The sequence below is a fragment of the Hyla sarda genome, chromosome 7 (assembly GCF_029499605.1).
Source record: "Hyla sarda isolate aHylSar1 chromosome 7, aHylSar1.hap1, whole genome shotgun sequence".
Taxonomy (NCBI): Eukaryota; Metazoa; Chordata; class Amphibia; order Anura; family Hylidae; genus Hyla; species Hyla sarda.
The window spans coordinates 215,215,875-215,287,963 of NC_079195.1; the positions used below are offsets into that span (position 1 = coordinate 215,215,875).

The 72,089-nt window shown below is 41.9% G+C and overlaps 1 protein-coding gene across 1 annotated transcript; it reads right to left on the reverse strand.

The window, feature by feature from the left end:
* Positions 1 to 1,948: 1,948 nt before the first annotated feature.
* On the reverse strand, positions 1,949 to 32,314 carry PTGFR (prostaglandin F receptor). Its single transcript, XM_056530247.1, has 3 exons — positions 32,076 to 32,314; positions 19,853 to 20,698; positions 1,949 to 5,899 (listed from the first exon to the last, which is right to left on the reverse strand). The coding sequence occupies exons 2-3, from the start codon at positions 20,645 to 20,647 to the stop codon at positions 5,564 to 5,566; spliced, it is 1,131 nt and encodes a 376-aa protein (XP_056386222.1). The 5' UTR covers positions 20,648 to 20,698; positions 32,076 to 32,314; the 3' UTR covers positions 1,949 to 5,563.
* Positions 32,315 to 72,089: the final 39,775 nt, after the last annotated feature.

Below are 72,089 nucleotides of genomic sequence, written 5' to 3' on the forward strand. Positions count from 1 at the left end.
TCACTTCATCAGTTCTGCACAAAAATGTATGGATCGTGCCACTTTTCTCCCCTTTATGCCATAGATAGCAAGTTCTTCTAGCCGTGTCTAGACTGAATTTCAATGACTTTTGCCAAACTTAATGACAACCAATATACCGAGAGTTAACAGCCGACGCATTTTAGATGCCGCAGGACACCCAAAATGCTTCAGCTCTTGGTGCACTGACCTGTCATGAAATATTTTTTGTGTATTTATATAAAATGAGAAAATAAATTAAGCAACATTGCTTGCCACCTAACTTTCCCAAGGTCAGATACACCCACGTAATGGCAGAAGAGAAGGACTTATATTTGCTTAAAGGGGTACTCTGGTGGAAACCTTTTATTTATTTATTTATTTATTTATTTAAATCAACTGGTGCCAGAAAGATAAACAGATTTGTAAATTACTTCTATTAAAAAAATCTTAATCCTTCCAGTACTTATTAGCTGCTGAAAACTACAGAGGAAATTCTTTTCTTTTTGGAACACAGAGCTCTCTGCTGACATCACAAGCGCAGTGCTCTCTGCTGACATCTCTGTCCATTTTAGGAACTGTACAGAGCAGCATATGTTTGCTATGGGGATTTTCTCCTGCTCTGGACAGTTCTTAAAATGGACAGAGATGTCAGCAGAGAGCACTGTGCTTGTGATGTCAGCAGAGAGCTCTGTATTCCAAAAAGAAAAGAATTTCCTCTGTAGCATTCAGCAGCTAATAAGTACTGGAAGGATTAAGATTTTTTTTTAATAGAAGTCATTTACAAATCTGTTTAACTTTCTGGCACCAGCTGATTTAAAAAAAAAAAAAAAGTTTTCCACCGGAGTACCCCTTTAAGATTTTTGTGTTTCAGGAAGAAACCATCTTACAGCAAAGATTTTTCTTCCAGTGAATGATGTGTAAGTGTTGATGTGCTGAAAGTGAATGGCAAAGTCTAAGGACAAGATTAAAAACAAGTTCTAAGGACAAATCTTTAAAATGTGTTGTCATCCCGCCGACTACAGCAATATTCATCATTACTTACTCCTCCTGTCTGTCACCCGCCCCCCCATTAAGATCTTCTATAGACCCAGACATTATACCTGACACGGACTTGACAATGACTTATATCTGTTGCAAAAAGATAAAAACCACAAGAAATCTTGTATTTGCAAAGTAAAACCATTTAATACTTGAACACAGAACATGACACAAAACAATCTGTACCCGATACTTCTAGACAAGCGACGTCTGACAACAAAGTAACAACATTAAACATCTAGGTACAATTCTTTTTGGCATTTCAATGGTATCCGGCTCCGGCAGGATAAGACGAGGTTCTAAGTCTTTAAGCAGAATGAAGAGATGAGCAGATTTCCATAGCTCGGGTAAGAAGTTTTTTTTCACAAAATCGGGTTATTAAATTAATACCTGAACCGGAAAGACCAAATTTTGGCAAAATGGTAAAACCTTAAAGGGGTACTCCGGCGCTTAGACATCTTATCCCCTATCCAAGATAAGATGCCTGATTGCGGGGGTCCCGCCGCTGGGGACCCCCGTGATCTTGCACGCAGCATCCCGTTATAGTCAGTCCCCGGAGCACGTTCGCTCCAGGTCTGATTACTGGCGATCACGGGGGCCGGAGCATTGTGACATCACGGGCCCACCCCCATGTGATGTCACGCTCCTCCTCCTCAATGCAAGCCTACGGGAGGGGGAGTGACAGCTGTCACACCCCCTCCCATAGGCTTGCATTGAGGGGGCAGAGCGTGACGTCACACGGGGGCGGGGCTGTGATGTCACAATGGTCCGGCCCCGTGATCGCAGTAATCAGACCTGGAGCGAACTTGCTCCGGGGACTGACTATAACGGGCTGCTGCGTGCAAGATCACGGGGGTCCCCAGCGGCGGGACCCCCGCGATCAGGCATCTTATCTTGGATAGGGGATAAGATGTCTTAGCGCCGGAGTACCCCTTTAATTCTAATTTGTTCATATCAATGAGTGCAAAACAGCAATTACATTTATCTAGTGAATACTCAAGAGCTGAAGTTTGAAAGACTTTGCAGAATTGTTTGTGCAGCAATAAGATTTGGAAACAGGGCTCGGCTTCTGGCGGACTGTCAATCAAGCAGGTACAGGAAAGGGAGGGGGAGCGAGGAGGTGTTTAAGCCATAAATACTTCTGGGTTTGGGGCACGCTTCTTATCAGGAATTTTGCTTGAGGATTCCATCTAAACGGCCACAGCCAAAATCCTTCAGAATGCGCGGACCTGTGCCATCACGATTGACGGCAATGCAGTCCGTGCGTAATTACACCGAAAGAATAAACATGAATGTTCCGCAGTGTGAATGGGTCAGCGGAAGACCCATTCACACCAATGTCTAAGTTCATGCAATCGAATTCCTAAGCACAATTTTGTGTGCAGAAGTTCCGTAGTGTGAACTTACCCTAATGCAGCCAGGAAAAATTTTTTAATTTTTTTTGTTTTCTTTCCAAAAAAAATTCAACCAATTTTACAAATAGTCGTCCATGCTAACAGACCATTCTGTTATTTGGCATTTCTAAATCTAGAAAATGTTATATTCCAGCACATAACGAAATTATCTTGGGGGATTTCACAAGAGGGACTTTATTCCTGAGATCACTACCCTTGTAGGTTATATCTTTTTAAATGGCTTTAATTAATCCAAAATTTGGCACCTATCAGATTCTATCGATAGATTAAAGTGATTTTACTGTACATGATTTGTTATGGATTATTTATTTTTATGATATTTTTATACAACATTCTGCATGCAGGAAGAAAGGTGGGATCTATGATCCGAAAAAATGCGGTGCTGAGAAGCGCTCCTTTTCAATGTAGAAATGTAGAATAATCATCCACACAGTCGAGTAGCTCATGAAGCGAAGAGATATTTATTCGTACAAGTATTTCCAAGGGATAACGCGTTTCGAGGGGCAGAGACTCCTTCTTCGTCAGATCCAATACTGATCAGGGATAGGCTCCCTTCTTATATATACAAAAAAGCCCACAAAATTACTTCAGTATATACTTAGTTACTTAGTTTGTATATATAAGAAGGGAGCCTATCCCTGATCAGTATTGATATAGAGGGGGTCTCCATGCAAATTTATCATTGGCCTCATTTCCCCCCACAGTTATATAGGTTTTTCCCTACATTTGTTATAAAAAACAAAATGTATTTGAAAATATTTTAAAAAAATGTATTTAAAATTTTTAATTCTACCTAGCTAAAAATTTCACACACAATTTAGCAAAAATTTTAAAATAATGATAATTTCAAAATTTTAACATTATCGTTCTCATAGAATATTTTTTTCACTCTAAATTTTTAGATTATTTATATTTCATGCACTTCATGAAATGTTTGTTACCAGGACAAATGTACAATAAAGACACCACGTACACACAAAAACTGATACAAAAGACACCACATACACACAAAACTGATATAACTTTTGACTCTTAACATAAATATCTTTTTATATACAGCACTATTTTAAAACAAAAAATGCTAAAAAAAAATTATAAAGCACATAAAACAAACATTTACATTCCTTTTTTTATTTAAAAAATATAGTTTTAGTTTACGTGTTAATAGTGTATTTGCAAGGCAATGCTGACTGTATATGGCAAGGTGTGCTGGAGAATATTATCAAAAATTTTATCCAAAAATACCTTAAAATAATGATAATGCTTTTTGTTAGCATACAAGAAAATGAGGTTTGGATACATTTCTTGGTTTTCAAGGTTAACGTTGAGTTTACATAACTGTATAAAAAATTAAAAAGAATTTCAAAAGGTTAAAAGTCAGCGACAAACATTTGTCTCAAATATTTATTATCAATTTCTTTGATAACATTTTTGCAAAACTCACAATTTAATTCTGTCAATTATCCCAACTATTATATGCCAATTTGTAATACAAAATTTTGTATAGATATTTAAATTAATTCTTCAGTTCCAGAACATTCTGGAGGGGAATTTAGAAAACTACACCATATGCCTTATACAGCGTTTTGCTAAATGTTTTATATGCTGTCATATACTTACCTAGCCCCAGGTCCTAGCAGCTCCCGTTGGCCCCTGTCTAGCTCACAATCTTCTATCTTCTTCCTGCTTCTGAGATGAGAGCATGGAAAGGACCTGCCGGCTCAGCCATTCACCTGTCGCAGCAGTATCGTATCTCGTTCAATGATTGGCTGAGCAAGCAGGTCCTGCAACGAGCCTCATTCATATACAGGAATAAGACAGAAGATTGGGAGAGTGAACAGAGATGAGCTGTGGCGGACTGGACTATATAAGTATAAATTTGTTTCTAGTTTTTCTTTCCGGCCCAGTAAATATCACATTTTTGGCAAAAAGTCAAATAACCCCCTTAAGCTAGAGCTCCTTAGTTACATTTGTTTGCCCGTGACTTCTGGTAATTTTGTTGCATTTCCACAATTAATGTGCAACTTCAATGTCGGCCTATTAGGGAAGAAGTTGATTTGTGATGACTGTAATAATTACAATCGATCTTAACTTTTTTACCCAATACCAATATTTATCATGGAGCCCCAGCACTTGCATGGCTAGGTTCTTAAAACCACTTCCGAACGCTGAGTGCACGCTGCAGGGGTCGTGACGTCACGGTCACACCCCTTCAATTTAAGTCCACCCCCCCTCCCATAGACTTGCATTGAGAGGGCATGGCGTGACGTCAAAGAGGGGTGTGGCCGAGAGGTCACAACCCCTGCAGCGCGCACCCAGTGTTTCGGAACAAAATGTTCAGAATGCTGAGGCAGTGGAGTACCCCTTTAAGTAAAGTTATGACTGCATATAGTTCCATTAAAATAATGGGAATTGGAAAGTAAAATTCTAGATACTTTGATATCTGCCTGAAACCCAAACTGTCTGGTTTGCCCATTACAACAAATCACAGCTCAGCTTTCTCTGGTAAAATGAAAGCTGAGCTGTGATTGGTTGGACATTTGGGGGTTTAACCAGATTAGGAAATCTTGGCCAACGTTACGATCTTCTTTTGCCCAACCAGCTTTGTCTACAAGAGCTGCATCAAAAACTCCATAAACAAATGTCATGTGTATAAGCCCTCAGAGACCAACTACAGCCAATGGGATAAAATAGGGGCCACAAAAAAAAATTTTGATCAAAATTTTTGAAAATATTCTCCAGTTTATTTGGTTTTCTATAACGTACCCTGATGGGTTACTGCTTATCATTAGTTGTATATGAGCTTCCTTCATTAATGGGAAATTCAGCCTACATCCAACCAGGTTGAGTAACCATAAAGTTCTCGGTGCCATACGTTACATAGTAAGAGACATTCTCAACATATACATTTTACCGACAATCCTTATACTGTTTGTATGGGTCTTCCTATCTGGTACGAGGTCTGAGCTCCCTGCCATGCTATGGAATATATCAGTCTTGATTTTTTTTCTGAAGGCGCATTCACCGATAAGTGATGTCAGGTTACCCCATGATTGCATCGGCACATACACTCTTATGGTACATTTGGAAACACTGTTGAAGAAAAAGGCTTATTTACTTTCCATGAGTTCACATTTTTGTTCCGTATCTGTTTTTTGGGAGATGCTGAAGGTGTTTGTTCGCGAGCAGGCTGGAGATTCTGAAATAGTAGCGACTTTCAAAGAGTTTTTGATAGAGCTGAATTCCCAAGTGTGTAAACCAATGATTTCCATCCCACAGCAACGCCGGGCGATTCTGAACAGTTTTTTGAGGACTGTTTTCCTCAGAAGAATGTAGACCCATGGGTCCAATATTTGATTCCAAGTGGCCATTCGAAGAGAGAAAAGGATTGTCTCATGGGGATCCTGGGATCCGTATCTGTTCAATCCAATGTTTGCCATGGTCACCTAAAATAAAATAAAAATAAAAAAACATCTGTTAAAATTAACTGTTAATTTAAATAAATAATGTAAAAACAAAATTGTTTACAGAAAAAAGTGCTGCAAATTGTAGGTGTCCCTTAAAGCGGTACTCCACCCCCCCCCCCCAGACATCTTATCCCCTATCCAAAGGCTGAGGGTCGCCGCAATCTCGGCTGCAGCACCCCAGACATCTGGTGCACGGAGTGAACTTCGCTCCATGCCAGATGACTGACAATACGGGGCGGAGGCTCGTGACGTCACAGTCACACCCCGCTCGTGATGTCACAGCCACGCCCCCTCAATGCAAGTCTATGGGAGGGGGCGTGACGGATGTCACGCCCCCTCCCATAGACTTGCATTGAGGGGGCGTGGTCGTGACATTACAAGCGGGCGTGACTGTGACATCACGAGCCTCCGCCCCGTATTGCTGTACCTGAGGCTCTAAACGAACGCCGGGTGCTGTGGGAGATCATGGGGGTCCCCAGTGGCAGAAACCCTGCGATCAGACATCTAATCCCCTATCCTTTGGACAGGGGATAAGATGTCTAGGAGTGGAGTACCCCTTTAAGTTATGTTCTTTCAAAAATTAGGCTTATTTGATCTCTGAGACAAAATGGAAGTCGCGGCAGACTGAAAAAGTCTATGAGGTCTGTTGGGTGGCGTATAAGATCCAGCAGTCCTGTTTATTTCATTGTTCTACTCCTATAATGGAGCAGAACAATGTAAAGTCAATGCTGGTGTGAACCCAGCTTTATTTGGTAGAGGGGCTTTTAGGCCCGATTAGGCAATAGGGCCTGGGTGCAATTGTTACCCCCTGCACCCCTATTGCAAGATAGTGATCCACCCTACTAACAGTTGTGTCCATCTTTTGCATTGGGGCCCAAGGGCTTCAGGATATCTCCATTCCACACAAGCACCTTCCCAAGATATAAGGACACTCTACACTATAAATCTACGATCCTCAGAATTAAGTTGGCAAATTCCCATAAAGTAAAAGCTGATCAATATGACAATTCAGTTAATAGGACATAAAACTTTGCAGACACCGCCAGAGGGACGCTGCCAGACACTCAGTGTGATAGAATATGTCTGCTTTCCTGGTTTCCATCTTGAAAGAACTATTAATAATCGGTTGAAGATGTTAATAGCCGTTTAATGTAACAAATGTGACAATCAATTAGCTGAATAATGGATTAATACATGTGTGAGAACGGCACACGCGATACATGTGAGGATCACACGCGGGATCGGATAGTACAGCCAAGTAAAAGCCTAAATTATCATAGATCTCACTGCTGCAGGGACCAATCAGAGATCAGCTTATCGCGGAAAAAAAGATGCACTATTATTGGCTGAATCAGGCATTAAAGGAGACATCTAGACTTCTTATCCCCTATCCAAAGGATCGCTGGGGACCCTTGCAATCTCCGTCCTGCACCCGGCATTTGTTTAGAGCGTCGGGTTCAGCGCAGGAGGCTCGTGACATCACAGCCGTGCCCCACTCGTGACATCACAGCCACACCCCCTAAATGCAAGTCTACGGGAGGGGGCATGACGGCTGTCATGCCCCCTCCCATAGACTTGCATTGAGGGGGCATGGCCGTGACATCACAAGCGGGGTGTGACCGGTACTTCACGAGCCTCCGCCCCGCATCACCAGTCATCCGGCATGGAGTTCGCTCAGTGTCTGGGGTGCCATAGACGAGATGACGGGGGTCCCCAGCAATCAGACATATTATAAGATGTCTAGGGGTGGAGTACCCCTTTAAAGGGGTACTCCACTGGAAAAAAAAAATTTAAATCAACTGGTGCCAAAAAGTCAGCTGCTGTTATGATTCACAGGAAGTTCTTTTCTTTTTGAATTTCCTTTCTGTCTGACCACAGTGCTCTCTGCTGACACCTCTGTCCATTTTAGGAACTGTCCAGAGCAGGAGAGGTTTTCTATGGGGATTTGCTCCAACTCTGGACAGTTCCTGACATGGACAGAGGTGTCAGCAGAGAGCACTGTGGTCAGACAGAAATAAATTAAAAAAGAAAAGAACTGCCTGTGGATCACAACAGCAGCTGGTAAGTACTGCAAGGATTAAGATTTTTTAATAGAAGCAATTTACAAATCTGTTTAACTTTCTGGCACCAGTTGAAGTTTTCCAGTGGAGAGTACCCCTTTAAGGCCAGGTATTGTACTAGATGGTTCTTGAGAGAGAGCAAGAGAAAGAAAGAGAGAGTAAAAGAGAGAGAATGCAAGAGTGTGTGTGTGTGTGAGAGATAGAGTAAACGAGAGTATGCAAAAGAGAGAGTGCAAGAGAGAGCGAGAGAGAGTAAAAGAGAGAGAGGGCGAGAGAGTGCAAGAGAGAGGGTGCGAGAGAGAAAAGGGAAAGAGAGAGTAAAAGAGAGAGAGAAGGAGAAAAAAGTGTGAGAGAGAGAGTAAGGCATGCTGGGAGTTGTAGTTTTGCAACAATTGGTAGAGGCACACTGGTAGAGAAACATTGGTCGTTCCTTAGGATAGTTCAATATCAGATCGATGACATCATCACTGTGTCATTCTGAGAACCGCTGCGGTCACAAGTTACAGCCGGAGAAGTTTACGACAGCACGCACAAATCCCTGGCGGGCTGCTGAATCTGACCTCTTCTCTGCATAGACTTATATATTCAAAAGGTCGGATTTGATTGACAGCTGAGAAATGCAGCGCACTGACATACACTTCCCCGGCTTATAAGTATATCACAACGGGTCTCGGAAGGAAAACTTTTAACATGTCTGGGCTGCATGTCAGATATGTTTTAATTGATAGCAACGCTATAAGTATTCTTCATTATTCAGTGCTGATAAATGTAACATTGTTTCCCGGTGTACAGTCCTGCAGATCTGTTGGCGTGTATGAATTACGGGATGCCCTATCTATATATATAAAACTCAACGTGTGTGTATGTATGTTCCACAAAAATTTCCAAACGGCTAAAGATACTAACATGAAACTTGGCCACATGTTACTTATATGTCAACAACAAACATAGGATAGGTGATTTAACCCTTACTCCCCCCCATTTGCCAGGGGCGGGGTTTATGTTTAAAATCCTATACAAATCTATGGGAAATATATGTTACTGCATAACTTCCAAACAGCAGGAGATATTTCGATAATACTTGGTCACATGTTACTTATATGTCCACTTAAAATATAGGATAGTTAATTTAACCCTTAACTACCCCATTTGTGAGGGTCAGGGTTTTTGTTTAAAGTCCCATGCAAATCAATGGGAGATGTATGTTCCCACATAACTTCTGTACGGCTGGAGAAATTTCAATACCTGGTACACATATTACAGCTCGGGATATGAGGACGGGATATGAGGTCGGGATAGGAGGTGGAGATAGGAGGCGGGATAGGAGGATGGGATGGTCGAGATAGCAGGTTGGGATAGGAGGTCGAGATAGGAGGTTGAGATAGGAGGTCGGGATATGAGGACGGGATATGAGGATGGGATAAGAGGTGGAGATAGGAGGTGGAGATAGGAGGACGGGATAGGAGGACGGGATAGAAGGTCAGGATAGGAGGTCAGGGTATGAGGACGGGATAGGGGGTCAAGATAGGAGGATGGGATAGGAGGTCGGGATATGAGGACGGGATAGGGGGTTGAGATAGGAGGACAGGATAGGAGGTTGGGATAGGAGGACAGGATAGGAGGTCGGGATAGGAGGTCGGGATAGGAGGGCGGGATAGGAGATCGGGATCGGAGGTTGGGATCGGAGGAGGGGATAGGAGGACGCGATAAGAGGACGGGATAGGAGGACGGGATAGGAGGACGAGATAGGAGGTCGGGATAGGAGGTCGGGATAGGAGGAGGGGATAGGAGGACGGGATAGGAGGATGGGATAGGAGGATGGGATATGGGGTTGGGATATGACAACAATATATGAGGTTGGGATATGAAGTAAAAAGCTTCCTCCTTTGTTGATTTTCCTCCCCAACAAGGATTAGGAAGGAAAAACCGGGAAACGCCGGGTACTCAGCTAGTATATATATATATATATATATTTGCATTTCAAGTATTGCACTTTTTGGATCAGACTTCTGACTTGTTCCTGCCTCTGAACCATGGTTCCTGCAATATTTGGACTCAGAACAATCTAATGCACTTTGACTAAAAACAAGACACGTTAATTTATATGAAAGGAGCGAGAAGGAACAAACTAAGCGAATATGAACATTTAGGGAAGTGAATGCAGTCTCAGTGATCAGCCCTTCCTGCTCCATGATGTGTCTCCTGTGAGAATGATCCTGGACTCTATAGAGCTGCACATACATCCTCCGCAAGATCTGGGATTTACTTACATCAGTGACATAGACAATGCAGCGCTGACATACACCGACTGACCGCCCATGGATGACGTCCTGCTAAATTCCTGTCAACATCCGAAATGCAGAGGCGTCTGAAGTCTGGTGCTAATTTGTGGTATTGTGGGTGGGTTAGGAAAGAATTCTTATAAAGAAAAGATTATCATTCTTTCTATATTATCTATCTATGATCTATGTATCTCATATCTATCTATCTAATATCTATCTATCTCATGTCTATCTATCTATCTATATTATCCATCATCTATCTATTTATCTATATTATCTATCTATCTATATCAGTGGTCCCCAAACTGTGGCCCTCCAGATGTTGCAAAACTACAACTCCCAGCATGCCTGGACAGCCAACGGCTGTCCAGGCATGCTGGGAATTGTATTTTTGCAACATCTGGAGGGCCACAGTTTGGGGACCACTGATCTATATTATCTATCTATCTCATATCTATCTATCTATCATCTATCTATATTATCTATCTATCTATCTATCTATATTATCTATCTATCTACATTATCTATCTATCTATCTATCTATCTATCATCTATCTATATTATCTATCTATCTCCAATCTATCTATCTATATTATCTATCTATCATCTATCTATATTATCTATCTATCTCATATCTATCTATCTATCTATCATCTATCTATATTATCTATCTATCTATCTATCTATATTATCTATCTATCTATATTATCTATCTATCTCCTATCTATCTATCTATATTATCTATCTATCATCTATCTATATTATCTATCTATCTATCTATCTATCTATCTATCTATCTATCTATATTATCTATCTATCTACATTATCTATCTATCTATCTATCTATCTATCTATCTATCTATCATCTATCTATATTATCTATCTATCTCCTATCTATCTATCTATATTATCTATCTATCTAGATTCAAATAAAGGTGACTGCAGCACTTCAGAATAGCAAAAAAAAATTGTGTAGCTTTTACCCCGCAATACAATGGTACAATGTTTCTGTGGTCTCACACCATAATTTTCAAGCCCCTGAAAACCACAGAAATGTTGTATCATTGTATTGTTGGATTAAAGCTACACTATTCTTTTTGTTAGTCTGGAGAGCTGCAGTCGCTTTTATTTGAATCTACAATTTTGGACCTAGGATCGAGGTCTCTGAGACCGCCTGCACCCACATCTGTGTTTGAGTCTACTGGTGTGCTGCTCTTCCTCTAGTTTTGCTATCTATCTATCTATCTATCTACTGTATCTATCTATCTATTTACTGTATCTATCTATCTATCTACTGTATCTATCTATCTACCGTATTTATGCGTCCGGGCATGCTGGGAGTTGTAGTTTTGCAACAGCTGCAGGCTCCCTAGTTGGAAAACACCACTTGGAATGTACAGCACATCCAGACACGGTAATACAGACCGCAGCACATCTGAATACACATTGAAACCCATTAGTGGGAAGGGGTTAAATAATGTATTTGACCCGTATTCATTCGGCCGTCATGGTTTGGAAATACTTCGGGGATGAGATGAAGCTGAGCGCAAAGAAGAAGAACAAGGAATGAGGAATTTTACAATCAGGTGACCTCCTCCCTGTTCACGGATTCGATGGATGGGGGATTCTCTGCAGAAATGAAAGGTTTACATGGGAATTATTCTGTATAAAAGCGAAAAAAAACTTGGTAAGGACTGAACATTGTAATACCACATCTTGGCTAGATTGTTCGGGGTTTTGCAACAGCTGGAGGCACACTGGGTGAGAAACACTGATATACACATTTGAGATAGATGGATAAGATAGATAGTCATAGATAAATGATGATAGTTAGATAGATGGATAGATAGATATCAGATAGATAGATAGATATCAGATAGATAGATAGAAAGATAGATATGAGATAGAAAGATGATAGATAGATATGAGATAGATATGAGATAGATAGATATGAGATAGATAGATAGATAGATAGATAGATAGATAGATTGATAGATAGATATGAGATAGATAGATAGATAGATAGATAGATAGATAGAAAGATAGATATGGGATAGATAGATAGATGATAGATAGATATGAGATAGATAGATATGAGATAGATAGATATGAGATAGATAGATAGATATGAGATAGATAGATAGATAGATAGATAGATATGAGATAGATAGATATGAGAGAGATAGGAGATAGATATTGTATGTCATGGAAGCATTTGGATATCAAATAGATAAGAGACAGGATGATAGAAATGATAGATTAATATGAGATAGATAGATAATATAGAGCTGTATTTCCCAACCAATGTGCCTCCTGCTGTTGCAAAACTAGAACTCCCAGCATGTCCAGACAGCTAAATCTGTCAGGTCATGCTGGGAGTTGTAGTTTTGCAACAGCCAGAGGAACAACGGTTGGGAAACGGTTATAGACTCTCCCCTCCTCTATCCTTACATTAAAGAGCGAGATAAAAACTTCCTGACCAAACCAATATCTATCGATGCCTTTCACCAAATCACATTTTATGGTTCCCCTCAACTCTACTGCCTGACGTAGACCCCAGAATTATTATAGCTGTGGGAGATAAGATCAGCAGGATGCAGGGCGGCTGCCTAATGTGTTTTTCATTATATTTATTTTTATGCCTATTTTTACAATGTTTTTATCTATTTTTTTGTATGTGCTTAGTGATTTAGAAGAATATGTCAAACATATCCATAGGCCCCACTGACCTGGTTTGTGCCAAAGGAGTTCCTTCTCACATTAGCCAGACTAGTACATGTCGGCACACTACATAAACTACGCTATTTCATACCGTAAAAAAACTGTAATATAGCCACACCCCCTGGAGACCATGTGACTTATGACATATTGTCTCTGGCCACGAGGAATGCTGGGAAAGGTTCGGAGACAACAGTAAAATAAAAAGAATTACGGGTGTGGGTCCTGTGCATAAAAAGGGGGTAAAGCGGCGCACGGAGGTAAAAGAAGCTTATTACTGTATTATAACTTGGCATTATGGGCTCAAAGGCTGAAGAAAAAAATCCTGGAATATCCGATAAATTTAGGTTTCATTTGGTCCCATTATAGTCTTTTTTATAGTCATTATAGTCTGTAATACTTTTTCGAAGTCTTTTGTTGCCCATAGCAACCAGTCACAGCTCAGCTTTCATTTTTACCACAGAAATGTAAGAAATGAAATCTGCCATGTGATTGGTTGCTATGGGCAACAGAGAATCTAACTATAAGAAGCTCCATAAATCTCCTCAGACTCCATGAGGTTATTCTGAACCAAAGTGGACATTGCTTAGAGTGCGCTGCCACTCCATTAGTTCAAGGGACAGTAGTCCTACAGTGATATAAGTTCGGCCCCACAGAACCCTCATTAAACGGGTCATCACAGATCCAACGTTATCCCCAATCCACAGGATAGGGGATAACTAGCTCATCGGTGGGGGTCTAACCACTGGGACACCACAATCCCAAAAATGGAGGACTACTGTCCCTTGAACTAATGGAGTGGCAGCGCACTCTAAGCAATGTCCTGAAGCCCTATAGAGAATTAATTGAGTGCTGGCCGCCCATGCTCTCTGCTGTCCATTTTGTTTTAGGGACCATTCTTGGTTCTCAGGATCGGTGGGGCTCCTATCAGTCAAACCCCCACAATCAGCTACTTATCCCCTATCATGTGAATAGTGGAAGAACTTCTGATCTTGGGATAGCTTGGTTTTGTGTCTATATTGACCTTAAAATAAATTCTTCATATCGCCAAGTGAATCCAACCTCAGGGTTCCCATGATGATGAAATGAAGAGTGCCTGTCATCACCAATATGGATATCCTGTACAGATTACATTCCCATACATTAATGGGTCCCATTGTCTCCCAGTCACTGTTCTCGGTGAGAGACAAAGTTTTTGTTGTAGGACACAGAATGCCATATGTTATTATGTTTATTTTTCTTGTGAACTCCATCACAAATATTTCTCACTCCGACGCACAATGGTAACTGGATCTTAAACCCATGTGCGATTCTCCGATGACTGAGCATTGTGGCCAAAATACAACAGACAGAAAAACACATCTGAGAAGAGATTAACGTCTCCCAATAGATAAGCAGAACTTCTTCTCTATAAAGGACATCTGTCACATGAACGTTGATTATGAACCGCCAACAGTGTTATGCAGTATGCAACAAAAGGACACAGTGCATACCTTTGTATAGTGCATAAATGCACTTTAAGTAGAAAGTGTCAAAGAGGCGTGGCCTAGGTACTGATGTGCCCTAGGCCTTTAATGGCTCTCTGCTGTAACTACCCACTCGGTTGCTCTTTGACAGGCAGGCAAGGAACCGACTGCCTAATACATACCCCCCTGACTGTATAATCCCGCCCAGCACTTCATAGTCACTCCCATTAAAATTAAGTTCACGCCCATTTGACCTGAATTGTCAGAAAAACTAAAAACCCTCATATCTCAGGAACAGGAGGGCATATCAAGAAACCATAAAAAGTGGGATCAGGGCACCCTGAGCAATTTAAAGGGGTACTCTGGCGCTTAGACATCTTATCCCCTATCCAAAGGATAAGGGATAAAATGCCTGATCACGGCGGTCCCGCTGCTGGGGATCTTGCATGCCGCACCCCGTGAAAATCAGTCTCCGGAGCGTGTTCGCTCCAGGTCTGATTACTATCGATCACGGGGCTGGAGCATTGTGACGTCACGGCTCCGCCCCCGTGTTACGTCACACTCCGCCCCCTCAATGCAAGTCTATGGGAGGGGGCGTGACGGCAGTCACGCCCCCTCCCATAGACTTGCATTGAGGGGGCGGGGCGTGACATCACACGGGGCGGAGTCGTGACGTCACAATGCTCCAGCCCCGTGATCGGGAGCCAGAACCTCCAGCGCTGCCGGAAGCAGATACAGGTGGGTGCCGCATGCTATATTGCCGGGGTCCCCAGCGGCCGGACCCCCGCGATCAGACATCTTATCCCCTATCCTTTGGGTAGGGGATAATATGTCTTGGGCTGGAGTACCCTTTTAATGATAATGGAATATCATTTTTGGGGGGATAGGTCACATGTCCAATTTAAGTAGTCACAGGAAATTGAATACCCCCATTTTGACAAAATCCCACAGATTTCGGCTATAAAACCAAGGGGTTAAAAAATAAAGGAAAGAAAACAGGCTGTAAGGGATGTATTAAAAGGTCTAATTATATATTAAACAGAGATGCATTCATAACAAGGAGAAAAAGACAGAACGCGAAGTGACGTCCTCTGTTACCTGTGTCTACTTAGTAATGTAGTATACTCAATGAGTCTATACCGAAAACATCTCTTATCCCACAGCAGTGTTTTCCAACCAGGGTGCCTCCAGCTGTTGCAAAACTACAACTCCCAGCATACTGCACTAGGCAGAGTTGTTTGGGAAAGATACTATTCATATTCTATACAGATCACTGGGTTGCACTGTCCTCTTTGTGATCTTACTCTACAGGGGGTCCACACATCACAGCCGGACCCTCGCTACAGAGCTGCAAGTTTGCAATTTACTGTTTTGCACTTGGTCTCGCCTCTTTCGCACATTTACCATCACACGAAGAAGATGATTGCCCTGAACCAGACTGCCCTAAGTTAAATTCCCATAATGCTCCGAGATACAAAATAGCTTCATTTGCGCTCATGAGCTATTTATTTTATCCAGCGCCATTATATTCCTGACATTATTTTGCTGCTAGTATAGAGAATTGCTCCTTGAAAAGAGTGTTAAAAAAATAAATAAACAGATCATTGCATTTTAACTATGTACAGGATCAACTGAATGTAACCTGTACCCTAATGTGCCCCTGAGTATATATGTTACAAATCCACCAACCTGAATTATTATTATAACCATATATATATATATATATATATATATATATATATATATCTCAACTGGCTCCAGAAAGTTAAACAGATTTGTAAATTACTTCTATAAAAAAAAAATCTTAATCCTTCCAATAATTATCAGCTGCTGAAGTTGAGTTGTTGTTTTCTCTCTGGCAACAGTGCTCACCACTGACATCTCTGCTTGTCTCGGGAACTGCACAGAGTAGAAGAGGTTTGCTATGGGGATTTGCTTCTAAACTGGGCGGTTCCTGAGGCACGTGTCATCAGAGAGCACTTAGACAGAAAATAACTACTCAACTTCAGCAGCTCATAAGTACTGAAAGGATTAAGATGTTTTAATAGATGTAATTTACAAATCTGTTTAACTTTCTGGAGCCAGTTGAAGTTTTCCAGTGGAGAGTACCCCTTTAAGGCCAGGTATTGTACTAGATGGTTCTTGAGAGAGAGTAAGAGAAAGAAAGAGAGAGTAAAAGAGAGAGAATGCAAGAGTGTGTGTGTGTGAGAGATAGAGTAAACGAGAGTATGCAAAAGAGAGAGTGCAAGAGAGAGCGAGTAAAACAACAACAATCCTTGTTTTCTAAATCCAATCTTATCCAGAAATAGAAAAACACAGCTTATTTCTTTCAAAAACCATTTGGCTCCATTCACTTCAATGGAACTAAGCTGCAGAACCACACCCAACCTGGAGACAGACGGGGAGTGTTTTTTTGAAAGAAAGTAGCTGTGTTTTTCTATTCCTGGATAAGCCCTTTAAGGTGGTCCCCATACACATTCAACTTTTGTAAGCCAAACTCATCGATGGGACTGACCTAGCCTCTAATGTGCATTGTGCCCTCCTTACTCTCCCCTGACGCATGGTGTCAGTAGGGCCGGCGCCACCTATAGGCAAGTAAGACGTTAGCCTAGAGCACCCAGGGAATGAGGACGCCACTCGGGAATCCAGGACTCACATCCAGGATGCTCTGAGCGAGTGTCGCTAATGTAAGGGGTTTTAATCTGACCAGAGAGTCTTGTTTCTCGCGCTATGTTAGTCCTTTAGGTGCTTTTTTATACACATTCCGGGCGGCATTTATGTGTCTTTTTCTTAGCTAGAGTGACATCTGCTCTGGTAGGTACTACATTGGTGCTACGTAACACTCCATTTCCCTTGTAGTAGCTCTGTATTGGATATGTGTGGATGACAAAAATTTCTCAGCAGTCCATGGGTATCCTAATATATCCAATTAAAGGGGTACTCCACCCCTAGACATCTTATCCCCTATCCGAAGGATAGGGGATAAGATGTCTGATGGCGGGGGTCCCGCCGCTGGGGACCACCGCATTCTACCATGCGGCACCCACCTGTAATGGCTTCCGGAACCGCTGGAGGTCCTTAGGCTAATACCATCCCGACCACGGGGACATAAGATCGTGATGTCACGGCTCCGCCCCGTGTGACGTCACACCCGCCCCCTGAATGCAAGTCTATGGGAGGGGGCGTGACAGCTGTCACGCCCCCTCCCATAGACTTGCATTGAGGGGGTGGGTGTGATGTCACACGGGAGCGGACACGCCCCCTTCCCATAGACTTGCATTGAGGGGGCGGGTGTGAAGTCACGCGGGAGCGGACACGCCCCCCTTCCCATAGACTTGCATTGAGGGGGCGGGTGTGACGTCACACGGGGGCGGAGTCGTGACATCAAGATCTTCCGTTCTCATGGTCGGGATGGTATTAGCCTGAGGGCCTCCAGCGGTTCCGGAAGCCGTTACAGGTGGGGGCCGCATGGTAGAATGGGGACCCCCGCCATCAGATATCTTATCCCCTATCCTTTGGATAGGTAATAAAATGTCTAGGGGCGGAGTACCCCTTTAAACTAAATCAAGGCTTTCAATGTTAGAAGACAAACAGGTTTTTATAAGGAAATAAAAAAATAGTTGTATCCTTGATGAAGTTTACATGTTCATTTCCTCACACTAACGTAACTGTGTTCACACTGTAAACACTCTTTAGTCCCCTCGCCCGGAAAGGCAGGCATGCCATGTCGGCGAACACTTTCCTACACGATGCGAGACCTAAACAAGATGATTTCCTGTGTTAAGAAATTGCTCCATAAACAATATTCTATAATCACTTTCAAAAGGGGGTAAACATGTAAGATGTGCATAAAATCCAATAACCTGGTGCCCTGTGGGTCTCAAATCCTAATAAAAAAATTAACCAAAAGCAAAGACGTAACGTAAAGGGGAATCTGTCAGCTGCTATTAATGTTACAAACTGGTGACGCTATTAGATGCTGTTAGGACAAGGAGACACATGGTATCGTCCATATATCTGTCTGCCCTTATTCTCTGGTGTTAAGAGTCAAAGAGGAGTTCCCAAGCCCCTGAAGTGCTAAAAACTGACATGCCTCCCTGCTCCCCCTCACCTTCCTGTCTCGTCATAATTGACAGTCAGCCTGAAGCCGAGCCCTGTTTTCAAATCTCACACCTGCGCACAATTTCTATGCACAGCTCAGGAACGAGATATGAAAACAGGGCTTGGCTTCCAGCTGACTGTCAATTAAGTAATGATAGGGATGGAAGGTGGAGACAGTAGACGCCCCAGTCCTCAGCCCTTCAGGGGCTTGGGAATGCTTCTCTGGCACTTTGTTATAGAGAGTAAGGCTTATTTAAAGGGGTACTCCGGCCCTAAGACATCTTATCCCCTATCCAAAGAAAAGGGGATAGGATTCTGATCGCATGCAGCACCACCTATCATCAGCCTCATGGAGCAAAGATCACTCCGTGTCTGATGACTCACGATGACGGGGCCAGAGTATCGTGATGTCACAGCTCCGCCCCCTTGTGACATCAAGCCCCGCCCCTTCAATGCACTATGGGAGGGGGCGTGATGGCCGCCATGCCCCCTTCCATAGACTTGCATTGACGGGGCTGGGCGTGACATCACGATACTCCGGCCCCAAGATCATGAGTCATCAGACAAGGGGGTGCTGCATGAGAGATTGCGATCAGACATCTTATCCCCTATCCTTTGGATAGGGGATACGATGTCTTAGGGCCGGAGTACCCCTTGATCCGGCCCCGTGATCGTGAGTCAGACACGGAGTGATCTTCGCTCTGTGAGGCTGATGACTCGGAGGCTGCATGAGAGATTGCCAGCGGCAGGAACCCTGCGATCAGACATCTTATCCCCTATCCTTTGGATAGGGGATAAGATGTCTTAGGGCCGGAGTACCCCTTTAAAAGAATTGGAAATTCAAATAAACTGGTGCCAGAAACGTATACAGATCTGTAAATGACTTCTATTTAAATATTGTAAACCTTCCACTACTTAGCTGCTGTATGCTACAGAGGAAGTTGTGTAGTTCTTTCCAGTCTGACCACAGTGCTCTCTGATGACACCTCTGTCAGAGCAGGAGATGTTTGCTATGGGGTATTGCTTCTAATCTGAACAGTTCCTGAAACAGACAGAGGGGGCAGCAGAGAGCACTGTGGTCAGACTGGAAAGAACCACACAACTTCCTCTGGAGCATACAGCAGCTGACTTTTTGGCAGCAGTTAATCTGAAAACCTTGGTCTTCCCCAGCGTTTTCCTTTAAGCCATTCGGCGTACTAGTAGAGAACTACACACCAGAATAGAAAGGGTTAAACAACATGTATTGATGAGTAAGGGCCTTTAAGCCACAATCCGAAGTGTTTCCTTATGTGTTTAAAATCTTACCAAGAATGGAGTCCAGCAAATACACGAGACGCACATGATGGCCAGGAGTTGGATTATCATCTCTAGATGATGAGATCTGCCTTGTCTGTGTTGCTGGCTTTTCAGTTTGGATCGAAGTAACGTTATTCCAGTCATGGCATTACATAAGAATGAGATGGCCAAAGAAACGAGTCCCAAAGAGGAAAATAACAATAAATGGAACTGGTCCATCCAGTGTTCAATGTGTTCAGTCTTTAGAAAACACCAAGTCCTGGTGGCCTGGATGTGATAGGACCTTAAAGTCACAATCGGCAACAAAGCCACCGAGATGGCAAAGAGCCAGACGAAAGCCAAGATCATCTTGGCATGTCTTGAAGTCATTTTGGTAGAGTGAAAGATAGGCTCGGTAACTCCTATACACCTCTCCACCGCCATCACGCTGCCAAGTAACAGCGGGCAGAGGCCGAAGAATACCATGCACATGCCAAAAATGCTGCACAGAACGTTCGCATGGTCAAATTTTGACCAGTCTCTATTGGAGGCATAGACAAAGACAGCGATGGTCCCATTGATGAGGTGGCCGAACAAGTCCGTAAAGACCAAGCCGCTGGCAAACAATAAGAAGGAAGCTTTGGACTTCTTCCGGAACCTCTGGTAGGCTTTCAGAAGTATGACTATAGCCAGACTGTTGGATGTGATCCCCACTGTCATGAAGACTACGGAGAAGAACACTGAAATTTTTCGGTCCCTAAGGTCTGTGGTGTTTGATGGGAACACAGGGCTGCTGTACAGGGCCTCGTCCGTACTGTTGTTCATTGTTGAATGTGTAGATTCAGAAATCAGATCATCTCCATAATACGATGAAACCTGTTAAATTGAATAAAGAACATGATATGTTGGTTGGAGGACAACATTTAAACCTACTGCATTATCCTAAATGACATGTCATAGGGTTATGTTCTTATCTGTGATTGGTGGCCGTCTTGAGACCCCCCCACCGACTGCCGAGTGTTTTTGATTGGACCTCTTTGGTTTTTCTAACAGAATCTATTAGACTATGAATCCGAACATTGATTCATTGGATCTCCAAAGAACGACCAGTAGGGGGCAGTGGTCAGCAGAGCGTTTTTTTTTTAACTTTAGTTGTAGTAATCGGTGGGGGTCTCAGCTCCCAAACTCTAACAGATCCAAATGTCTGACAGATCAAAAGGACATCAAAAGATTTTTTTTAAATGTATAAGTATTCTTTTAAGAAGAACTATAAAACATCTATGTAAATACAGTGCTGAATCACCAGGGATCAGAAGAAGACAGTCTAATGCTTTATCTACAAGATTTCTGCACGACTATTTAACTTAAAGGGGTACTCCGCCCCTAGACATCTTATCCCCTATCCAAAGGATAGCGTATAAGACGTCCGATCTCGGCTACAGCACCCCAGAAACTCCAGAACTTCGCTCTGTGACGTATGCCTGGCGATGCGGGGTGGAGGCTCGTGACATCACGGCCACGCCCTCTCAATGCAAGTCTATGGGAGGGGGCGTGACGGCCGTCACGCCCCCTTCCATAGACTTGCATTGAGAGGGCATGGCCGTGATGTCACGAGCCTCCGCCCCGCATCACCAGGCATACGGCACAGAGCGAAGTTCTGGAGTTTCTAGGGTGCCGTAGCCGAGATCGGACATCTTATACGCTTCCATAGAATTGCATTGAGGGTGCGTGACAGTGATATCACGAGTGGGGTGGGGCCGTGACGTCACGAGCCTCCAGCACTGCACCTGACACTCTAAACGAATGCCGAGTACAGCGGCGGGACCCCCGCGATCAAACATCTTATCCCCTATCCTTCGGATAGGGGGATAAGATGTCTAGGGGAGGAGTACCCCTTTAAGGAAAATCTTGCGGCCGGAGGAAAAAGTAGCTGCTTTTATTTATTCCCCCCATCTAAAAAACAGTGAGGGGGGGGGGGGGGGGGACTATTTGGCCCCCTGCTATTTGATCAGTCTATACTTTAAAGAAACTGATTAATACTAGATTATTTGAAAAGCATCTTTCTATCTCATATGTATCTATCTATTATTTATCTATTTCATATCTGTCTATCTCTTATCTATCTATATCATATCTATCTATCTATATCTATCTCTTATCTATCTATAACATATCTATCTATCTCATATCTACCTTCTGATGTCAGGTCAATAAATTATTTTTTCACTGTACTTCTTGGAGTGCCGCATCATTTCTATTTTGGTGTGTATCTCATATCTATCTATCTATCTCATATCTATCTATCTCTTATCTATCTCTTATCTATCTATATCATATCTATCTATCTATCTCATATCTATCTATCTCTTATCTATCTATCTATCTATCTCATATCTATCTATCTGTCTATCATATACCATTTTGATAGCACATTATTACATAATGCTCCTATAAATATAAATAAATAGAGCTGGAATATAATACAGCTTTTTATGTGACGGAATGACACAGTTCCTGTATTTCTCCTTAGCCCAAGGAAACAAAATGAACTTTCTTGTTTATTTTTGTATTTTCTAAGCAGATATCACAAAGAAAGTGACTTTCAGTAAAATCCTTCCGCCATGTAAGAGTGAAAATAAATATCTTCTGATTTACAAAACATAGAAATCCGGTGTGAGCCGCCCGGTCAGATCTCCATCTCCAGCTCCCCGGGATTTTATAAGCCTAAACCTGGGAACTGTGCTTTGCTATATATTGGCTTCGGACCACTATAACTGGACTCTGCTTTCTCCTGTGTTAGGGAATTGCCTTTTAATTGATTTCGTAGGCTACATTCACACAGCTGGTTGTATCCGGCAGTGTGAAGCCCATTATTTTAGGACCGAGGAAAGCCAGAGAAAAAATTGTGCTTGCACGTCTTTTTCTCCGGCTTTTTTCTCCGAAAATAACGGCGGCTATAGAATACAATGGGGTCAATTGGGAGTCCAAAGGGAGTTTGACGGCCGAATTTGCCAGAAGATACCAGCAGTGAAAAGGGCCTTAAAGAAACATTTCAGGCAAAAACTGATACACTGATGATGGAGCAAATCAAGATCTTAGGGGGCACTGCTGTACCCCCTAAAACCCTGCACAAGGCTTCACACAATGGAACAGAATTTGATATGAATAAAGGACAAGTTATCCTAAAACGTTGCGCACAAAACTACATTGTATATATCATCTCCTCAGCTCCTCCTGCTCTATAACATGATACCTGCAGATTGTACTGTATTGTATATATAATCTCCTCAGCTCCTCCTGCTCTATAACATGATACCTGCAGATTGTACTGTATTGTATATATCATCTGCTAAGCTCCTCCTGCTCTATAACATGATACCTGCAGATTGTACTGTATTGTATATATAATCTGCTCAGCTCTTCCTGCTTTATAACATGATACCTGCAGATTGTACTGTATTGTATATATCATCTACTCAACTCCTCCTGCTCTATAACATGATACCTGCAGATTGTACTGTATTGTATATATCATCTGCTCAGCTCCTCCTGCTCTATAACATGATACCTGCAGATTGTACTGTATTGTATATATCACCTGCTCAGCTCCTCCTGCTCTATAACATGATACCTGCAGATTGTACTGTATTGTATATATCATCTGCTCAGCTCCTCCTGCTCTATAACATGATACCTGCAGATTGTACTGTATTGTATATATCATCTGCTCAGCTCCTCCTGCTCTATAACATGATACCTGCAGATTGTACTGTATTGTATATATCATCTGCTCAGCTCCTCCTGCTCTATAACATGATACCTGCAGATTGTACTGTATTGTATATATCATCTGCTCAGCTCCTCCTGCTCTATATCATGATCCCTGCAGATTGTACTGTACTGTATATATCATCTCCTCAGCTCCTCCTGCTCTATAACATGATACCTGCAGATTGTACTGTATTGTATATATCATCTGCTCAGCTCCTCCTGCTCTATAACATGATACCTGCAGATTGTACTGTATATATCATCTCCTCAGCTCCTCCTGCTCTATAACATGATACCTGCAGATTGTACTGTATTGTATATATCATCTGCTCAGCTCCTCCTGCTCTATAACATGATACCTGCAGATTGTACTGTATTGTATATATCATCTGCTCAGCTCCTCCTGCTCTATATCATGATCCCTGCAGATTGTACTGTATTGTATATATCATCTCCTCAGCTCCTCCTGCTCTATAACATGATGTCTTCAGATTGGACTGTATTTTTACTACGACAGGGTTTCCTTTAAGCTTTATTCAGCCCTTCTTACTGCTAAACAAATATTCACAGAATCTCCGCTCTAAATTCGGAATTTCCTACGGAATTACCCACGTCCTGCCAAGAGACACACTTTCTCTCCTAATCCCGGAGCAATTGAGAAACATCCTAAAAGGACTTTTCATAATAAGCTTTTCATTCCGGTTTGAACGAGCAAAAGTTCTAGTCACTGACCAGGACAAACAGCTGGGGTGCAAATACAGAGGTAGCAGAGCTGAGTTTGTCTCTAGCATGCTTTCCCAGCCTACTAATGAAAAAACTACAACTCCCAGCATGCCCGGATAGCAAACAGCAGTCTGGGCATGCTGGGACTTGTAGTCTTGTAACAGCTGGAGCAGTGTTTTCTAACCAGGGTGCCTCCAGCTGTTGCAAAACTACAACTCCCAGCATGCCCGGACAGCCGAAGGCTGTCCAGGCATGCTGAGAGTTGTAGTTTTGCAACAGCTGGAGGCACCCTGGTTGAGAAACACTATAAGTACAACATCTACATGGCTTTTCCTGCAGATGTGTCTGCATGGTTACACAACACACTCAGCTCTGCTACATGCACTAGCATCAGATGGGCAATTCATCTGGAATTCATTGATCCCCGATGAGTCAGATCTATTTGGCCTTTGGGTTCTGATGAGTCTGTATAATTCACTAACACACTGTAATTTTTCTCTGAACAATACACATCTTAAAGGGGTTGTCCAGTATTATGAAAAAACACTGTTTCTTTTTATTTATTGATTTATTTATTTTGCAGAAATAGCACCACTCCTGTCCACTGGTTGTTCGAAGTACTGCAGCTCAGTTCTATTCACTTCAAGTGGGCACTGGCAGATTCAAAAACTTTTTATATGTTGTACATCTTGGCAAAACATTTACCTTTCTAATACACTTAAAGGGGTACTCTGGTGGAAAACTTTTTTTTTTGTATTTTTTTTTAATCAACTGGTGCCAGAAAGTTAAACAGATTTGTAGATTCCTTCCATTAAAAAATCTAAATCCTTCCAGTACTTATGAGCTGCTGAAAACTACAGAGGAAATTCTTTTCTTTTTGGGACACAGTGCTCTCTGCTGACACCTCTGTCCACTTTAGGAACTGTCCAGAGCAGCATATGTTTGCTATGGGGATTTTATCCTACTCTGGATAGTTCTTAAAAACGACAGAGATGTCAGCAGAGAGCACTGTGCTCGTGATGTCAGCAGAGAGCTCTGTGTTCCAAAAAGAAAATAATTTCCTCTGTAGTATGCAGCAGCTAATAAGTACTGGAAGGATCAAGATTTTTTTTAATAGAAGTAATTTACAAATCTGTTTAACTTTTTGCACCAGTTGATTTATAAAAAAAAAAAAAAAAAAAAAAAAAAGTGTGCCACCAGAGTACCCCTTTAAGTGTATTAGAAAGATAAATGTTTTCCAAGATGCACAACATATAAAAAGTTTTTGAATCTGCCAGTGCCCATTTAAAGTGAATAGAAATGTATTTCCTTTTTTTTAGAAATCATGGCTTATAAAAAAAAAAGACCACTAGGGGTCCCCATACCATCCAGAAAATAATCCTGTCCGGCTGCAGCATCAACTTTGTCCCAGCTGAAGCACAGGATAGGACAAAGTCCAGGAAGTGAGTGCGGGACTAGCACCCCTCAGACTGCAGCATGAAAACAGAGAGGAGGGGGTTACAGAGCAGCCTGCAGTGATTGGATGAAGAGACTGAGCACAGCAGACTCAGGGAGGAAGTAAATGCATAGTGAGTAAGGGTGGGCTCATTGGTTGTCTCGGACACGCCACTTCCTGAGCAGTGGATGTCAGAATGAGTGAGCAGCAGAACAGAGGGATTAGTGACCAAATACAGAAGCTCCATACATAAAAAAAAAGACATGTAAAGTACGGTATCTGCATAGCCTAATATATAAGTATAATTTTTTCCTGTGATATGACAGGTATGCTTTAATGGAGCTTAGCTGCAATGCCGGAAGCAACCTGTGGGAAGGAGGGGTGCTGTTTTGCAAAAAATAAAAAAATAAATTCTTCTTATGCTGGACAACCCCTTTAACCCCAGTAAAAACTTAAGAAGATGTATGAAAAGTTGTCTTTGAGAAAGAGCGTATTAAGAAAACACTGTGTACTTCAACCCAATAATAGAGCAGGTCTGAGAATCATAAATTACAACTTCTCTTTCCTGCCTAAATATAGAACGGACCAAGTAAGTACAGAGCCCCGAACACTGAGACTCCTGTCTGACGTACAGTAGATTCAGTCTAGCGGGGCCATTGTACGCCCGCCGCGTTTTGGAATGAAGAAAAAAATGTTATGATTAGGCTAAGTATGTACTTGACCTAAAGATATGCCAGAAAAAATACTCTGTTATTTGTCACTACTAGGATGCAGTGTTTGTGGTGTTTTATGAAAAATAGTGGGTTTTATTTAGTCTTGACATTTTTCTCTTTAGCGTTTTGTTTCCCCTACATTTTTATTATAGCAAATCATGTAATTCTTTAATCATGTGACTTAAGAATCTCTTTTTGGCGGGGGAATAAACGCCAAAAAAATTGCAATGCTAAACCCACATTGTTTCTTTATTTTTTTAAGAAATGCCAAGTTTGTAACAAAATAAATGGTCAACTAATACCAGAAAGTTATACAGATTTGTAAATTGCTTCTATATGCAAATCTTAATCCTTCCAGTACTTATCAGCTGCTGTATGCTACAGAGGAAGTTGTGTAGTTCTTTCCAGTCTGACCACAGTGCTCTCTGCTGACACCTCGGTCCACGTCAGGAACTTTCCAGCATAGGGACAAACCTCTTGTGCTCTGGACAGTTCCTGACACATACAGAGGTGGCAGCAGAGAGCACTGTGGTCAGACTGAAAAGAACTACACAACTTCCTCCGGAGCATACAGCAGCTGAGGACTGAGATTGTAATTTACAAATCTGTTTGACTTTCTGGCACCAGTTGATTCAAAAGCATTTTTTTCCCTTTTAATGGAGTTAAAGGACATTGCAACTCTTGTCTATGGCTTATGTATTTTTCGCTTTTTTTGTTTTTGTTTATAGAGTGACCCCGAATTTCCTGTAGGTGCCCTGTATATACAAAAAGGCTTATATAGCCATCAGCATACAGTCACTTCTAGAAGGAGGCATATGTCTTACTGATTTCTCTTAATGGTAAAAAAAATAATAATATTAAAACATAAAGGAAAAATAAAAGAATAACAAACTGACATTAATAGTCCCCTACAATGCACGATAATAAGCAAACAAAATGGCAAAGAAAACCCCAATACATATAAACTTACAAAATCTTTGCCTTTGATAAATGTCACAGAAACATCAAATAGAATCTAAACTTATAGTTTATTGCTTACAAAATAAATCCCTAACAATATTCCATAAAAACAAATATATAAGGTCAAAGTACATGTTAAAAACAATGATGGGGAGCACGAGAGATGTTATTAGTATAGTGTACAGTGTATCCAAATCAGGGTGCCTCCAGCTGTTGCAAAACTACAACTCCCAGTATGCTGAAGGAACCCTGCTTGGGAAACATTGGTATAGAAGCTAAATACAAAATATGAGATTTATGACAATATATATATATATATATATATATATATATATATATATATATATAGTGCATGAATTTCACTATGCCAATAAATAAATTGCTGAAATAAATACATTTGTGTATATACAATATATATATATATATATATATATATATATATATATATATATATATTACTCATTTTTATTTATTAAATTAATTTATGTATTGGATTGAAGAAGAATAGAAATTAATCAGATTTTTTTTATTTTATTTTTTTTACCCAGAAACAGCGCCACTCCTCTCAGTAGGCTGGTATGTTTGGTAGTGCCGCATTCACTTGGGCTGCAATACCAGACATAGCCTATTAAACGGAGTGGCGCTGTTTCTGGGTGGAAAATGAATTTATTTTTCACTATTATTTCCCTGTGGAAGCCATCAGTACATTGTTTCCCTATCAGTTTGCCTCCAGCTGTTGCAAAACTACAACTCCCAGCATGCCCCGGCAGCCAAAGGCTGTAAGGACATGCTGGGAGTTGTAGTTTTGCAACAGCTGGAGGTAACCTGATTGGGAAAAAGTAAGACAGATACATCTCTTTAGAAGCGCCAATATTCTGCATTTACAGGGTAACCGTGGGAAATTCGGGGTCTTAATATAAACTAATATACATGTAAAAAAAAATTAGAATCTGCAAATAATATTGTGATATGGGATTGCTATATATGCGATTGTCTAATTCAATTATTATGGTCGAATCAAAGAAATGAATGTTTTTTTGTCTCTGTTCACATTTACTTTGGCGCAGGTTCTTAAAAAAAAAATACAGGAAATAAAATTGTGCACCGTGTTGTGCTATTTGATCTGTGATGCAAAAACATAACAGACCCCTATGAAGTCAATGGGGGGGGGGGGGGGGAAGCCACATGCCATTGGTGTCCAGCTAGTAAGGGGGTCCAGGACTGGAACCAAATTTTCGGCTTATTGTTCCGAAATTGAAAAACGGAAATATTAATTCTGGTTGTGAGTGTAGCCTTAGGAAAATTGATCCTGGGTAACCTGCAATTTACAATTAGTTACATGTGTCAAGGTTAGGACCATTCCATATGGAAGATGCCTGACTACGACTACGTAAAGTGGAAAAACATTAAAAAGACTGTGGTATTGTTTACTTTTTACTTTTTATTATAATTTTTTTTTTTTTTTTTACTTAAGTTTGAGAAAACTTTCACAAAATGCCTCATTTATTCATACTGTACAATATGGCTGCAGCAAAACCACTATTTTTAGGATTAACATAGTAGGGATCCGGCAAAATCTGATGGATGGTAGGAAATTATACCTGGTAGGCGCCATCTGTTGTACTTGACGGTACCTTGAATTAAGCTTTGCTTATAGTAGGATTCCCTAAAACATTGATGTGGCTTTCCTGCTCCTGCTGTTGCAAAACTACAACTTCCAGCATGCCCGGACAGCCCAAGGCTGTCCGGGCATGCTGGGAGTTGTAGTTTTTCAACAGCTGGAGGCACACTGGTTGGGAAGCACTCGTCTAGGCAGTCTATGGGGTCTCAGCATAGCATCATGTTAAGGAGATTTTCCTACCTAGAAGCAATGCTGAGTACTTGGTGTGCTTGGAAGGGACATGAAGTTGCTGCATGGCCCCATAGACTTCTATTACAGAACTGTAATAATGTCACGTGCACCCCAAGGGCTTGTGTATTCATCCGTATTCATAATGGGGTATGTGCCTCCCCTTTGCAATGATCCATCGCCATTGAAAACAAGAACCAGAAATTAGGCAGTGGGAATATGGCTACATACGATGTAGGTACATAGACGACGTTTTTTCTAAGAGTCATTGTAGCTGGAATTTTGTGTAACATGGATTAAAAAGTTTTATATTCCACAATGTGTTTCTATATGGCAATGACTTCTCATCGGAACCCAGGTCAAACTGTTCTAACATCTGATGTTAGTGCATGTAGCAGAGCTGAGTGTGTTGTGTACCTATAGGAGATGTTGTACCTATAGACCAACCAGTGTGCCTCCAACTGTTGCAAAACTATAACTCCCAACATGCCCCTACAGCCTACAGCAGTTTGAGCATCCTGGGAGTTTAAGTGTTGTAACAGCTGAAGAAGTTTTTTCCAACCAGTGTGCCTCCAGCTGTTGTAAAACTACAACCCCCAGCATGCCTGGACAGCCAGAGGCACAAACAGCTTTGCGCTAATAAAAAAGGTAGCAGAGCTGAATTTGTCACTAGCAGTCTTTCTCAAACAATGTTGCTCCAGATGTTGAAAAACTACAACTCCTGGCATGCCCGGACAGCCAACGCCAGCCTGGGCATGCTGGGACTTGCAGTGCTGTAACTGCTGGAGAGGTGTTTTTTCCAAACAGTGTGCCTCCCCTTGTAGCAAAACTACAACTCCAGGCATGCCCGGACAGCCAACGACAATCTGGACATGCTGGGAGTTGTAGTGTTGTAACAGCTTGAGCAGGGTTTCCAAACCAGGGTGCCTCCAGCTGTTACAAAACTACAACTCCCAGCATGCCCGCACAGCCAAAGGCTGTGCGGGCATTCTGGGAGTTGTAGTTTTGCAACGGTTAGTAGATCTCTTGTAGCTTTTTGTAAACGGGATTTGACCTATGTGGGTTCTAGTCCTCAGTGAGAATTTAGGGAATTTAAGCTATTTTGGTGCTGTCGGGTCCTCTTAATAAGGAGAAACTCCAGATAAAAAAAAAAAAATAAAAAAAAAATATATATATATATATATATATATATATATATATGCCATATATATCTATATCACAATATAATATCTATATCACAATACATCCAGTTAGATTTTTTCCATTCCTGGGAGTGTAATACCAGCCACTCGGTGAAGGGAATTTGTGCCATGAAGAAGAGTTTGCACTAAAGTCAGATGAGGATCCCAGGCAAGAGGGTCTAAGTCTACATGATATTGGGGCATGTATTCTCCAGTCCATTATATAAGAGTAGACGGGACATTATATACTGTATATAGAGCATTCACAAGAGGGTCTAAGTCTACATGATATTGGGGCATGTATTCTCCAGTCCATTATATAAGAGTAGACGGGATCTAATATACTGTATATAGAGCATTCACAAGAGGGTCTAAGTGTACATGATATGAGGGCACGTATTCTCCAGTCCAATCCATTATATAAGAGTAGACGGGATCTAATATACTGTATATAAAGCATTCACAAGAGGGTCTAGGTCTACATGATATGGGGGCACGTATTCTCCAGTCCATTATATAAGGGTAGACGGGATCTAATATACTGTATATAGAGCATTCACAAGAGGGTCTAAGTCTACATGATATGGGGGCACGTATTCTCCAGTCCATTATATAAGAGTAGACGGGTCATTATATACTGTATATAGAGCATTCACAAGAGGGTCTAAGTCTACATGATATGGGGGCACGTATTCTCCAGTCCATTATATGAGAGAAGACGGGACATTATATACTGCATATAGAGCATTCACAAGAGGGTCTAAGTCTACGTGATATGGGGGCACGTTTTCTCCAGTTCATTATATAAGAGTAGACGGGTAACAATATACTTTATATAGAGCATTCACAAGAGGGTCTAAGTCTACATGATATGGGGGCACGTATTCTCCAGTCCATTATATGAGAGAAGACGGGACATTATATACTGCATATAGAGCATTCACAAGAGGGTCTAAGTCTACATGATATGGGGGCACGTATTCTCCAGTCCATTATATAAGAGTAGACGGGACATTATATACTGTATATAGAGCATTCACAAGAGGGTCTAAGTCTACATGATATGGGGGCACGTATTCTCCAGTCAATTATATGAGAGAAGACGGGACATTATATACTGCATATAGAGCATTCACAAGAGGGTCTAAGTCTACATGATATGGGGGCACGTATTCTCCAGTCCATTATATAAGAGTAGACGGGACATTATATACTGTATGTAGAGCATTCACAAGAGGGTCTAAGTCTACGTGATATGGGGGCACGTATTCTCCAGTCCATTGTATAAGAGTAGACAGGATATAATATACTGTATATAGAGCATTCACAAGAGGGTCTAGGTCTACATGATATGGGGGCACGTATTCTCCAGTCCATTATATAAGAGTAGACGGGACATTATATACTGTATATGGAGCATTCACAAGAGGGTCTAAGTCTACATGATACGGGGGCACGTATTCTCCAGTCCATTATATAAGAGTAGATAGGATCTAATATACTGTATATAGAGCATTCACAAGAGGGTCTAAGTCTACATGATATGGGGGCACGTATTCTCCGGTCCATTATATAAGAGTAGACGGGACATTATATACTGTATATAGAGCATTCACCATACCTGTCCTGGGGTCCCTCAGGTAGTCACCAGCGCCTGCCATCCTGCTCCAGGCTCATCCAGCAGGGAAGCAGTTAAAGGAAAACAATTCCGAAGTCCTCAGAAGGAGTAAGACCCCCGTGTTTGGACATGGATCCAGGGATTGCTGGGACTTGTGTCACATCCCCCTTTGTGGGGTCTCGCTGTCTGGTTACGGGCATCCAGAGGGAGTAAAGCAGCAGCTGGGGAGACAGGACCATCCAGCCCAGCCAGGATCTGACTCTGAGCAGAGAGATCAATGTGGTTCTCCAGGAGCTCGTCCAACCCCTCCCATAGGAGTTACCATTGTGAGACGTGGAAATCACACATGATATTATCATATGCTGCTACCAGGGGCCAGGCACAGCTGTTATGTGTATATATATATATATATATATATATATATATATATTATATATACATACACTATGCCATAGTCTGCTAACTGTATATAGCATATACCTGGGGTCATATGTACTACACAAAAGTCTGTTATCTGTATATACCTGGGTTCCAAATACAGTAGTCTGCTCTCTGTATATAGTATATTACAGGGGTCATCATGTACTGTACAATAGTCTGCTATCTGTATATAGTATATACCGGGGGTCCACATATACTGTACAATAGTCTGTTATCTGTATATAGTATATTACAGGGGTCATCATGTACTGTACAATAGTCTGCTATCTGTATATAGTATATACCGGGGGTCCTCATATACTGTACAATAGTCTGTTATCTGTATATAGTATATTACGGGGGTCATCATGTACTGTACAATAGTCTGCTATCTGTATATAGTATATACCGGGGGTCCTCATATACTGTACAATAGTCTGCTATCTGTATATAGTATATACTGGAGGTCCCTATGTATTGTACAATAGTCAGCTATCTGTATATAGTATATACTGGGGGGTCCTCATGTACTGTACAATAGTCTGCTATCTGTATACAGTATATACCCGGGGTCCTTATGTACTGTACAATAGTCTGCTATCTGTATATAGTATATACCGGGGGTCCTCATATACTGTACAATAGTCTGCTATCTGTATATAGTATATACTGGAGGGTCCTCATGTACTGTACAATAGTCTGCTATCTGTATATAGTATATACCGGGGGTCCTCATATACTGTACAATAGTCTGCTATCTGTATATAGTATATCCCGGGGGTCCTCATATACTGTACAATAGTCTGCTATCTTTATATAGTATATACCGGGGTTCTCATATACCGTACAATAGTCTGCTATCTGTATATAGTATATACCGGGGGTCCTCATGTACTGTACAATAGTCTGCTATCTGTATATAGTATATACCGGGGGTCCTCATGTACTGTACAATAGTCTGCTATCTGTATATAGTATATACCGGGGGTCCTCATATACTGTACAATAGTCTGCTATCTGTATATAGTATATACCGGGGGTCCTCATATACTGTACAATAGTCTGCTATCTGTATATAGTATATACCGGGGTTCTCATATACTGTACAATAGTCTGCTATCTGTATATAGTATATACCGGGGGTCCTCATGTACTGTACAATAGTCTGCTATCTGTATATAGTTTATACCGGGGGTCCTCATATACTGTACAATAGTCTGCTATCTGTATATAGTATATACTGGGGGGTCCTCATGTACTGTACAATAGTCTGCTATCTGTATATAGTATATACCGGGGGTCCTCATATACTGTACAATAGTCTGCTATCTGTATATAGTATATACTGGGGGTCCTCATGTACTGTACAATAGTCTGCTATCTGTATATAGTATATACCGGGGGTCCTCATGTATTGTACAATAGTCTGCTATCTGTATTTAGTATATACCGGGGGTCCTCATATATTGTACAATAGTCTGCTATCTGTATATAGTATATACCGGGGGTCCTCATGTACTGTACAATAGTCTGCTATCTGTATATAGTATATACTGGGGGGTCCTCATATACTGTACAATAGTCTGCTATCTGTATATAGTATATACCGGGGGTCCTCATGTACTGTACAATAGTCTGCTATCTGTATATAGTATATACTGGGGGGTCCTCATATACTGTACAATAGTCTGCTATCTGTATATAGTATATACCGGGGGTCCTCATATACTGTACAATAGTCTGCTATCTGTATATAGTATATACCGGGGGTCCTCATGTACTATACAATAGTCTGCTATCTGTATATAGTATATACCGGGGGGTCCTCATGTACTGTACAATAGTCTGCTATCTGTATATAGTATATACCGGGGGTCCTCATGTACTGTACAATAGTCTGCTATCTGTATACAGTATATACCGGGGGTCCTCATGTACTGTACAATAGTCTGCTATCTGTATATAGTATATACCGGGGGTCCTCATATACTGTACAATAGTCTGCTATCTGTATATAGTATATACCGTGGGTCCTCATGTACTGTACAATATTCTGCTATCTGTATATAGTATATACCGGGGGTCCTCATATATTGTACAATAGTCTGCTATCTGTATATAGTATATACCGGGGGTCCTAATGTACTGTACAATATTCTGCTATCTGTATATAGTATATACCGGGGGTCCTCATATACTGTACAATAGTCTGTTATCTGTATATAGTATATACCGGGGGTCCTCATGTATTGGGCAATAATCTGCTATCTGTATATAGTATATACTGGGGGGTCCTCATGTACTGTATAATAGTCTGCTATCTGTATATAGTATATACCGGGGGTCCTTATGTACTGTACAATAGTCTGCTCTCTGTATATAGTATATACTGGAGGGTCCTCATGTACTGTACAATAGTCTGCTATCTGTATATAGTATATACCGGGGGTCCTCATATACTGTACAATAGTCTGCTATCTGTATATAGTATATCCCGGGGGTCCTCATATACTGTACAATAGTCTGCTATCTTTATATAGTATATACCGGGGTTCTCATATACCGTACAATAGTCTGCTATCTGTATATAGTATATACCGGGGGTCCTCATGTACTGTACAATAGTCTGCTATCTGTATATAGTATATACCGGGGGTCCTCATGTACTGTACAATAGTCTGCTATCTGTATATAGTATATACCGGGGGTCCTCATATACTGTACAATAGTCTGCTATCTGTATATAGTATATACCGGGGGTCCTCATATACTGTACAATAGTCTGCTATCTGTATATAGTATATACCGGGGTTCTCATATACTGTACAATAGTCTGCTATCTGTATATAGTATATACCGGGGGTCCTCATGTACTGTACAATAGTCTGCTATCTGTATATAGTTTATACCGGGGGTCCTCATATACTGTACAATAGTCTGCTATCTGTATATAGTATATACTGGGGGGTCCTCATGTACTGTACAATAGTCTGCTATCTGTATATAGTATATACCGGGGGTCCTCATATACTGTACAATAGTCTGCTATCTGTATATAGTATATACTGGGGGTCCTCATGTACTGTACAATAGTCTGCTATCTGTATATAGTATATACCGGGGGTCCTCATGTATTGTACAATAGTCTGCTATCTGTATTTAGTATATACCGGGGGTCCTCATATATTGTACAATAGTCTGCTATCTGTATATAGTATATACCGGGGGTCCTCATGTACTGTACAATAGTCTGCTATCTGTATATAGTATATACTGGGGGGTCCTCATATACTGTACAATAGTCTGCTATCTGTATATAGTATATACCGGGGGTCCTCATGTACTGTACAATAGTCTGCTATCTGTATATAGTATATACTGGGGGGTCCTCATATACTGTACAATAGTCTGCTATCTGTATATAGTATATACCGGGGGTCCTCATATACTGTACAATAGTCTGCTATCTGTATATAGTATATACCGGGGGTCCTCATGTACTATACAATAGTCTGCTATCTGTATATAGTATATACCGGGGGGTCCTCATGTACTGTACAATAGTCTGCTATCTGTATATAGTATATACCGGGGGTCCTCATGTACTGTACAATAGTCTGCTATCTGTATACAGTATATACCGGGGGTCCTCATGTACTGTACAATAGTCTGCTATCTGTATATAGTATATACCGGGGGTCCTCATATACTGTACAATAGTCTGCTATCTGTATATAGTATATACCGTGGGTCCTCATGTACTGTACAATATTCTGCTATCTGTATATAGTATATACCGGGGGTCCTCATATATTGTACAATAGTCTGCTATCTGTATATAGTATATACCGGGGGTCCTAATGTACTGTACAATATTCTGCTATCTGTATATAGTATATACCGGGGGTCCTCATATACTGTACAATAGTCTGTTATCTGTATATAGTATATACCGGGGGTCCTCATGTATTGGGCAATAATCTGCTATCTGTATATAGTATATACTGGGGGGTCCTCATGTACTGTATAATAGTCTGCTATCTGTATATAGTATATACCGGGGGTCCTTATGTACTGTACAATAGTCTGCTATCTGTATACAGTATATACCGGGGGTCCTCATGTATTGTGCAATAGTCTGCTATCTGTATATAGTATATACTGGGGGTCCTCATGTACTGTACAATAGTCTGCTCTCTGTATATAGTATATACTGGGGGGTCCTCATGTATTGGACAATAATCTGCTATCTGTATATAGTATATACCGGGGGTCCTCATGTACTGTACAATAGTCTGCTATTTGTATATAGTATATACCGGGGGTCCTCATGTACTGTACAATATTCTGCTATCTGTATATAGTATATACTGGGGGGTCCTCATGTACTGTATAATAGTCTGCTATCTGTATACAGTATATACCGGGGGTCCTCATGTATTGTGCAATAGTCTGCTATCTGTATATAGTATATACTGGGGGGTCCTCATATACTGTACAATAGTCTGCTATTTGTATATAGTATATACCGGGGGTCCTCATGTACTGTACAATATTCTGCTATCTGTATATAGTATATACTGGGGGGTCCTCATGTACTGTATAATAGTCTGCTATCTGTATACAGTATATATCGGGGGTCCTCATGTATTGTGCAATAGTCTGCTATCTGTATATAGTATATACCGGGGGTCCTCATGTATTGTGCAATAGTCTGCTATCTGTATATAGTATATACCGGGGGTCCTCATGTACTGTACAATAGTCTGCTATCTGTATATAGTATATACTGGGGGGTCCTCATGTACTGTACAATATTCTGCTATCTGTATATAGTATATACCGGGGGTCCTCATATACTGTACAATATTCTGCTATCTGTATACAGTATATACCGGGGGTCCTCATGTACTGTACAATATTCTGCTATCTGTATACAGTATATACCGGGGGTCCTCATGTATTGGGCAATAATCTGCTATCTGTATATAGTATATACCGGGGGTCCTCATGTACTGTACAATAGTCTGCTATCTGTGTATAGTATATACCGGGGGTCCTCATGTACTGTACAATAATCTGCTGTCTGTATACAGTATATACCGGGGGGTCCTCATGTACTGTACAATATTCTGCTATCTATATACAGTATATACCGGGGGTCCTCATGTATTGGGCAATAATCTGCTATCTGTATACAGTATATACTGGGGGGTCCTCATGTACTGTACAATATTCTGCTATCTGTATATAGTATATACCGGGGGTCCTCATATACTGTACAATAGTCTGCTCTCTGTATATAGTATATACCGGGGGTCCTCATATACTGTACAATAGTCTGCTCTCTGTATATAGTATATACTGGGGGGTCCTCATGTATTGGGCAATAATCTGCTATCTGTATACAGTATATACTGGGGGGTCCTCATGTACTGTACAATATTCTGCTATCTGTATATAGTATATACCGGGGGTCCTCATATACTGTACAATAGTCTGCTCTCTGTATATAGTATATACCGGGGGTCCTCATATACTGTACAATAGTCTGCTCTCTGTATATAGTATATACTGGGGGGTCCTCATGTATTGGACAATAATCTGCTATCTGTCACCCAAAAAACAATAGAAGCATGGACAGAATGTATTCATAGTAAGAAAGAAGTCCAGTGGTATATAACAGACATAATATAGTACCAAGGAGAAGCCCTGGAGGGGATAGAATAGGACCGAGGGGCACATGACAGGGGGATTGTGCAAGGAAGGGGTTAACGTTTGAGGGGGTTTCTGCAGGGAAAGCAGGTAGGGGTTAACGGCACAGACAGCAGGGTAGTCAGTAATGGTTAATTGGATGGGGTTTCAGCAGGGATAGGCAATAAGGGGTTAAATGGTGGGAGTTTGCAGTAAGGTAGGGGAGGAGTCAGAAGGGGGTTAAAAGGTCGTGGTTAGGGGGAGGGGCCTTAAGTCGGTGCGTGGCCAGAAGAAAGTGCCGCCTGCCCCTTTTTTTTTTCTTTAGATCTGTCGCAGCAGCGGGGTCAGGAGAGGGATCTGGAGGCGCCACTGGACGGTATGTGGTCGTATTGGATGGAGTGTGGAGGTGGACTGGGAGCGGTTCCTAGCCCAATGGTGAAGTCCATATGGATATGGGCACAGGAAGTTCTGTGGGCTTCATAAATGGTGCTCCTGGGCAGGTGAGCTACGGCTAGGAGCAAGTGAAGCCCCACCCCCCCTTGGGTTCAGTAACGGTGTCTTCAGGTTCTTCTCCTGCGCTAGGATTACTTTATAAGCTGTTGTGGGTTCTGGTTTTATATATATATATATATATATATATATATATATATATATATATGATGTTCATACAACTGTTGATATGTTGACAATGTTTTAATTGGTTATTTAATAAAGTGGCTGCTGTGGCCTTTTTGCACCAACTCTTTGTCTTGTCTTGTTTAAAGGGGTATTCCAGGAAAAAACTTTTTTTTTATATATCAACTGGCTCCAGAAAGTTAAACAGATTTGTAAATGACTTCTATTAAAAAATCTTAATCCTTTCAGTACTTATGAGCTTCTGAAGTTTAGGTTGTTCTTTTCTGTCTAAGTGCTCTCTGATAACACGTGTCTCGGGAACCGCCCAGTTTAGAAGAGGTTTGCTATGGGGATTTGCTTCTAAACTGGGCGTTTCCCGAGACACGTGTCATCAGAGAGCACTTAGACAGAAAAGAACAACCTTAACTTCAGAAGCTCATAAGTACCGAAAGGATTAAGATTTTTTAATAGAAGTAATTTACAAATCTGTTTAACTTTCTGGAACCAGTTGATATATATATATATAAAAAAAAAAGTTTTTTCCTGGAATACCCCTTTTAATGAAGGGAAGGGGCGTACGGTGTCGCAAGGGATGTAGTAAGTGGGCGTTTAAAGGTCCACGCAGCTATAATCTCCCCTAGTCATGGACTTTAATATTAAAACTTTATTTTATATCCCAAAATACAGTAATAAAAGCAAGGGAAACAGAAGAAAAGGAAGATGGGAATGGGGGAAGAACTCAGGTGCTCCCAACAAATGATGCAGTGGAAGTAAGTACAGGTATACATGCGGACCTATAGTAACATGATAATTCTGCAAAAATTGTATATACAGTAGTCCCTCAAGTTACAATATTAATTGGTTCCAGGACGACCATTGTATGTTGAAACCATCGTATGTTGAGCCCATAACTTTATGGGAACCTGGTAATTGGTTTTGAAGCCACCAAAATGTCATCCAAAAATAGGAAAAAAGTGAGGATTAAAGAAAAAAAAGAAGATAACTAATATAGATAAAGCAAATCCGCACATATAAAAGTATCTGTCAGTGTTTCCCATCCAGGGTGCTTCCAGCTGTTGCAAAACTACAACTCCCAGCATGCCTGGACAGCCAAAGGCTGTCCAGGCATGCTGGGAGTTGTAGTTTTGCAACAGCTGGAGGCACCCTGGTTGGGAAAGTCTGGTCTATATAGAGGACCGGAGCTTCTTCAGGGTCCTGTACAGTACGCGCAAAATGTAGCCGCCCTTACCTGGTGTCCAAAGGAGCAGCTAACCCTGGCACAGGTAGAGTGCAGAACATGTAGTACCTCACGGTACAGAAGGGAGGCGCTACCAGACACCAGTCAGTGCATGCACTTCAGTAGTACAGGTGTAAATGCCCATTCTAATAGGACGGTTCTTCCAGCCATTGACACATTTCACAGATCTGGACTGTCTGTACATTGTATGTTGAGTCTGGTTTCAAGTTACAATGGCCCAGAAAAGACCATTGTATGTTGAAACTATTGTATGTTGAGGCCATTGTAAGTTGAGGGATCACTGTACGTACAGTGCAGACCAAAAGTTTGGACACACCTTCTCATTCAAAGAGTTTTCTTTATTTTCATGACTATGATAATTGTAGATTCACACTGAAGGCATCAAAACTATGAATTAACACATGTGGAATTATAGACATAACAAAAAAGTGTGAAACAACTGAAAATATGTCATATTCTAGGTTCTAGCCACCTTTTGCTTTGATTACTGCTTGGCACACTCTTGGCATTCTCTTGTTGAGCTTCAAGAGGTAGTCACCTGAAATGGTTTTCACTTCACAGGTGTGCTGGTGTGGAGGAGGAGGTGTGATGGTGTGGAGGAGGAGGTGTGATGGTGTGGAGGAGGAGGTGTGATGGTGTGGGGGAGGAGGAGATGTGCTGGTGTGGAGGAGGAGGTGTGATGGTGTGGGGGAGGAGGAGGTGTTATGGTGTGGGGGAGGAGGTGTGATGGTGTGGTGGTGTGGAGGAGGAGGTGTGATGGTGTGGAGGAGGAGGTGTGATGGTGTGGTGGTGTGGAGGAGGAGGTGTGATGGTGTGGAGGAGGAGGTGTGCTGGTGTGGAGGAGGAGGTGTGATGGTGTGGAGGAGGAGGTGTGATGGTGTGGGGGAGGAGGTGTGATGGTGTGGGGGAGGAGGTGTGATGGTGTGGGGGAGGAGGTGTGATGGTGTGGGGGAGGAGGTGTGATGGTGTGGGGGAGGAGGTGTGATGGTGTGGGGGAGGAGGTGTGATGGTGTGGGGGAGGAGGTGTGATGGTGTGGAGGAGGAGGTGTGCTGGTGTGGGGGGGCTTTGCTGGTGACACTGTTGGGGATTTATTCAAAATTGAAGGCATACTGACCCAGCATGTCTACCACAGCATCTTGCAGCGGCTGCTATTCCATCCGGTTTGCGTTTAGTTGGACCATCATTTATTTTTCAACAGGACAATGACCCCAAACACCTCCAGGCTGTGTAAGGGCTATCTGACCAAGCAGGAGAGTGATGGGTGCTGCGCCAGATGACCTGGCCTCCACAGTCATTGGACCTGAACCCAATCGAGATGGTTTGGGGTGAGCTGGACCGCAGAGTGAAGGCAAAAAGGGCCAACAAGTGCTAAGCATCTCTGGGAACTCCTTCAAGACTGTTGGAAGACCATTTCAGGTGACTACAGCTCATCAAGAGAATGCCAAGAGTGTGCAAAGCAGTAATCAAAGCAAAAGGAAGAACCTAGAATATGACAGATTTTCACACTTTTTTGTTATGTATATAATTCCATGTGTTAATTTATAGTTTTGATGCCTTCAGTGTGAATCTACAATATTCATAGTCATGAAAATAAAGAAAACTCTGAATGAGAAGGTGTCCAAACTTTTGGTCTGTACTGTACCTATTAAATCCATACTCACAAATACCAATAAAAATACATATAAAGTGACTAGTGCACAAAATAAAGATAAACAAGTCACCAAAAAATCCTAAGAAAAAGATCCGTGCATGCAGAGTACCAAGCAAGTGCAAAAGCCCCCCAGTTACCCAGCAAAACTCCGACACGTTTCGCCGAGCAGGCTTTGTCCTGGAGTGTCTGCATATAACATGTATCTGGGGTTCTTAAGAATTCTGCAATAGTCTACTATCTGTATATAGAATATGTCACATGCAGTCAAGGGATATACAATGACATTTTTAAGGGGGGGGGGGTGTTCTAAAGAATGAGGCATGTAGCAGAGCTGAGATATTTATGGGGCTGCGTAATTTGTACATTGTAATAATTCTGCGTTGAGAGTTTAAAAAGGCTCCCTATAGTATGTGTATGTATGTGTATGTATATATATATATATATATATATATATATATATATATATATATATATATACAGGGTGGGCCATTTATATGGATACACCTTAATAAAATGGGAATGGTTGGTGATAACTTCCTGTTTGTGGCACATTAGTATATGTGAGGGGGGAAACTTTTCAAGATGGGTGGTGACCATGGCGGCCATTTTGTAGTTGGCCATTTTGAATCCAACTTTGGTTTTTTTCAAAAGGAAGAGGGTCATGTGACACATCAAACTTATTGGGAATTTCACAATTTCACAATGCTAGCACAGGCTTCCAGTATCCGTATACACTGCTATATACTACTATATACACCGCAGGAGAAATGCTAGCACAGGCTTCCAGTATCCGTATGCACTGCTATATACTACTACATACACCGCAGGAGAAATGCTAGCACAGGCTTCCAGTATCCGTAGTTTCAGGTGCTGCACATCTCGTATCTTCACAACATAGACAATTTCCTTCAGATGACCCCAAAGATAAAAGTCTAAGGGGGTCAGATCGGGAGACCTTGGGGGCCATTCAACTGGCCCACAACAACCAATCCACTTTCCAGGAAACTGTTCAACTAGGAATGCTCGGAGCTGACACCCATAATGTGGTGGTCACCATCTTGCTGGAATAACTCAGGGAACGTGCAGCTTCAGTGCATAAAGAGGGAAACACATCATCATGTAGCAATTTCGCATATCCAATGGCCTTGAGGTTTCCATTGATGAAGAATGGCCCCACTATCTTTGTACCCCATATACCACACCATACCATACATTTTTGTGTTCCACCAGTCTTGAAGGGATCTATCCAATGTGGGTTAGTGTCAGACCAAAAGCGGTGGTTTTGTTTGTTAACTTCACCATTCACATAAAAGTTTCCTCATCACTGAACAAAATCTTCTGCGTAATCTGAGGGTCCTGTTCCAGTTTTTGTTTTGCCCATTCTGCAGCACCTGAAACTACGGATACTGGAAGCCTGTGCTAGCATTTCTCCTGCGGTGTATATAGTAGTATATAGCAGTGTATACGGATACTGGAAGCCTGTGCTAGCATTTCTCCTGCGGTGTATAGAGTAGTATATAGCAGTGTATACGGATACTGGAAGCCTGTGCTAGCATTTCTCCTGCGGTGTATAGAGTAGTATATAGCAGTGTATACGGATACTGGAAGCCTGTGCTAGCATTTCTCCTACGGTGTATATAGTAGTATATAGCAGTGTATACGGATACTGGAAGCCTGTGCTAGCATTTCTCCTGCGGTGTATAGAGTAGTATATAGCAGTGTATACGGATACTGGAAGCCTGTGCTAGCATTTCTCCTGCGGTGTATAGAGTAGTATATAGCAGTGTATACGGATACTGGAAGCCTGTGCTAGCATTTCTCCTGCGGTGTATAGAGTAGTATATAGCAGTGTATACGGATACTGGAAGCCTGTGCTAGCATTTCTCCTGCGGTGTATATAGTAGTATATAGCAGTGTATAAGGATACTGGAAGCCTGTGCTAGCATTTCTCCTGCGGTGTATATAGTAGTATATAGCAGTGTATACAGATACTGGAAGCCTGTGCTAGCATTTCTCCTGCGGTGTATATAGTAGTATATAGCAGTGTATATGGATACTGGAAGCCTATGCTTGCATTTCTCCTGCGGTGTATATAGTAGTATATAGCAGTATATAGAAAAGAGGGTTGCATTGACAATCCAACACAATGGGCAGAACATTGAACACATTTTATAAGTGGTCAGAAACTTGTAAATAACTCATGAAAGAATAAAGTTACGTTAAAACCAAGAACATCATTGTATTTCTTGTGAAATTCAGAATGTTTGATGTGTCACCTCTTCCTATTGAAAAAACAAAAATTGGATTCAAAATGGCCGACTTCAAAATGGCCACCATGGTCACCACCCATCTTGAAAAGTTTCCCCCCCTCACATGTACTAATGTGCCACAAACAGGAAGTTATCACCAACCATTCCCATTTTATTAAGGTGTATCCATATAAATGGCCCACCGTGTGTGTGTGTGTGTGTGTGTGTATGTATATATATATATATATATATATATATATATATATATATATAGACAAAGAATAAGTCAGCCAGCACTTTAGTTGATACCAAACTATTATATGGACCTGGCCTACAGGTGCACGCTACTAGGCTAAATATACAGCAACAGAAGAATGCAGCAGCACACTGCCAGCACAAGGATATAGGTGAAACATGAATATGCAGTTAAAACATGGAGAGCTATACAGCTATGGTGTAATAGATGCAAATGTGAAACAATGAAATAGTGAGGCACTTAGCTCGCAAATTTGTCTCCGCCGGCGGTCAAATAGCTTGGACCGTCCCACCCACCCAATATGTCCTGATGTAGTAGAGCTGGAGTGGTCATGTTAATGTTGCTGTTGCAGTTCGCTATATGCAATAAGTATTTCTGAAATGTCGCTGATAATGGCAATTTCATCCTGATAGCTACATAGCAATTCAGATGTATTTAATGCACACAACCAGCCGCAACAAAACCGCAACCACATTGTGTGTTTTTACCCTCACAGATATGTAAAAAGTTTAGATTGGTCAGGGTCTGAGTGTGGTGACACGGGAGGTGCTAGGAATATCTGATCACTCTGTGACGCCAGGGCACCGTTAACCTATACACGGTCCGAGGTTGGAGACAGCTTCTCCTGGGCCAGACACGGGGAGTAAAGAAACACACCGACGTCGGGTTATGGATAACTGTCCTTACTGAGCAGGGTGCGGATGTATTACACGCCAACAGTATGGTGCAGAGTGAGAGGATGCAGTGTAACCCTTTGGGAGCCCTGTTGCCCTGTTATGATGCTTTTTACCCACTTGTTTAATACTGACTTGATAGTTACATAGTTAGTATGGTTGAAAAAAGACATACGTCCATCAAGTCCAACCAGGGAATTGAAGTGAAGGATGTAAGGGGATAAGGGGAAGGGATGTAGTTTTATAATTCTGCATAAGCATTAATGTTATTTTGTTCCAGGAATGTATCTAACCCTGTTTTAAAGCTGTTAATTGTTCCTGCTGTGACCAGTTCCTGAGGTAGACCGTTCCATAAATTCACAGTCCTCACGGTAAAGAAGGCGTGTCGCCCCTTTAGACTAAACCTTGTCTTCTCCAGACGGAGGGAGTGCCCCCTCGTCCTTTGGGGGGGTTTAACCTGGAACAGTTTTTCTCCATATTTTTCGTATGGGCCATTTATAGGAGACTGAAGATTTTCCAGGCCGGCTGGGGTCCTGACAAGGTCCAATGGATTTCTCCACCAGGGCTTGACTTCCGTCTGTGCGGGGGGGGGGGGGGGGGGGGGATCCCTTGCAGAATGGCTGGATAGGATTTGAGGAGAGATTTGTGCTAGGCCTTCCCTCAGAGCTTCTCCACACAACTCACTCCATTACCACACTTGTGCTCAGCTCAGACTAGACTGGGGAAACTCCTCCCCCACTACGCTACATACTACAGGATTTAGGGGTTCCCATTGGGCAGGCAGGGTCACATGACTTACACTGCTCCTCTGCTCTTAAAGGTACAACACACATAAATAAAATATTTTACAGTACATATAAGAAACATAATAAACATATGATAAAGTGCTTGAACAACAGGAATACAGCAGACAGTCGCTTAGTGGGCCCTACACCGAGGAAATCCGCAGCCCACACAGGACTGTCTTTGGTGCTGGGACACCACACAAAGTCTCTAAACTGTAAACCTTCAGATGTTGCAAAACTACAACTCCCAGCATGCTGGAAATTGTAGTTTTGCAACACCTGGAGGTCCACAGTTTGGAGCAGTGTTTCCCAACCAGGGTGCCTCCAGCTGTTGCAAAACTACAACTCCCAGCATGCCTGGACAGCCGTTGGCTGTCCAGGCATGCTGGGAGTTGTAGTTTTGCAACTGCTGGAGGCACCCTGGATGGGAAACACTGGTTTGGAGACTACTGATCTATGGAGTCCAATGAGTCAGACTAAGCTCTGTGCTGGAGGATGTACCACGCGCTTTACCCAGCTATATGTCACAATCTGAGACCCCGACCCATCTAAACTGCAACATATCGAAAGTTTATATAAGTAACACTAACGCTTTAACTGATATGTCGCAGAAAATCTATGGGGAGAGGCAGAGTGGTGCAGTTGCCCATGGCAACCAATGAGATCGCTTCTTTCATTTTTAAAGAGGCCTGTGACAAATGAAAGGAGCAATCTGATTGGTTGCCATGGGCAACTGCCCCACTCTACACAGGTTTTGATAAATCTCCCCCATAATGACTTAATGGAGCCAAAATACCAAACGACATAGACGCCCAAAACAACATGGGCACCAACTTGTAATTCAATGATCCCCAGCCCCCAATACAAAACTACCTAAAACCTATTAACCCTCTATAAACATTTGGACAAGGCTTCATACCTGAATTTTTGTCTTTCCTGTCTTTTATTTTTTTTATTTTTTTTAAGTACATATTATGAGATACTTGAGGCTTTTGTCCACGGATGATTCACGCGGTGTTGACAAAACACCAACTTTTAGGTTCTAAAACTTTCCATGGTGTTACTCAGAGGTCCTGTACTTCACTTTATTGTGAAACTCCTGCTTTGGGGGAATAAACTATTTATCCTGTTGTTGTTGTTTTACTTCTTTTACTCATTTTAGCTTCTGTGGGTCTTGACGTTCGTTATGGCGCCATGATCTTACATTGTCTTGTAAAGTTGTCGGTTTTGTTTAGAGAGGAGATCATTCTTGATAAATCTGCTTTTTACATGCGGAGAAAACACACAATACTTCTTTTACTGTATTTTTATGTAGAGATAAAGACAAAGGAAGAGATCCAGCTCCCAGGTGTGAAAAAAGCCAATAAAACGTAGCTTTTAATCGTGCATGTTAAAACCAAAAAAGGGATAGCCACGAACTGGCAAGTGACATGTCACTAATAAAAAAAAAAAAGAGGTGAAACGCCGACGCGTTTCGAGCTGTCGCTCTTAGTCATGGGATAAAGAGCGACAGCTCGAAACGCGTCGGAGTTTCACCTCTTTGTTTATTAGTGACTTTGTGGCTATCCTTTTTTTGGTTTTAACATGCACGATTAAAAGCTAAGTTTTATTGGATTTTTTTCACACCTGGGAGCTGGATCTCTTCCTTTGTCTTTATATCTCTATGCTACGAGGAGTGGCGGCTCCTTGCATTCGAGCTCCGGGACTATCACCAGATGCATACTACATATGGACTCTATGGTGAGCTGATCTGAACTCTTCCATGTATTTTTATGTGATTAGATTTCCCCTCCTGCTACGATTTTCATATACTCACATTCTAGTTTCAAAATCTAAAGTTTATAGGATTTAAAGGGGATATTCCAGGGAAAAAACTTTTTTTTTATTTTTTTTTTTTTATATATATCAACTGGCTCCAGAAAGTTAAACAGATTTGTAAATTACTTCTATTAAAAATCAATAATTATCAGCTGCTGAAGTTGAGTTGTTCTTTTCTGTCTGGCAACAGTGCTCTCTGCTGACATCTCTGCTTGTCCCGGGAACTGCACAGAGTAGAAGAGGTTTGCTATGGGGATTTGCTTCTATTCTGGACAGTTCCCGAGACAGGTGTCATCAGAGAGCACTTAGACAGAAAAGAACAACTCAACTTCACCAGCTCATAAGTACTGAAAGGATTAAGGTTTTTTAATAGAAGTAATTTACAAATCAGTTTAACTTTCTAGAGCCTGTTGATATATAATAAAAAGTTTTTTCCTAGAAAACCGAAAACCCCTTTAAAGTCCACAAAGGACACATCACCTTATGACTTTAGAAGCTTTTGTATTTTCTCCTCTACTTAGTGCAGATCAGTTTATACAATTTTAGTACATGGGAATTCATAAAACTTTGCAAAATATCCAATGTGAAGAAGGAAAAATATGTCCCACTCCTCAATTCTTTGGTGGACAAGTAGGTTCCCAACCCGTCTTGACCAATAGAAGAAGACTTGACACTCAAATACGTGAAGTATGAAGAATTTATTTCAAGCGATCATATGTACAATTACTGACGTTTCGGTCCAATACTGGGACCTTCCTCGGAGTATAATTGCTGCAGAGGTCTGGAGCAGAGATGAGCGAACTTACAGTAAATTCGATTCGTCACAAACTTCTCGGCTCGGCAGTTGATGACTTATCCTGCGTAAATTAGTTCAGCCTTCAGGTGCTCCGGTGGGCTGGAAAAGGTGGATACATTCCTAGGAGACTCTTTCCTAGGACTGTATCCACCTTTTCCAGCCGACCGGAGCACCTGAAGGATGAACTAATTTACGCAGGATAAGACATCAACTGCCGAGCCGAGAAGTCCGTGACGAATCGAAGTTCACTCATCTCTAGTCTGGAGCATAAGAAACGGCTAGCTGTGGTGCAGGGTAGCATGATCTATGATAACTGAAGCAATCACTAACGCTTTAACGATATGTTGCAGAAAATCATAATGACTTGCGCCAAAATACAAACTGACACAGATGTTTAAAACTACGTGGGCACCAATTCTTCTATTATTCAAAATATCCAAAGTGTCATAGAAAGGCTGATCTATCTGATCTGGGAGAAACCTCCACCTGGGGCCTGATTTAGGGACTTTTCACACGGCAGAATTTCCGCTTGCAGAATTCCGCCTTAAATTTAAGCCCATAGACGTCTATGGGATTCCGCACTCCCATTCACACTTCTGAATTTCCGCAAGCGGAAATTCAGAAGTGTGAATGGGAGTGCAGAATCCCATAGAAGTCTATGGGCTTTAATTTGAAGCGGAATTCCGCAAGCGGAAATTCTGCCGTGTGAATGGACCCTAAGGCTGGGTTCACACTGTGGAATCTCTCAGCAGAATTTCTGCGAGAGATCAATTCGGCGGCACTAGGACCAAGCGGTCTGCATTACCGCCCCCATAGATGTCAATGCATTTCTGAGCCGATCTCCCAAAAGATCCACCCAGAAATGCATTGCCATCTACGGAGACGGTAATGCAGTCCGCGCGGTCCTAGAGCCGTCGGCTCGATCTACGGCATAAATTCTACCCAGAAATTCCACAGTGTGAACCTAGCCTGAGGGGGAGATTTATACAACCTGTCCAGATGAAAAGTTGCCCAGTTGCCCATAGCAACCAGTCGGATCACTTATTTCATTTTGCAGAGGCCTTGTTAAAAATGAAAGAAGCGACCTGATTGGTTGCTATGGGCAACTGGACAACTTTTCCTCTGGACAGGTTTTGATAAATCTCCCCCTAAGGCTAGAATTTCTGCACAAATTACGCACCAATTCCACACAAATTCCACCCGCGTGAATAGACCCTAAGGCTAGGTTGACACTGCAGAATTTCTGCCGGAGATCAAGCCAGCGGCACCAGGACCGCGCGGACTACATTGCAGTTCCCATAGATAGCAATGCATTTCTGAACAGATCTCCCAAAAGATTCACCCAGAAATGCATTGCAGTCTATGGGGGCAGCAATGCAGTCTGCTCGGTCCTAGTGCCGCTGGCTTGATCTCCGGCAGAAATTCTGCAGTGTGAACCCAGCCTTAGGGTATGTTCACATGGGTGGAATTTCCGCACCAATTCCGCTTCCGCTTCCTTGGGTGGTTTCTGGCTTGTGTGGAATTGGTGTGTAATTTGTGCAGAAATTCCACATGCAGAAATTTAGAAGTGTGGAACCCCATAGAAGTCTATTGGGCTTCCATTTGAGGCGGAATTCCACAAGCAGAATTCAGCAAGCGGAAATTCCGCCCGTGTGACGAAACCCTAAGGCTAGGATCACACTACTGAAATTCCGCCTGTCTGCTTGCAAAAGTTTGGTAATTTCCGCCTCCAAAGCCTTTTTTCAGTCAATCTTCCTCCATTCCACGTTGGGTAAAACTCCACCTTCATATGAGAGCCCCATTGAAGTCAATTGGATTCTGATGCGAAAATCTGCCTGAAGAAAGAGCACCACCATTCTTCCGGTGGAAATTTGAAAGCGGAAATTCCGCTCACAAATTCCGCTTCAAAAATTCTGAAGTGTGAATGCATGCACGGAAAACCCATTGGGGGAGATGTATCAAAACCTGTGCAGAGGAAGAGTGGTGCAGTTGCCCATAGCAACCAATCAGATTGCTTCTTTCATTTTCCACAGGCCTCTAAAGAGGCCTGTGGAAAATGAAAGAAGCAATCTGATTGGTTGCTATGGGCAACTGCACCACTCTTCCTCTGCACAGGTTTTGATAAATCTCCCCCATTGACTCGCATATACATTTTAGTAAGCAGAATTTCTGTCTGCAATTTCAAAGCGGAATTGCAGGCGGAATTTCAGTAGTGTGACCCTAGCCTTAAAGGGGTACTCCGGTGAAAAACTTTTTATTTTTAAATCAACTGGTGGCAGAAAGTTAAACAGATTTGTAAATTACTTCTATTAAAAAAAAAAAATCTTAATCCTTCCTGTACTTATTAGCTGCTGAATACTACAGCGGAAATTTTCTTCTTTTTGGAACACAGAGCTCTCTGCTGACATCACGAGCACAGTGCTCTCTGCTGACATATCTGTCCATTTTAGGAACTATCCGGAGCAGCATATGTTTGCTATGGGGATTTCCTTTTACTCTGGACAGTTCCTAAAATGGACAGAGATGTCAGCGGAGAGCACCGTGCTCGTGATGTCAGCAGAGAGCTCTGTGTTTCAAACGGAAAATAATTTCCACTGTAGTATTCAGCAGCTAATAAGTACAGGAAGGATTAAGATTTTTTAATAGAAGTCATTTACAAATCTGTTTAACTTTCTGGCACCAGTTGATTTAAAAAAATAAATAAATAAAAAAAAAAGTTTTTCACCGGAGTTCCCCTTTAAGGGGTTATCCAATTCAAAAAAATCAAATATCAAAATTGTCTACATTGGACTCGAGGAGCCATCATGACCAGAGCCGAACACATTGTGTTAAACATCCCTGATAACAATAGAGAGTGGATTCGCTATTAAATATTAATGTATTCATTTCTTGAATGCCCAATTGCTCTCTTGGATTTGTTCCAGCACCGGCCACAGATTCCAAGAACTGATAAATTTGTTACATTAGGATAGGATTTTTTTTCTCGACAATAATGTTTTATAATTAGACACACAAAAAATATATAAATAAAATAAAATAAATTTGTCTAAGGCGTCATGCACATGACGTATTACAGTACATTTCCGTACAAATTCGAAATTTTAAGAAGCCGCAATGCGAAAATCATTAAAGCCTATAGAGCCCCATTACACAGCTGTACATAGTGTTATACAGATCGTGGAAGGTTCTACTGGATGTCATATTGCAGAGATATTATCCTGTATAACAGTGGCCTCCAACAGGTGTGCCTCCAGCTGTTGCAAAACTACAATTCCCGACATGGCCAGAAATTTTTTTTATGTACAAATTATAAGTATATTTGTACAGTATATATATATATATATATATATATATATATATATATATATATATATATATATATATATATATATTGTAATGTACAAGTTACAACTGTCTGGGCATGCTGGGAGTTTTAGTTTTGCAACATGAATGCTAGATCCTTTTTTTTAGTGTTGAGCGGCATAGGCCATATTAGAATTCGCGATATTTTGCGAATATATGGATGAATATTCGTCATATATTCGCTAAATTCGCATATTCGTGTTTTATTTTCGTATATACGAAAATTAACATAAGCAAAAATTCGCACACACGAAAATTAGTAAAATGCGAAAATTAACACGAACACAAATGCGCATATGCGAAAACATTGGCATGACCCTAAATTCGTATATGCGAAAATTAGCATAAACCATAATTTGTATAAGCAAAAATTCGCATATACAAAAATTATCAGGTGCGAAAAGTAACCGTAGACCAAAATTCGCATATGCGAAAATATGCATAAACCACAATTAGCATAACCAAAAATTCGCACATACGAAAATTAGCGAATACGAAAATTAACAGATAGAAATGCGCATATGCGAAAAAGTTACATGCGAAAATTTGAACTAGCCAAAGTTCGTGTATGCGAAAATTCACACGCCAGTCTTACACAGTAGTATTAGAACCTTCTTTACACCACACAAGCTGGAAGCAGAGAGGGGTGATCACTGTGCTGTTTACTGTGAAAAAAAAAAATTTGAATAAAAAAAAAAAAACAATATTCGTAATTACGAATAAATAGTGCTATATTCAAGAATATTCGCGAATTTGCGTATATGTGATATTCGCGAATAAAATTCGTATTGCGAATATTCGCCAGCAACACTACGGGGCTTTTTTATTTATTAATTTTTGTGTGTGTATTTTGTTCAGTTTTTTATTGTACATATATATATATATATATATAATTTTTTTATGTACAAATTACAGATGTAGACTACCAGGGCATGCTAGGAGTTTTAGTTTTGCAACATCAGTGGCGAATACTTTGTTAAGAAAAAAGCTTTGAATGTAAAAAAGATTTTTTACATTCGTATTTTTCGCCCTATAGGACGCACCGGCGTATAAGACGCACCCAATTTATAGGTGCAAAATCTAAAAAAATAAAGATTTTGAACCCAATAGTGGTCTTCAACCTGCGGACCTCCAGATGTTGCAAAACTACAACTCCCAGCATACCCAGAAAGCCGTTGGCTGTCCGGGCATGCTGGGAGTTGTAGTTCTGCAACATCTGGAGGTCCGCAGATTGAAGACCACTGCATAGGAGGTAATACTCACGTGTCCCCGTCGCTCCGGAACGTCTCTGCTGCCGGCCGGGTGTCCTCGCTCTCCGTCGCCGCCATCACCTCGTTACGCATGCCGACGCATGTACGCGACGACGTGATGACGAGGAAGGAGAGCGCCGGCCATACAAGGGATCCCTGAACGGAGAAGACACCGAGGAGGCAGGTAAGGTCCCTCCCGGCATCCTGTAAGCACTAACCCGGCTATTCAGTCGGGCTGTTCGGGACCGCCGCGGTGAAATCGCGGCGGTCCCGAACAGCCCGACTGAACAGCCGGGTTAGTGTCACTTTCCCTTCAGACACGGCGGTCAGCTTTGATTGCCGCGTCTGAAGGGTTAATACAGGGCATCGCCGCGATCGGTGATGTCCTGTATTAGCTGCGGGTCCCGGCCGTTGATGGCCGCAGGGACCGCCGCGATAGGGGTGTATTCGCCGTATAAGACGCACCGACTTTTCCCCCCCCCAGTTTTGGGGAAGAAAAAGTGCGTCTTATACGGCAAAAAATACGGTATTTATATATATATATATATATATATGTGTGTGTGTGTGTGTGTTTTGTAAGTATATATTTATAGTATATATATATCTCAAAACATTTAAACATTTAAAGTACAAATTATTGTTTATTTGTATGAGAGAGAGAAAAAAATTTGTCTGCAGCACTACTTCTACATACGGTGACAGAATTTATAAGTGTGGTGTCCCGGTCCCGTATTGCATACCGTACCTTGTATGGTGGACCCCAAAGTCAGAGTTACTACATTAAGGTAGGGTCCCCCAGGTGGGACAGCCCCTAGTCGCCTCCTCCTTTTCTAATTTTATAATGTTTATGTGTACATATTTAATATAATGTATAGTAAGCTTACCTTGACGGATCTGCGCAACTTTCAAAGACACGCTAGGCCAGAAAACCTGCCGGCCTCAGCCTAAACTAAACCGTGAGTTCTAACCTAAATCCACGCTAAAATTAGCGTGACTACTGGACTGAAACTAAATCCAAAAAATCCAGTGGAACAGCGCATATCAGTCTACGGACTCTAAAACGATTAAGGTCCCAACCACTGTCAATCTCTAAGAGACTTTGCCTGTATAGAGACTGTTCCGGGTTATGAAGCTTGCATTAAATCTTCAGTAAAGTTCTCTCCGGTTGTGGACATTCAATTATTCTATCGCTCTTGGGAAGGGTGGCGGTAGAACAAGCATTGCAGAGGAGCCCCCACCCTGGCGTCACGAATAGAAAAGGTTAACCAGACACTCTTTATTCACCACACAGCTACACCCCATATACCCTACTCTCCCAGGCTATCACATAGCTATATTAGTAAACGTATATATATATATATTTTTTTTATGTACAAATTATAGTATATACTGTAACTATAGTAAAAAATACTTTATTGTAATTAAAAAGAAAATAGCTCATGTCAATAAAAGCCCAAGGTTCTAAATGTATCATATGTATAGAAAATATTTTCTTCATAGACAAATATAATTTACGCGTTACTTGAACAGTTTTCTGCCGCCAGATCATTACTAGAAATTAGGCCGAATTAGATTACGTTGTTTGGTAAACAATGAAGACGTGAGCCGCGATCTACAATCTTCCAATTAGGAAGATGACCGGAGGACTCTCACCGACACCTACATGACCCCGAGGGCTGATAACAAATAATTACACCATGTTATCGGGAAGCTATAATTACATGTGTCTGCTCCCTCGAAAACCATTTATGCTTTATACTTCAGCAATCTTGTTTTAATCGGATCCATTTATCTAAAATAAACAATTTCGCAGATCATCTGGATTACGGATGACGTCATGGGGAAAATAGTACAGTGGTCCCTCAAGTTACAATATTTATCGGTTCCGGGACGACCATTGTAAGTTGAAACCATTGTATGTTGAGACCAGAACTCTATGGAAACCTGGTGATTGGTTCTGAAGCCACCAAAATGTCATCCAAAAATAGGAAAAAGTGAGGATTAAAGAAAAATAAGTAGATAACTAATATAGATAAAGCAAATCCTTACATATAAAAGTAAGAAAGATCTGCTGGGAGCTGTAAATCACTGTCTATGTCAGTGTTTCCCAAGCAGGGAGCCTCCAGCTGTTGCAAAATTACAACTCCCAGCATGCCCGGACAGCCAAAGGCTGTCCGGGCATGCTGGGAGTTGTAGTTTTGCAACAGCTGGAGGCAACCTCTTTGGGAAACATTGGTCTATGTAGAGGACAGAAGCTTCTTCAGGGTCCTGTACAGTACCCGCAATGTCCCAAAAAAGTAATGGACTCGCCCTCACCTGGTGTCCAAAAGAGCAGCTAACCCTGATACAGGTAAAGTGTACAGAACATGTAAAACCTCCCTGTACTGTAGGGGGCGCTACCAGACACCAGTCAGTGCATGAACTTCAGTAATACAGGTAAAGAGTAGTACAGAACATGTAATACCTCCCTGTACTGTAGGGGGCACTACCAGACACCAGTCAGTGCATACACTTCAGTAATACAGGTAAAGAGTACAGAACATGTAATACCTCCCTGTACTGTAGGGGGCGCTACCAGACACCAGTCAGTGCATGAACTTCAGTAATACAGGTAAAGAGTAGTACAGAACATGTAATACCTCCCTGTACTGTAGGGGGCGCTACCAGACACCAGTCAGTGCATACACTTCAGTAATACAGGTGTTTTACCAGTGAATGCCCTTTCTGATTGGTCGGATCTTCCGGCCATTGACACGTTTCACAGATCTGGACTGTCTGTACATTGTATGTTGAGTCTGGTTTCAAGTTACAATGGTCCAGAAAAGACCATTGTATGTTGAAACTATTGTATGTTGAGGCCATTGTAAGTTGAGGTATCACTGTATATTATTTGATGTGGTATCACGCCCCCTAAACATGTAGACATCTCGAGCGACCACCACTGCCACGCCCCCTCCCATAGACATGAATGAGGGGGCGTGAGAAGGGGAAGTGATGTCACGGCCACCCGAAACCGGCATTCTGGGGGTGCCGGGCCGGTTAATTCTTATGCAGGACATAAGAGAATAGTCTCCGATGGAGAAGGAAGCTACATTCACAATGTTTCATTGACCGGATACGGGACTGTGTGTACTCTAACACCTTCTTAAAGGGGTACTCCGCTACTCAGCGTTTGGAACAAACTGTTCCGAACGCTGGAGCCGGCGCCGGGAGCTCGTGATGTCATAGCCCTACCCCCTCATGATGTCACCACCCTGCCCCCTCAATGCAAGTCTATGGGAGGGGGGCGTGACAGCTGTCACGCCCCCTCCCATTGACTTGCATTGAGGGGGAGCGGTGTGACATCATGATGGGCGGGGCTTTGACGTCACGAGCTCCCGGCGCCGGCTCCAGCGTTCGGAACAGTTTGTTCCAAACGCTGAGCAGCGGAGAACCCTTTAACACCAACTTACAGCTAGGCACCCATTGTGATAACCAATAAAGAACTGACACAACAACTTTTAACTTTGTTGGACGTGGGGGTCGGCCACAGCTTTATTTTAAAACAGTAAGTTAACAATGGTGTAAATACCTCCAAATTCAACCTCCTACAGGTTGACCATCAGGGGCAGCACACGGGCCTGACAGGCTTCCACCTCAGCTTCCAATGATTTTCCTCTCCAATACCGCCAGCTGTCACTTTAAAGGGGTACTCCGGTGAAAACCTTTTTTCTTTTAAATCAACTGGTGGCAGAAAGTTAAACATATTTGTAAATTACTTCTATTAAAAAAATCTTAATCCTTCCTGTACTTATTAGCTGCTGAATACTACAGAGGAAATTCTTTTCTTTTTGGAATGCTCTCTGATGACATCACGAGCACAGTTCTCTCTGCTGATGTTATTATAATAATAATAACGCTTTATTTATTGTTGTTCTTAGTGGGATTTGAACCCAAGTACCCAGCATTGCAAGGCAGCAGTGCTAACCACTGAGCCACCATGCTGCCCTTAGCATACATCTGCTATGCACAGTTGCTAAAATGAACATAGATGTCAGCAGAGAGCACTGTACTCGTGATGTCATCAGTGTTCCAAAAAGAAAGGAATTTCCTCTGTAGCATTCAGCAGCTAATAAGTACTGGAAGGATTAAGATTTTTTTTAATAGAAGTCATTTACATATATGTTTAACTTTCTGCCACCAGTTGATTTAAAAGATAAAAAGGTTTTCACCAGAGTACCCCTTTAAATAAAAAAATTAAAAAAGAAGAAACACATAGAACAGACATCAAGGGCCAAACACAAGTAGCCCCGGGAACAACAGAAGAATAATCCTCATACAAACCAGCACCAAATGCTTCTTTTTTTATTAAATTTTTTTGTAATTATTATTATATTTTTTTTTTAAACAGAGGGTTACAAATCAATAAAACACAGAAAATCAACATATATAAGGCCACGGAGAAAGGGAATGGTGGGTGGACGCTTTCCCTGCTGGTGGCTGCTGCCAAAGAGAAAGAGAAGGGGGGGGGGGGGTGGACCTAATAAAACGCTATAGATCAGCCCCCTTCTCTAGCACCTGACCTACTGCCACCAAGGACAGGGGGATGGACAGACCTAGCTAAGGAGGGTGTGTGTGCCTAGCCCTTAAAGGGGTATTCCGGGATTTTTTTTATTTGACTACACTACAGGGGCTGTAAAGTTAGTGTAGTTCATAATATAGTGTCTGTACCTGTATGTGACGGTTTTCTCACAATTCTTCTGTGATTTTTACCCCAATACTTATTTTTAACAGCATACAAAATGACTGTTGTCTCAGATTTTTCCCAGGTTGCAATGCGGCCGAGACCTGACATCACTAGTCAGCTGATGACAGGGAGCCTGTCTGCTTCAATAGGTGGAGCGATCGCTTGGTGGGAGAGAGATCAATCTGCAACTAATGCAATAGCTGTAGGCACCCTGATCGAAAAGCACAGGTCTTTTGAATGGATGCAGCTAATTTATGTTATGTTTTTATGGGTGGGGTGGCTTATGGGTGGGGTTTTTATGGGTGGGGTTATGTTTTTATTATTTATGTTTTTATGGGTGGGGTGGCTGATGTGTGGGAGGGAGGAAACTGGGATTATGGGATTTGTAGGCAAAAAAGAAAACTCAAACAGTTCACAAAAAAATACCAGTTCACAAAAAGTTAGCCACAGTATTATGGTAATCTCACAACATAGCCATTTAGCCCCAAGACAAGCACAGATCCTTCCTCAGCATGTCCATTACTGTCTGCCAGGTACGTACTTATGGTGGAGAACCCCTTTAACCCTTACTGGCCTGAGCTCCTTACCCACTCACAGTCCGTGTCACCTAAGCCTACACGGCTCGGTGACACAATCAGCTCAGTAGCTGGATCTGTGAACGTCTCTACGGCTCTGGGCGGCATCATGGGCTGGGGAGGCAATAAACAATTACAACATATGTTAGGACACTTTAACCTTTTAATAAGTCATTTACCATTTCTCCAGAAGCAGCTGCTCAATCTGAGGCAGAAATCTGAGGAGCGTTAATGTCTCCTGAATATAGAACTAAGGGGCAGCGTTCTCAGTTTACCAGTACACCCCTGGGCTCCCGTCTATAGTTCTGTATCAGTAACATACTGTGTGACGTCCATAGTTGTGACATTGTGGACACCCAGGGGGTTGTATGCTGGGACTAGTAGTGCTCCTCATATGTAATGGTGCTGCGAGATGGGGGGTGGCAGTCCCAGTGTAACCCGGCCCTAGGGGCACATAACTTTTGTCAATGACGGTTGAACGTGTTGACACTAGGGTTGACACCTTTCTTGCAACAACAAAAAATAAAATACTGGCCATACTAATTTGCATAATTAATTATATATGCGTAACATCACAGGATACACATATGTGGGAGAAATTTTGTCCTATTCTGACCCCTATAAGTTTTTTAGTTCTCCTTATATGGGCCTGTATGAGGGCTCATTTTTTGCTTTTTTTTTTATAATTAAATTCGGGGGTTGCAGTTAGTTACTAACTACAACTCCCAGCATGCCCTGATACAGCCTGCACTAAACAACAGCAGGAGGGACTATATATATAGTATAAAACAGTGTTTCTCAACCAAGGGTGCCTCCAGCTGTTGCAAACTACAACTCCCAGCATGCCCGGACAGCCAACGGCTGTCTGGGCATGCTGGGAGTTGTAGTTTTGCAACAACTGGGGGTGCTCTGGTTGGGAAACACTGGTATAGTTTATGGTGCAACATCCCGGGAGTTGGAGGATTGGTTGGATAAATACCGGCCATTGCATTAAAGGGGTACTCCGGTGGAAAACTTTTTTTTTTTTTAATCAACTGGCTCCAGAAAGTTAAACAGATTTGTAAATTACGTCTATTTAAATTTTTTCATCCTTCCAGTACTTATTAGCTGCTGAATACTACAGAGGAAATTATATTCTTTTTGGAACACAGAGCTCTCTGCTGACATCTCTGTCCATTTTAAGAACTGTCCAGAGTAGAAGAAAATCCCCATGGAAAACATATGCTGCTCTGGACAGTTCCTAAAATGGACACAGATGTCAGCAGAGAGCACTGTGGTCATGATGTCAGCAGAGAGCACTGTGTTCCAAAAAGAAAATAATTTTCTCTGTAGTATTCAGCAGCTAATAAGTACTGGAAGGATAAAGATTTTTTTTAATAGAAGTACTTTACAAATCTGTTTAACTTTCTGTTACCAGTTGATTTAAAAAAATAAAAATAAATGTTTTCCACCGGAGTACCCCAGTATTTGTAATATAAATATATCGTCAGGGTGGCCAAAATACTGGGCAGGTGGCAACCATAGTGGTGGGAGTGCCTCTGGTTGGGTCCCAGTGTACTGTGTACTGGTGACGTTGGTCGGGATGTCCTTGATATTGTGGTGCGTGAAGTTAACCACAGGGAGATGAGGAGAAGGCACAACACAATTTTACTTATACACTTCAGATGTAAACAGCAGTAACAGTGCGTTTCACGTAGTCCCAGGCCATAAGCGCTGCAAGTGTTTGTTGCAGTGTATCACTGACTAAATAAACTTTGCTTGGAATATGGATTTACTAGTTTAGGAAAACTGGACTTAACGGACGGGTCTATCCAGGGGAGTAGCTATATAGGGTGCAGAGATAGCAGTCGCCCTAGGGCCCTGGTGCCTAAAAGGGGGCCCATCTGCCCCATAAGAGACCAGTATAATATAATTGGCACATGGGACCCTGTTGCAGATCTTACATCAGGGCCCAGAAGCTACAAGTTACGTCTCTGGGTCTATCCCAGGACATGAATTGGTCCCTGATCAGAGGATAGAAGGACTTGTTCCTTAAAGGGGTACTTCATTGGGAAAAAAAAATTTTAGCAACGGGTGCCAGAAAGTTAAACAGATTTGTAAATTACTTCTATTTAAAAATCTTAATCCTTCCAGTACTTATCATCTGCTGTTTGCTACAGAGGAAGTTCTTTTCTTTTTGAATTTCCTTTCTGTCTGACCACAGTGCTCTGAACTGACACCTCCAGAGCAGGAGCAAATCCCCATGGCAAACCTATCCTGCTCTGGACAGTTCCTGACATGGACAGATGTGTCAGCAGAGAGCACTGTGGTCAGACAGAAAGGAAATTCAAAAAGAAAAGAACATCCTCGCTAGTATACATCAGCTGATAAGTACTGGAAGGATTAAGATTTTTAAATAGAAGTCATTTACAAATCTGTTTAACTTTCTGGCACCAGTTGATTTAAAAAAAAAAAAAAAAAAAAAAAATTTTTCCACCGGAATACCCCTTTAAGTCCTTTATGTCTCAATCCCTGCATCTAAAATTCTTCCTAAATTTATCTAGAGAGTGCAGAAACATTGAACTGTTATTTATTGGCATCATCGGAAATATGCCTTCTTATAAGCGTTTTCAAAGTGTCGGAAGTACAGATTCCAAAAAAAGCTACTGAGGAAGTGTTACCCATAATATGGCTCTGATTATAGAAACACTTCCCGGAACTGTAGAATGTAAAATTACTGGAAACATATCAATTCTTACAAGTGATGCACCTTTTGGAGCTGAATCTTCAGGTCCAGGATAATTAATCCAAGTTCTATTTGTATGACGGGTTTTATCCAATTTGTGAGACTTCTTGCAAAGTTATTTTTTGCCAAAATGACTTTGGTGCTCACTTTTGGATTTTCACTTTGCAGTGGTTACTGATTTATGAAGTGCAATGTTTCTAACAAAAAAAGTTGCAAATTTGTCGCAGAGCTCTCAATTATACCACAAACACACACCAGCCCAGACTCGGCTTACAAAAAAGGCTGTGGACAGCATTCGGCTTCAGGAACCGCTGGAGGTCCTCAGGCTGAGTCCATCTCGACCACGAGGACGGAGCAAAGTGACATCACGGCTCCGCCCCCGTGTGATGTCATACTCCGCCCCCTTAAATGCAAGTCTATTGGAGGGACGTGACAGCTGTCATGCTCCCTCCCATAGGCTTGCATTTGAGGGGGCGGAGCGTGATGTCACACGGGGGCAGAGCCGTGATGTCACTATGCTCCGTCCTCGTGATCGCCAATAATCAGACCCGGAGCGAACACGCTGTGGGGACTGATTCTAACGTTGTGCTGCGTGCATGATCCCGGGGGTCCCCAGCAGCAAGACCCCCGTGATCAGGCATCTTATCCCCTAACCTTTGGATAGGGGATAAGATGCCTTAGCGCCGGAGTACCCCCTTAAGTATTTTTATTTTAAAGGTGTACTAGCAACAGGTGTATTAATATCATGCTTTGCACCTTGAAATAGATTTGGTGTATGTACACATTAGCACCATCCAAAATAAAGGTGTTCAAAAATCATTCACCTACATTCACAATAAAAAATGCCCCCCATAAAGTCTAATTGGTCCAAGTAGGTTTAGTATTACTAAATTGTGAGCAGCAGGGGCTATATTCGTATTGGCGGTATTTCGCGAATATATGGACGAATATTCGTCCTATGCTCGCGAAATCCGTATATTCGCTATGTTCGTTCATTTTTTTTCCATGCGAAAATTTGTAATGAAATTCACATAGTGCGCATGCGCGATTATATCTTTCACCTAAAAGAAGGGAGGGATCAGTGTCCTGTGACAGGAAGTGCCGATATTTGTGAATATATGCATACTCGCATATTTGCATATTCTCATATATTCGCAAAAAAACAGAAACAAAAAAAAAGAATATTCATCATTAGGGGCTATCCATCATAAGGTGACTTTACTAATTACCTGACCAGTAATGGAAATGTTTACCAAGGATCCGTGCCCTGTGTCCCCTGTGAAGTTGGAGTGTTACACTGATGATAATAGAAAACTGTCTGAAAAGGTGTCATAATTAGTGATGAGCGGCAGGGGCCATATTCTAATTCACCATATTTCGCCAATATATGGACGAATATTCATCCTATGTTCGCGAAATTCGCATATTCGCTATGTTCGTTCACTTTTTTTTTTCCTTATGAAAATCGTAATGAATTTCGTATAGTGCACATGCACGATTATATCTTTAAACTAACTAAAACTATAGCATAGAAGGCGAAAAACAGTCTGGCACCGCTATTGCAAAAATTGAGAGTATAGTACTGGACAAAAATAGTAGCCAACGATGTGTGTCAGTCCTGATATAAAATGCATAGGAAACAGAGGTACTCTTATCAAGAATTACGTAATTCTGGACTTCTGTATTTATTTATTTTTTTAACGTATACACCATTTACCGTGCGTATACATAGCTGGGATTGTTTATTTTTACATTTAAGGTGCCACAATCTAAAGGGTTAATGCTGCTCATTACTGTGATCTGTGATATATCATGCATTAGGCACGAGTCCCAGCGGCTATCAGCCTTAGTGTGCATCATAGAAGGAGAGTGGGCGCAGGGCATAAATGTATGCCCTGCGTCCTTAAGGGGTACCACAAAAACAGTTATACTTACTTGCAATAAATCAGAACAGATACAGACTGCTCTCTGCTGCTTTACTGCAATTATATATATATATATACATATATATATATATATATATATATATGTGGGGTTCTACTCCTATATGTGTTGTTTACTGCTCACTGCCCCTCACAGAGATCTTCACCTAACAACTGCTATCTCTAAAATGGCTGCTGGAGCTATGTACATAGACTTTTATAGTGACTCTTACATCACCACCATAGGAGAACTGTTGGCAAGGTATAATAGGATTCCCTGAGGTCATATTATTCTTCCGCCTTCTCTTTTCTGCTGTGAGGCTACTGCTATTTTTGTGATGCTACTTGATAATAATGTTTTGCAACATATTGCTTTGTGACACAGAATTTAGTCCTGTGAACCTTTGTCCATTTTGGCCCCATTTGGGCATGTTGTTTTTTCACTGCCAAATGTGCAGTTTACATAAGATCCGCCCGTCTATGGAGGATGATTGTGTGTTAAAATCAAACTATCCCTTAAAAGCCTTTCGTGACAATGTGTCATTCATGATTTCTAAAGAAAAAACTGAGTGTGTTCCTTGGCTCTCGGAGATGTATGTTAATAAATTAGGAGATTCAGTCAATGTAGGTAATAAAGTGAATTTGTATAATGAACAGAAACTTTATGAGGAAAATAATTATGTGAGAAAGCATCATTGCGACATAAAACACATTGGCATGGAATAAACAAGATTTTGGCAGGAGGCCTGGCATCTCAGATGAAGACACACCCAGGAATCTTCTAAAAGCTAAAGCTAAACAAGTTACTGCAGAAAGGAGACTGATTTTCTTCCCAAGTTTTATATATCTTGTTTACCTGGGACCAGGGGCATACAGAGTAGAAGAAGCCATAGAATGCCCCCACCCTATTTAGGTGCTAGATTTGCCGTCTGTGTTTAGCAACTCCCATGACCGTTGGCCCAATTCTTCACCCACTTGCTTTGGAGTCCTGCACAGTTTAAAGGGGTGCTTCGCTGCTTAGCGTTTGAAAACAAACTGTTCTGAACTCTGGAGCTGGCGCTGGGAGCTTGTGATGTCATAGCCTCACCCCCTCATGACATCATGCCCTGCCCCCTCAATGCCAGTCTATGGGAGGGGGCGTGACGCCCCCTCCCATAGACTTGCATTGAAGGGGCAGGGCGTGACGTCATGAGGGGGCTGGGCTATGACATCACGAGCTCCCGGCGCCAGCTCCAGTGTTCGGAACAGTTTGTTCCAAACGCTGAGCAGTGGAGTACCCCCTTTAAAGTAGAGGGTCAGCACTACTGTTACATCGGTACAGATCTGATAGGGCTGGAAAAACATGGGTTAGTAAAGTTCAGCCTATAACCCTACTGTGTTGATCAAGAAAAGAAAACTCTCAATATTACTAGATATGATGGTCACATTAGTTTGCCTACACAACATCCCACCCCCCATGTCAAACCTCAATTCACAGTCTACAAGTGATATGGCAACAATCAAAATAAGACCTACCTTCTGACATATGTGCGTATCCTCCCCTATGACCAGAGCCAACGCATACTAGTCCCTATTCTAACATTCACTGTCATTACCGATGGATTGGACAGGCAGAGTGAGCCCTAAGATGTCTCTAGAAACACTTTCCCTGCCTACTTGCCCTTCAGCCCTAAACGGCAGATCGACAACCACGGTACACAAATAATACTGTACACAGTAGGGGACAGTTCAGAGACATAAAGGGAAAACAACCAAACAACCAGATAAACCAGACAGGATATAAATATACAAACAACGCAGGATATATTGTACTAAAATACAGTTCAGAATCCAGAATCAAGATAAATGGCAGAAATGAATAAATGAACAAGACTAGACATAGAATAGGTATACAGCAGAAACCAGGAGATACAGGGGATGAACAGATGAACTGAATGTAAAAAGCTAAACAGGGCAGGAAACGTAGAACACTGTTCACACTGGACACTGAACAAACTAGACTCCCCACTTCAAACTAACTCCAAATAGACTTCTAGCCAGCGGGCACACTCCACCGTGTGATCAGTATACTGACCTAGAAGGAAACAAAAGTATAATACACAGAACACTAGACTGAGAACAGGATGAGTCTGAACAGACTCCACAAAAGCCAAACTCCAAAACATGGAGGAATACAGGTCAGGATAACAAACAGGAATAATACAAAACCAAACTCCAAACATGGAGGACCAAACAGCAAGTTCAGAGATACCAGCAAGACTCACAGTGTGAACACAGACTAAGATAACAAGGTTAAAAGCCGAACAGACAAACATAATCCTAAAAAACGATAGATATACTTCAGACTAAAATCTATCATAAAACAGGCATTTTAACATTGCTAAAACACAGATATATCACAAGATAAATACAAGGTACAAGATAAACCAGACATGGTCAGAATAGCACTAATCACCAGCAACCAGTAACACCTGAAGAGGCCTTTTATACCTCCCAGGGCTGGAGGGTTAACTCTTCCTAACCCAAGGAAGAATAACATAGAAAACAGTATATCACAAACCTAGAGTCTGAACAGACACCAAAACAGAAAAATACCAAAACACATAAACAGACATTATACTCCCTTTGAAGAAGAAAGGGTAAAACTAAAAAATCCCAATCTTTTGGTTACTAGTAGAGTCCTATAGCATGGTTTTATGAGTTCAAGCAACTTAGCCCCCTTCCTCTTTAGTCCTAGAGTTTAGTCTACTTCGTCCATGTTTACTTGGACAAATGAAGCCATCTCCTGCGCCTACTTTATTGGTGATCAACAATGCATTGACGCAGTTTTTAATCAGTGTCCAAAGGTACCTGTTGGTGACTTATCTTTTCAAAAACAAGACCTTGAAGAACTGACAAGTAACAGGTCATGACTACATCTGTTGGATCTTCCCTCTATCAATGTTATGTAAATAGATGTTAAAGCGTACCTGTCATACCTCAGAAAATAAATAATGCTTCTATATGTTACTCACTAGGTCATGCAGATGCTTTACATGTCTTTTTTATGTTTCTAGCTTCTGTATTTGGATCACAAATCTATCTGTTCTGATGATCACACATTTTGACATCCACTTCCCAGGAATGGGCGTGTCCAAGGCAAACACTGAGCCCGCCCTCCCTCACTATGCATTACCTTCCTCCCTGAGTCTGCTTTGCTGTGCAAGGTCTCTTCATTCAATCACTGCAGGCTGCCCTGTAACTCCCTCCTCTCTGTATTCATGCTGCAGTCTAATCGGACAGGAGTGAGCACAGAAGAGTGCTAGTCCCACACTCAGTTCCCGGACTTTGTACCGGCCTGTGCTTTAGCTGGTACAAAAATGATGCTGCAGCCGGACAGGATTATGTTCCTGATGGTATAGGGACCCCTAGTGATCTTTTTTTTATATTTTGTTAAATTGCTCATTTAAAGAAATGCATGCATGGTTATAAAACTTGTAAATGTGAACTAAACACATGGGCGGAGCAAGTGAATTGCTATCTTTCTGTCAATTCCCAAGTTGCATTTGTTATGCCTAATCTTGAGCACTCAACGGTACCTTGTTGAGTCTTATATTATATTGTCTGATTATGCAAAACCCTTCATTCTATTATCAGAGTCATCCTGGCAGTCAGATGATTACCACCAATTGGGCTTTAGAAACCCTCTCAGTGGTTATGTAATTTCCCTGCAGCAGCAACTACTGGTAATAATTAGTATTACATGTTTTCGTCCATGTTTTCTTTGACACATGAAGCCTTCTCCTTTGCCTACTTTATTGGTAGTCAACAGCAATTGGGGACCAGTGTTGACCATATATCTTCCTCTTGAAAACAAGACCTTGGAGAGCTGATAAAGAACAGGTCCTGAAGCTATTATCCACTCTAGCTAACAGGAACCCTTCTATAGTTGGTCCATTCCCGCCATATTGATAAGACAGCCCCCATTAAGGAAACTTTACTGACTGTTTTAGATCCTCACATGAATATTGAACAGTCAGTCTGGGCCCTAAATAAAGTGATAAAATCTGAGGAATGTACAACGTCTGCTTTTTCCTTCAGTGAGTCCCATCTCACGGATAGTTTTAGAATTGCGCTCTAGTAATTTAGCATTTCCTCCACAGACATTTAGTCAAATGGCGCATGTAAAATATAGACGCGCTTACCCTGGGTTCTCATAGCACTTTATCTCACTGATAAGAAGTTTGGGAGAACTAACAGACCATCCATCTGACTTTATGGGATCAAGGTTTGCTGGCAACGCATCAAGGCCTTGAGTTACATAAATAGTCTTCAATGATTCTGTCTAAGCTCTAACCCTCGGGGAAGAGATCAGACTGGAGCAATAGCAAGGGCTTCCATGTAAGGAGGATAGTCAAAGAGAAGCTGCAACTTTGGAGGAACATCAAAGGAGAACAATGGTAAATATGTCACCTGTAAGGACCCGACTCTTCACCATGCTGCTTCTTGTTTCCTGTAACATACAGTAGTAACATAGTTCATAAGGTTGAAAAATGACCAGAGTCCATCAAGTTCAACCTATATCCCTAATGAGACCTAACTGAGTTGATCCAGAGGGTGCCCCCTTGTTATAGATACAGTCCTGGGTATAAATAGATCATGGGAGAGATCTCTGTACGGTCCCCTGATATATTTATACATAGTTATTAGGTCTCCCCTAAGCCTTCTTTTTCTAAACTAAATAACCCTAATTCTGATAATCTTTTTGGGTACTGTAGTCCTCCCATTGCCCGTATTGCTCTGGTTGCCCGTCTTTGAACCCTCTCCAACTCCACTATATCTTTCTTGTACACTGGTGCCCAGTACTGTGCACAGTATTCTATGTGTGGTCTGACTAGTGATTTGTACACCGGTAGAATTATTTCCTTGTCGTGGGTATCTATGCCCCTATTGATGCACCTCATGCTTTTATTTGCCTTGGCAGCAGCTGCCCGACACTGGTCACTACAGCTAAATTTACTGTCGACTTAAACTCCTAAGTCCCTTCCCACGTCATTCGGCCCAAGTGTTCTCCCATTTCATACATAATCCCAGCCCGGATTTTTGCTCCCCATGTGCATTACCTTACATTTATCAGTGTTGAACCTCATCTGCCACTTCCCAGCCCAAACCTCCAACCTATCCAGATCCATTTGTAACAGTGCACTGTCCTCTATTGTGTTTACCGCTTTACAGAGTTTAGTATCATCTGCAAAGATTGCTACTTTACTATTCAACCCCTCTACAAGGTCATTAATGAATATATTAAATAGAACAGGACCCAAGACTGACCCCTGTGGTCCCCACTAGTAACAGTCACCCAATCAGAATAGGTACTATTAATAACCACCCTTTGTTTCCTTTCACTGAGCCAGTTACTTACCCACTTGCACACATTTTCTCTGTCTCTCCTATCCATTTACCCTCCGGGACCTATAATTTTAGCCATTATATATATTTTGGGATGTATTGTAAAACAGCTTGGAATGTGCCCACCAAACCTGCCCCAATGCATGTATCATGGTAGAATTGGGATATCTGGCTAGGTCATAGAGAGGACAAAGCACGGGTGCAGAGTTGTAGCTAGCTCCTTTTGCGCCCGAGGCAAGCCCATAAAACAAGTGATTATATACAGTTACATCAGGTGATGGCGCTTCACACAGTAATAATAATGGTGTCTCACACAGTAGAGTAAGTAGATAAGTGGATTAGGGAAAGAGTAGATAGGTACCCCCTTTAAGTAGATCCTTTCACATGGTTTCACCCATTACCGAGGGGCTCCGAGTAGGTAAGTTCCTGAAGGTAGGCCCCATGTAGATACCTGTTGGTATTTACTCCCTGTAGGCAGTAGCAGCCTCCTATAAGTAGGGGTTACTCCCTGTAGGTAGATCCCATTGTAGATGGTAGCCCCTCGTTATTAAGTTAAAGTCCCCAGTATATATAGTTGCAGCCCCCATATGTAGTAGTAGAAGGCCTCTCTCATATAATAGTAGCAGCCCCCTTTAAGGTATTAGTAGCAGCAGCCCTCCTATGTAATAGTCATAGTAGAAGCCCCCTTTAGGTAGTGGTAGTAGCATCCCACTTTAGGTAGGTAAAAGTAGTAGCAGCAGCGCATTTTAGGTACACACATCTATCATACACACACATGATACATACAAACATCACACATGCATACTTACATTACACATACATCTGTCTAGCTTACACACAACTATCATACATATGTACATCATATATACATCACATATCATACATACATCACACATACATACACACACATCATGCATACACATCTCATACTTACACTGCTGCTGCCCCCCAAATAATACATTGCATACATACATATCACACATACACACATATCATACATATACACACACACATTATACATATACACACACATCATGCATACACATATCATACATACACCCGCCACTGCCCCCCCACATCATACATCACATACATACACATGTCACACATACACACACATCTACCTCTTTGCCCTTTTTCAGTGCTGCGGAATCTGTGCACTCTATATAAATAAAGATTATTAATATTGTACATATACACACATCATACATACACATATCATACATATACACATCACACACACATCATACATATACACATAAACACACATCATACATACACATATCATACATATACACATCACACACACATCATACCTACACATATCATACATACATCCGCTGCCCCCCCCCACATCATACATTACATACATACACACATCACACATATACATACACACACATATGATACTGTGGTGGCTTAGTACGGGATGGTTTTTCCCTGTACTCTCCTGTCCTGTCAGGCAGTGTCCCTCAGTGTCCCCTGGGCCCCCTGCAGTTGTTTTCCCCCATGTAAGTATGTTGTGCATTTTTTTGTGTGTTGTAACTTTAATAAATGTACCATGTGATTGTTACTCAGGAGGTATCAGTGACCAGGTGACCACAAGGGTGACCTATGGGCTCCCTGCTAGTCTCGCCCATATAAGCCCTGGGTAGACCTTCTCTCTCTTGTTCCTGAGGTCCAGTGCAGTCAAGTTGTCTTAGGGTGGTTTCACACCACGTTTTGTACTTACGGTTCCCGTATACGGCTGGGAGGAGCGGGGCGGGGCTTAATCGCGGCGCCCGCACTCAGCCGTATAGGGGAATCGTATTTAATGCATGTCTATGAGCCGACCGGAGGCTGCAGTTCACTCCGGTCGGCTCATAGACATGCATTAAGTACGGTTCCCCTATACGGCTGAGTGCGGGCACCGCGATTAAGCCCCGCCCCTCCTCCGTTTTTGCCGGCGGTCAGGATACCGCATACGGCCGAAAACGCAGCCGACCGGGGGCTGCAGTTCACTCCGGTCGGCTCATAGACATGCATTAAGTACGGTTCCCCTATACGGCTGAGTGCGGGTGCCGCGATTAAGCCCCGCCCCCTCCTCCCAGCCGTATACGGGAACCGTAAGTACAAAACGTGGTGTGAAACCACCCTTAGTGAGTCCAGAACATTGGAGACCTTAAGTCAAGTGGAAAGTAAGCTAAAGTCACAGTCCTGTCAGTCAAGTCAAGTCTTCTGTCTATCCAGCGTGGCCTGCACTAAATTCTCCTGTCTACTACAAGTCCCATCAACCCTGCAAGGACTCTGTGTCATTGGTCACCTCCTTGGGCCCTGTCTGTACTGCATAAACTTTACCAACTGTCTACCCTCAGTAAAGCTACTGTTGTCCATAACTTGGTGTCGGAGTAATTACTGCCCCCGTGCCTAGCCCAGGATCCAGCGGTATACCTTCGGGTGGTATCGAGGATAAACCACGCCCTGGCGTTACAAATACAAGGGGTTAATGCCATCTGTACCTAGGGTAATTCCATCTGCCCTTTGTGGTGTCTGGGGTGTTGCAATGGTGTAGCAGGGTCTGGTGGTATTAACCCTGTGGGGTAAGGTGTTATTAACCCCTGATTAGTCGTGACGCCAGGGTGTGGTTGTTTTCTGTATAAGGCCCTGCCGACAACCAACCCAGAAATGGCAGGCAATAAAGGAATGTCCACAGCAGGAATTGTGCGATAACTGGAACTTTTATTTAAACTTCTTCTGGAACAGTCTTTACAGTTATGCAGTTTCTCTAGAGGAAACTGGGATGCAGGATACCTCACAGGCTTGCTGTGACTTGTAGTATTGAGATGATTTATGCAGGCCACTGTGCTACTTATTGTATACTCGAGTTGAGTAGTAGTCACTAGAGCTTGATAATTCATGTTTTGAAGTGGCTGCAGGTTCTTTAGGCTTTGGCCTATATGAGATGAATTTAGTAGTTGCAGAGATTGTGCTTTGCTGAAATCCAGGAGATAAGAGAAAAGAGAGCTAACTGAGAGACTACAGTCCCTTATATACTAGGGGGAGGGGCTGGACTAAAGCCCATTGGTTGCAAAGCCTGTAGGTCCTGTACCCAGAGAACTCTGGGTACATCACATGACAGTAGATCACATGACCCAGGAAGGTCCTATACATTTGTACAACTTTATATACTGAACAATATGTACAATACATTTACAAAGCATTTATATAAGGTGAGCAAGGGGTGAGCCCTGCAGGAGAGCCCTATGGACTGCAGGGACTCTTCCTGAGGGGACTTAAGAAGGGTACAGGACCATGTCCTGTCCCAGGACACCACGCCTTTGCATCACACCCATACCACACATATCTAGCTAATTAGAGACCTACTTAATTACCCACTTTTACGGTACGAGGCACCAGGGGGGACATTATTTCCATTTGGGGAACTTTATATGGTGAGATTGTATGAAGGGGGCTGTCCTGGCATGCTGGGAGGTGCAGTTGTACAACAGCTGGAGGCACCCTGGTTGGGAAATACTGCCCTACCCGGGGAAGATTCATCAAGACCTGCGCTGAGGAAACGTTAAGCAGTTGTCCATAGCAACCAATCAGATCACTTCTTTTGTTTTTCAGAAATCTTTTCAAAAACCAAAGAAGCGATCTGATTGGTTGCTATGGGCAACTAATCAACTTTTCCTCTGCCCAGGTTTTAATGAATCTCCCCCTTTGACCCTACTGATTGTATAGCATTACCATTCACAAGATCACTGCTTACTATCATGAGGCATAGTGACGGGTGTCCTGCTCCTCCCACAGGGTCACCTTTCTAACAAAGTCTGCAGAATCTGTATTCAGTAAGCATGGTGTGTGTTGCG

Coding starts and splice junctions, on each gene's coding strand:
- PTGFR (XM_056530247.1), bottom strand. CDS start 20,647: ATGAACAACAGTACGGACGAGGCCCTGTACAGCAGCCCTGTGTTCCCA. Junction 5,900..19,852: donor TTTGCTGGACTCCATTCTTG/GTAAGATTTTAA, acceptor ATTTTATTTTAG/GTGACCATGGCAAACATTGG.